At 38.9% G+C, this 71,025-nt stretch overlaps 5 protein-coding genes and 3 long non-coding RNA genes across 10 annotated transcripts in view; 3 read left to right on the top strand and 5 right to left on the bottom strand.

Annotated features, from left to right (window-relative positions):
* LOC119724248 overlaps nt 1-488 on the bottom strand; it is a 3,104-nt gene extending 2,616 nt beyond the window's left edge. Inside the window, exon 1 of the long non-coding RNA XR_005270629.1 lies at nt 156-488. This is a non-coding gene — a long non-coding RNA (uncharacterized LOC119724248). The remainder of the gene's footprint in view (nt 1-155) is intronic.
* Nucleotides 489-3,816: 3,328 nt separating this feature from the next.
* Nucleotides 3,817-4,158, bottom strand: LOC119724247. The gene is made up of 2 exons (XR_005270628.1): nt 4,094-4,158; nt 3,817-3,929 (listed from the first exon to the last, which is right to left on the bottom strand). It is a non-coding gene; the product is annotated as an uncharacterized LOC119724247 (long non-coding RNA).
* A 20,269-nt stretch (nt 4,159-24,427) lies between these two features.
* Nucleotides 24,428-25,801, top strand: LOC119724246. Its single transcript, XR_005270627.1, has 2 exons — nt 24,428-24,549; nt 25,729-25,801. It is a non-coding gene; the product is annotated as an uncharacterized LOC119724246 (long non-coding RNA).
* Nucleotides 25,802-34,385: 8,584 nt separating this feature from the next.
* On the bottom strand, nt 34,386-52,747 carry LOC119724244 (UDP-glucose:glycoprotein glucosyltransferase 1-like). Of its 3 annotated transcripts, none has more exons than XM_038195210.1 (37): nt 52,683-52,747; nt 51,716-51,935; nt 51,217-51,347; nt 50,753-50,865; nt 50,098-50,278; nt 49,783-49,955; nt 49,265-49,365; nt 48,824-48,984; nt 48,550-48,641; nt 48,107-48,257; nt 47,106-47,225; nt 46,418-46,639; nt 45,780-45,908; nt 45,459-45,542; nt 45,177-45,257; nt 44,667-44,790; nt 44,419-44,517; nt 43,863-43,957; nt 43,513-43,719; nt 43,079-43,204; nt 42,649-42,750; nt 42,285-42,421; nt 41,793-41,978; nt 41,335-41,385; nt 40,891-41,029; nt 40,563-40,721; nt 40,049-40,134; nt 39,743-39,827; nt 39,517-39,611; nt 39,013-39,123; nt 38,537-38,621; nt 38,173-38,282; nt 37,502-37,735; nt 37,219-37,333; nt 36,572-36,688; nt 35,674-35,851; nt 34,386-34,818 (listed from the first exon to the last, which is right to left on the bottom strand). In XM_038195210.1, the coding sequence occupies exons 1-37, from the start codon at nt 52,698-52,700 to the stop codon at nt 34,799-34,801; spliced, it is 4,638 nt and encodes a 1,545-aa protein (XP_038051138.1). In that variant the 5' UTR covers nt 52,701-52,747; the 3' UTR covers nt 34,386-34,798. The 3 variants fall into 3 exon arrangements, with proteins under 3 accessions (XP_038051138.1, XP_038051139.1, XP_038051140.1); XM_038195211.1 differs by having other exon boundaries at nt 39,013-39,111; XM_038195212.1 differs by lacking the exon at nt 52,683-52,747 and adding an exon at nt 52,375-52,394.
* A 672-nt stretch (nt 52,748-53,419) lies between these two features.
* Nucleotides 53,420-56,151, top strand: LOC119724243 (WD repeat domain-containing protein 83-like). The gene is made up of 4 exons (XM_038195209.1): nt 53,420-53,878; nt 54,349-54,543; nt 54,776-54,999; nt 55,262-56,151. Exons 1-4 carry the CDS (start codon nt 53,524-53,526, stop codon nt 55,403-55,405), a joined length of 918 nt encoding a protein of 305 aa, XP_038051137.1. The 5' UTR covers nt 53,420-53,523; the 3' UTR covers nt 55,406-56,151.
* LOC119724242 (UV radiation resistance-associated protein-like) lies at nt 55,940-65,272 on the bottom strand. The gene is made up of 14 exons (XM_038195208.1): nt 65,096-65,272; nt 64,660-64,774; nt 64,336-64,370; nt 63,769-63,832; nt 62,814-62,911; nt 62,351-62,437; nt 61,844-61,935; nt 61,604-61,709; nt 61,150-61,276; nt 60,893-60,977; nt 60,603-60,751; nt 60,131-60,296; nt 59,792-59,962; nt 55,940-59,593 (listed from the first exon to the last, which is right to left on the bottom strand). Exons 1-14 carry the CDS (start codon nt 65,150-65,152, stop codon nt 58,192-58,194), a joined length of 2,754 nt encoding a protein of 917 aa, XP_038051136.1. The 5' UTR covers nt 65,153-65,272; the 3' UTR covers nt 55,940-58,191.
* A 2,113-nt stretch (nt 65,273-67,385) lies between these two features.
* On the bottom strand, nt 67,386-69,931 carry LOC119724241 (testis-specific serine/threonine-protein kinase 6-like). The gene is made up of 2 exons (XM_038195207.1): nt 68,696-69,931; nt 67,386-68,135 (listed from the first exon to the last, which is right to left on the bottom strand). Exons 1-2 carry the CDS (start codon nt 69,761-69,763, stop codon nt 67,914-67,916), a joined length of 1,290 nt encoding a protein of 429 aa, XP_038051135.1. The 5' UTR covers nt 69,764-69,931; the 3' UTR covers nt 67,386-67,913.
* Nucleotides 69,932-70,795: 864 nt separating this feature from the next.
* Nucleotides 70,796-71,025, top strand: part of LOC119724240 (protein Wnt-11b-2-like) — an 8,363-nt gene continuing 8,133 nt past the window's right edge. Inside the window, exon 1 of the mRNA XM_038195206.1 lies at nt 70,796-71,025. This exon is cut by the window's right edge and continues 283 nt beyond it. The gene's annotated coding sequence lies outside the window, so the exon portion shown is untranslated.

The raw sequence follows: 71,025 nt of genomic DNA, 5'->3' as shown, positions 1-71,025 counted from the left end.
TTTCACGAGTATTACCAAAATATTACCGCAATGAAACGAAAAATTACCATTAAAAGGAGAATGGCTTGGTAAGAAAGCACAAGGATGGTAAAGCTCACCAATTTTTAAAGGTGCACTATATCAAATTCTAATACAAGTGCGGAAAAAAAACTTACTCCACCGAGTGCTTGTTTCGGCTTTGGCTGTGGCTTCGGCTTTGGCGGTTGCTTCGACTTTAAAAACAATCACAGAAACTTATGGTTACATTTGTATCTGTTTAAGGCCTACAATAGGATATATTTATACACATCGGGTCTCAAGAAAACACCAATTACATTATTGAGCTCTCTTTAAATAATAAGCCGAATGTAGTCGGGAAGGGACGAAAAGTTAACAGAATTGCGAGAAAAACTTGGTGCGAAAGAATGTTTGCATTCAGTTTACTGTCTTTTAAGGCCTGTATAATACTTACTTTTATCGGATCATTGATATCCGGCTGCGGCGAGGGCGTTGGGCAGGGCGGCTTAGGGCCCTGAGGCTCATTTGTGTTCCCCATCTTGAAATTCACTACGTGTATTTGCCTGGCTTGAGTGAATGAATCAACTCGACGTTGGTATATATTCCCTACTTCATGTCAAGGTAGGCTCAGCCAATCCAGGCTAGCGATTGACCCACGTGACATTACCTCCACCGAGGCTAAAGTGTGATTATAGTCATCAGTAATTGAGTGAATGTATCGACGACATTAATAATTAACAGAGGGGGAGGGGTGTTATTTCTATTCATCCATCGCACGGACCAATTGTAAGCTTGACACATTTGTAAGTAAGCAATGTGTTTCAGTTGTCGATAATAATAATAAGCCAAGCAAAAGCGCAAAAGCAGTCACAATCATGCAAAGGTTTTCACATTTTCAATCATTTCCAACTTTCTCCCATAGTTATATCAAAAGAACGTAGTGTGAATTTCAGATCGAGAGAAAAGCTTCTACCTACAAAAGTAAGACTGCACTTACAAAGTGTTATACAAATCGTGCAGTTATCATGTTTATTGATCCGTTCTCGCTTCATTTTAAACCTGAATGATATGGATCATTGTATCCAGGTTTACGTCAATCTGTATGTCCGTTTGTATTTTGATAGCGTTTGATTCCATGTAACTTACCTATAATGTAAAACAAAATTTAGTATTTGTTTTATTTAGTATACATATTCAGTACCATTCTCACACATGCACCATTGTGCATAAGATGCAGCTATAATATACAACCATGAGCACTAGAAAAAGGAGAGTAACTTGATATGAAAGCAAACGGGTAGTAAGTTCACCGTCTTTTAAAAGCTGCCCTGTTGCAAATTCATTAAAATGTACAAGTGTAGCAAAAACTTACTTCATCGGATGCTAGGGGCGACGATTGCGATGGCTTCCGCTTTAAATACAATCACAGAAACTTATGGTTACATTTGTATCAGTTTTAGGTCACCACAAACACACATCGATTCTGACAAAAAAAACACTTAATGCACCGAGTTATTGTCACACAATGAGCGGAATCTCCCCGGGAAGGGACGAAAAGTTAATATAACGACGACAATAACTTGGTGTGAAATCATTTACTGTTTTCTAAGGCCTACATAGTACATACTCGTTTCGGATAATTTCGAAACCCAAATGTCGCCCTACAAAAATGGCATCTTTTGAATGCTCCGCATTGTTACACCAAGTAATTTAGTCACAAGAAACCCCAGTTCAAATAATATCGGTTGCTTATATGTCGGTCTCGTTTAAATCATTAAAAAATGGAATAGTTACCTCAAATCATTTTTTTTTATCTAGATCATGCACTTAGTCGTTTTCACACACGCACCATTGTGCATAAGATGCAGCTATAATATACAACCATGAGCACTAGAACAAAGAGAGTAACTAGATATTAAAACAAACGGATAGTAAGTTCACCGTCGTTTAAAAGCTGCCCTATTGCTAATTCATTAAAATGTACAAGTGTAGCGAGCACTTACTGAACCGGATCCTGGGGGCGACGATTGCGACGCCTTCGACTTTAAAAACAATCACAGAAACTTATGGTTACATTTGTATCAGTTTTAGGTCACCACAAACACACATCGATTCTGAAAAAAGCACTTAATGCACCGAGTTATTGTCACACAAAGAGCGGAATCTCACCGGGAAGGGACGAAAAGTTAATATAACGACGACAATAACTTGGTGTGAAATCATTTACTGTTTTCTAAGGTCTACATAGTACTTACTCGTTTCGAATCAGTTCTATCCGACAGTGGCGCGGCTCTTTTCTTATTTTGCTTGGGCATTTTGAAATACGCGTTGCCTGTTTGCCTGCTTACCCGTGAATAAATCAACAGGGCGTAGGCATACCCTACTCTCTTCAAGCTCAATGTGACCCCAGCCAATTCGAGGCTGGTGATTGGCCCATGGTGAAATATGACCTCCATAGAGGTTCAACTTTTATTATAGTTAAATAATAAAGGGGTAGGGGTATTATAGCAGGGACCTATTGTATGCCAAATACATTTGTAAGCAAGGAATGCATTAAATTGACGATGTTGGGGTCATTGGGTTTTGCCTGTAAACCCAAAAATAAAGAGACACACTTTCATTTTTGAAACCATTTGTCAAATTGGAAGATTTTAGATTTGAAACGAAAATTCGTCGAAGAACCATTTTTGCATTGGAATCACATCATCAAATATGAGTGAGAAGGGACACACTCTTATGAGATCATGAGTTTTCTGACTTTGTCGTGGCGAGGATTTCTCAATAATGTTAGAGATATTTTCAAATGGTTGGGCTTTTCGATTTTTTTGTTTTTTGTAATTGCACGATAAAAACATATAATGCTACGCGGCAAACCAGGTGTCAGTGCAAACATATATATATAACCCACGGTAGATTTACACTAGGAGTCGATTTATTTAAATCGAGACAATTCAATGGAATGCTACTCTATATTTTACTTGCATGTAAACAACACATATTGCGGAAATACTTAATTTAGCCAAAGTAAAAATGTATGGAAATGTTTTGAGTGATTTTTCCCCAAAACTTTAAACCATTACACAGTTTCCATGAAAACATATCACAAATAAAAGAAAACAACAGCACCGCTAAACAATGCCAAAAAACACCATTTAATTTTAAATTGAAGGTTGTTTTCAACAAAAAAATATAGCGGGATAGGAATGTATAGCTGCTTCTTACTCATTACAATTCAGTTTGGCTTTTAAGTTGTTCATTAGATTTTCGAGAATATAGTACCGAATCAATTTGATCACATTGAATTAAGTTGGTGGAATTATAATGCATTTGTAATGACTTGGGTGTTCGTTATCCTTGCACTGTCGTCCAATGGATACGTTCCTTAGCTAGTGAGACTTTCAGCAATATAGCAGTACCACAACAGATCAAAACACCATTAATGCACTCAACTAAAGCAAAAAAAATAATATCGTAATTTAAGCATCTAAACAAAATCTTTTGTTGAGACCAGTTTGTCTAATTTGTAATATTTATATTGTAAGCTTGTAAGCCTTCGGACTGTGACGTGAAGGTAAAATGAACCATTTTGATAGATACATTTAAATACAATAATATAACTATGACGCAAATAGATCATGTTTGAGACCGGCTGATTGCCATAATTAATTTGTCAACAAATTTCTTAATAGAAATGTTACAACCTACATTCTAATAATACTTATTTGAGTCTCTATCGTCTGCTTGTCTACATAATCAAACTTATTAATAAGTACATGCATAAGTATTTCTGGGGTAAAGGGAATGTGAGGGTCCATTTAGTAGCCATTCCTTTGTTCGGATGGTTGTATGTCCGTCGCACCATCAGCCTGCAAACATATCCCAATGATGCTTAGGCGATTCTCGGCAAATGGACACGGCAACCATAACTTGTTCTGAAAGAAAACGAGTGCACATACAGGTGGTTTTAATCAACTAATTTTTGCCTCCATGTTACAATGTCATAGCTGCGCTCAGTGCCTTTGAATTAAGAGTTCACGCAGCATTTCCGCGTTTTGAAACGCTGTGAATGTACGACGTGCATCACATGGGCACTTACTCTTATCGGGGTGTGTACGCAGTCCATCCGGTTGAACACGGTGACCCGCCAACATCGAAGTAATCCTAAGGTTGAACGTCATAACACATAGAAAAAAAGTAATAAATAAACAAACAAAATTCGCAAAGTAAGACAGTACTTTATCAAGTTTAACAAGTCGTGTACTATTGTTGATGTTTAAGGCTTAATTTAAACTTTTCCTGTAAGTGACGCGTATTACTGAATCCACCATTACATCAGTCTGTATGTAGATATGTGCCTTGATTGCGTTTAATTCTATGTAACTTGCCACTGGTGATTTTGTAAAGGATACGTTTGTTTAAATTATTGTACATGCTCGGTAACAACTCTCACGAATTATCGTGCATAAGATGGATCTACCACAACTTGTGATTGCAGTACATTCGATTCAGCCCGTCCCGAATTTCCAAAATGTCGCCCTACAAAAATGACATCATTACACCAAGTAATATAGTCACAAGAAACCCCAGTTCAAATAATATCGGTTGCGTATATGTCGGTCTCGTTTAAGTCATTAAAAAAAAATCGGAATAGTTACCTCAAATCATTTTTTTATCTAGATCATGCACTTAGTCGTTTTCACGAGTATTACCAAAATATTACCGCAATGAAACGAAAAATTACCATAAAAAGGGAGAATAGCTTGGTATGAAAGCACAAGGATGGTAAAACTCACCAATTTTTAAAGGTGCACTATATCAAATTCATAAATACATAATACAAGTGCGGGAAAAAAAAACTTACTCCACTGAGTGCTTGTTTCGGCTTTGGAAGTGGCTTCGACTTTAAAAACAATCACAGAAACTTATGGTTACATTTGTATCTGTTTAAGGCCTACAGTAGGATATATTTATACACATCGGGTCTGAAGAAAACACCAATTACATTATTGAGCTCTCTTTAAATAATAAGCCGAATGTAGTCGGGAAGGGACGAAAAGTTAACAGAATTGCGAGAAAAACTTGGTGCGAAAGAATGTTTGCATTCAGTTTACTGTCTTTTAAGGCCTGTATAATACTTACTTTTATCGGATCATTTATATCCGGCTGCGGCGAGGGCGTTGGGCAGGGCGGCTTAGGGACCTGAGGCTCATTTGTGTTCCCCATCTTGAAATTCACTACGTGTATTTGCCTGGCTTGAGTGAATTAATCAACTCGACGTAGGTATATATTCCCTACTTCATGTTCAAGGTAGGCTCAGCCAATCCAGGCTAGCGATTAACCCACGTGACATTACCTCCACCGAGGCTAAAGTTTGATTATAGTCATCAGTACTTGAGTGAATGTATCGACGACATTAATAATTAACGGAGGAGGAGGGGTGTTATATCTATTTATCCATCGCACGGACCAATTGTAAGCTTAGCACATTTGTAAGTAAGCAATGTGTTTCAGTTGACGATATTAGGGTCATTGTTTTCCCATGTAAACCAAACACGAAAGAGAAATACTTTGGTTTGTGAAACTATTCGTTGAATTTTGAGACTTTGGATTGGAAACAAAATCATCAAAGAACCCTCTCTGCAATGGAATCACCCAATCGAGCATAAATAATAAGGTATGCACATTTATGAGAACATGAATTTTCTTGCGTAATGTTTGAGAAGTTAAAGGATTGGGGTTTCCGCATTTTTGTAATACAGATGATGTCAACCAGGTGTCATGCAAAAACAAAGACACTGTATATAGATTCATACAGAAAGTCCTATTATTAAAAAAAAAGAGTGTTTCTTTACATTTTTATGTACATTTTTAAGTACTCATTGATGAAATACTTAATTTAACCCAACATATCATTCGCTTCCAGCTTACAACATTTTTAGAACAATTATAATTTTCAAACTAATGGTAAACGACTCATCGATAAACACACACACACAAGTTTTCAAGTCGGTGAACCATACCATTTTTTTTCACCCGTAGGCAGCTCAATAGAATTTACTTTCTTTTACTGAACGTGAAGAGGAAACACCAGAACAGCTTGCCCTTAGGGGAAGCATGAGTTATTACAGCTCATTATTATTATTATCAACACGAAGATAAAGGTAACAATTATGGAAATGTTTGTCGTGATTGAGCATTTTCAAAACTTTAAAGCCTTCACAGTGTCATAAATCACGAAAAGTGAAAACACCATCGACGCAAAACAATGTCAAAAAACACCTTTTAATTTTAAATTGAAGTTTTAAAGATTACATTCTGAAAGTTTTCCACTTTTTCTAAACTAAAAAAATAAACGGGATAGAAATGTATACCTGCATTTAGGTCAGGAAAATTTATTTTTTTTAGGTAAGGAGAATTTAGTTTATCTTTTAATTTGTTCACAACATTTTCAGAATTTTTAAAGAGGGGGTGGTCCTTGTCAATTGCACTGTGGTCCAAAGGATAAAGTTCCATAGCTAGTGAGAATTTCAGCAATACAGTAACACAACAGATCAGAACCGCATTAATGCATTAATCTAATATAAAAATCGTGTTGTTATTCGGACAAACAGGTCCCAACAATAGTTTTGTTAACACCTGCTTATAAGATGTTAATGTTGTTTTATGTAAAACTGCCCACAATTCAGTCTTCAGGATGCGGGAGGAGAGTAATATAAATTGTTTAATGTATACATTTAATAAAAATGGTACGTATTACACAAATACATCATGTTTCACGCCAGCTGATTACCAGATTAATTTGATCGCGAACTTCTTAGAGGAACGTTATAAACACATTCTAACGATACTTATTTGAGTGTACATGTCTGTTTGTCTACATAAATCAAAAGTAATTACTCAAAAACGGATAGTTTACAGCCATGTTAAAATTGTTAGTTTACTAGGGTCTTTCAACAAACGACAAAAAAACTTGGAGGTCACAGTTAAATAGGAAAGAAGAAACACAAAGAAACCAAACATTAATTTCATTTGAGTTAACCAGTCCGTGTCTTGTTCAAAGGTCCTTATTGTTGTGTGAAGTGTGGCTAAATATGTAGCTCGTATCGCAGCCTGCATGAAGAATGATGGCCCACGCAATAGGTCAAAGTGTGGCAGCATAATTCATGTAGATTTGGTTTTCCATCGTTTTATTGACTCAATCAGTTGTATCGTCTTTTTTAGCTGCCCATTGGAATTGTGTTCATACTATTTTTTGATGAAGACATGGAACAGCAAAATCATTCCCCCAATTAATTACATATTTTGTAACAGTATTACATTACCATAACGATAAGGCCCAAGACAATAAAGAATGTTAACGATAGTAGAAAGCATCGAAAATAATTTACTAAAAATTGGTCTTGACCAAACAAATGGATATTGAGGATGTATAATTGTAACCTTGAACTACGTGATGAAATAGCGTATTTTATTGAAGTTGTTTCCTCGTGAAGGACGTGACGGTTCTGTTTGGGAGAAATCCGACGGGGTATTTTGTGGAGAACTCTGTCCTCTTCGTTATATGTTCGTGTTTTCTAACATCGGCAGTGGGATAAACGGGATAGAAATGTATGCCTGCCTTTAGGTCAGGAAAATTTATTTTTTATAGGTCAGGAAAATTTAGTTTATCTTTTAATTTGTTCACAATATTTTCAGAATTTGTAAAGAGAGGGTGGTTCTGTTGGGTAGAAATCCGATCGGTGTTTTTTTAGTGGAGAAGTCTGTAATTAGTCGGTCCTCTTCTTATGTTCGGGTTTTTAAGCCTGGAATCACGTCCCGATGCCCAAAACATCGCCAGGAGAACACATCGACACTGTTGGCGTAGCTTACCGGTCTGAAAAACAGCAGGATACATGTGGGTCAATTGACTTTGATTAAATATACACTTTAATGTATCTTTTGTATAACACAAAAAGGGCTCAGTTTCTTCTGCGTCTGAACTTTATCTATATGACTATTTCGTCTTTATTACCATATGACTATAACGAAAGCACATTGCTGCCTTATTGTAATAGATCTGCATATTGTAATTTCTAAAAAAAAGGGCATGTTCCGCTCTCCATTATTTTTTACTGAATTAGGTATAACAAATATTCACTTTTTACGCATTAGTTATGCATGGAATTTATTAGATAACTCCTAAATTTTCAAAGTCTCGAGATTTGCAGTTTGGTGAATTATGCATTTGAATGAATTCGCATTTCCGTCCCACTATATTCATATTAATTCTCTTTCTACTTAATGACCTTTTTAAACAAACTTCTATCTATATAAAATTTGGATTTTAAAATCTGTTTAACGATAAGTATACGTACTTAATAAATGTCGGTCATATATGTGTTGGAAACATGATCGCTTTCTACGAAACGTTGACTGACATAAAGGGCATTTCCATGGCTATACGTCGTAACACCATCATGCAAAAGAAAAACAATCATAATGATAATCAGTCACCAACATTTTGTTCGTTTGATTTTGGCTTATCGATTAGACAAGTATTCATAGTGAGTTTTGTTCAAATTATGTGTGGACTTTTCTGGCTTGCAAAAGTAAAATTTACCTTAACTTAATACAACGTTGAACTTAACGTATTATGTAACGAATAACACGTTTTATGTACTTTATGCGTTTTAGCGTCCCAAGTATTGATTCATGGCAACTAAACTGAAAAGTGACGTTGGTGGGTTTTTTTTCTCCACATTTTCCATCCAACTTCTCAAACTATCTGTGCGTTCTTCATATTTTCTGTTACGTGCCTAATTATGGAGATCTTGTTTTGAAGAATCTTTTCATTTGAATTAGGATGCTTGTTTGATAAGGTGAATCCATTACAACCAGAGATTGTGATCCTGAAGGTGTTAAAACAGCCTGTCCCAATTACAAAATGTCGCCCTACAATAATGACACCTTCTTAGCTTCAAACACCATGCAAACTACTACTAATAATAATAATAACCCAGTTAAAATTACATCTAAACAAAACTTTACAATTAATCTTAAAAAGAAGAAACACCAATGTGAAAAAGGTATTTTTTGAATCAACATTGATCATTGATATTGAAAAGACATGAGACGTTACTACTCTGTATAGTAAAACGAGAATTTGTGCGGGAAACAAGGGTGCAGCATACTCATCGTACCCTTCCTGTGAACTTAAAGTTTTTTACTTACTCGTTCGCGATTATTTTCATTTTTATCAGGTTGCGGGCCGTTGTTTTTCCAATAATTCCTGTCGCGCCCGTAATCATCCCGGTCCGCCATGTTGAAATTCACATTGACTATGCGTTCGGCTTACACCCGCGCTTACACGTCATTCCTTCTGCTCTGCGTGACGTCAGCCGAAACGAGACTAGCGATTGGTCGAAGGTCTTTTGCAATTGTTTATTTATATTGTATAAATATGTTTTTCTATATAAACAATCGATATATCGATTCAACTGCAAAAAATAGCAAGCTTTAAAACTCAATCCATTTCTTTCAATTTGTTTCAACCAGAATGATTCTGTAATATCCCAATTAGTTTTTCATGGACATTCTGTGTAGGTATTGTCGCCGTTTTGCTGTTATTATGCATTTAGACTATTTCTTGGGCATTTTCTATAGCAGTAAAAAAAATGGTCTAGCTTCTATTTGTGATAGTTTTTCTTATACCATTGTTAGCATATCAATAAAAACACACTTATCTCGACAATTTGGAAGTAATATGGACAAAGAGACCTAAACAATACTCAGCACGCTTACATATGATTCATCAAGCTGCTAAATCAGGATTCATTTTTATTGAAGAATAGCTTCTTACAAGACTCACAAAACATTGCAACGATACTTATTTCTGTCTAAAATGTTATTTGTGTCCAAGCTGCTATGTGCATACTAAAAAACGAATTACTAAACACTGATAACAAACGATTACTTTAACCCACAAACATGACATTTTTGTGGATTCACTAAGTGTTTCTTAACAAATAGCAAACCTTGGGATTAACGCGAAGATATTAAGTAATGTTGTTTCATTTGAGTTTTTCAGCTGTTTGTCTCTGTATTAATGGTCTGTATTCTTGTTTGGAGCGCGACATGAGCATGGCAAATTAAATATGTATCTCGTGTGCATGTTTAGGTTTAGATGTTTCATCAGTTGACTTGCATTCATGTGGATTGTGCTGTCAACTACAGTTGTCATTGTACCATTTTTTTTCTTAAATGGAAAACAGTAACAGTAAAACAGTAAAGTCTCCAGTAAAACCAGAATGCGAACTCTCGACTCAGAAAAAAAAAACAGTTTTAACGAACAATCAGAAATGAAATTTTGTCTGTAACTACTAATCTTTATCAACGTGGACCTAAAACGAGATTTGTTTGGGGCATATTGTTGTAACTTTCGAGAAGGGTAGAATCCAAGGGTCCATTTAGTAGCCATTCCTTGTTGTGTGTCCGTCGCACCATCAGCCTCCAAGCATATCTCGATGATGCTCAAGAGATTGTTGGCAAATGGACTCTACTACCATAGCTTATTCTGAAATAGAACAAGTGCATATAATAGGTAATTTTTAATTACGGTTGCTTTTCCTCAGTTCATGTGACTGCTTCTATCTGTTCATTCTCATTCCATTTAATAGAATCCCATGAACATTTGGCTACAATTGATTACGCTCCTGTTGTCTTTCATTAGACATTCATTGTTTAGCAGTTCTCGTATAATAAGAACCTGCAGAAATTATCGGTTAAGGTCAGAAATTCGACTTTTCCTCACTTCCAAATTGTTTTTATTATACGTTTTTGCGGCGAAATTCACCATTTCCTAAAATCAACAATCAACAAATTTATGTAGTTTTATAAAAGGCGTTTATTCCTTACATTGTCATTAAAGTGTCCTTTTTTTCCAATCGCCTATGTGATCAATGTAAAGGTTTATTTTTATATTTTTTGTTGATTCATCGGGTGTTGATTTACATTCAAATTGTGCCTTTTATGTTTACATTGATGCATTTTCTTTTTCCATGTCTGTGTTGCTTCAACAAAAGTGTCAAATTCATTGAGAATGCATAACCACTGTGCTGACTTACTAGGTCCGTGTCCAATGATGTGTTGACGCAGGTTTTCCGCGGTTGCACATGTATACCCACATACGGGGCACCACCTGTTTTGGGGGTGTTCATTTTCAAGGTGTCTGTAGAGTCTATCCGAGGTTGAAAACGTCGACCTGCACCCAGAGAAAGGGCACGGCCATGGCTGTACGTCAAGACACCATCATGAAAAAAAACAATTGCCGAATACATAAATAAATCAAAACGTTGCGCAAAAGTTGTCACAATAATCTACGTGTAGGTGCGATCACATTTCCAATAATTACCAACTCGCTTAAATTCAAAACAACGTCGTTTTCAAGACTAAAGCTTCTACCTTTACAAATAAAACTATATTTAAAACATTTTAAGTCCTCCACTATTAATTTATGTTTATCGCTTCATTTAAGCCATTCTTGTGAGTGACACGCATTACTTAATCCACCATTGCATCAGTCTGTATGTCCGTTTGTGCTTTGATTGTGCTTAATTCCTTGTAACTTTCCAGAATATAACCATTATATTTAAGGATATATTTATGTTTTAGATAGGATGCATGTTCGGTAAGAGTTCTTACTCACGCAGCATTGTGCATAATAAGATGAATCTATTACAACCTTTAAATTTCAACTTAAATAAAATTCGAAAATTAAAATTAAAGACAAAGTCTGGGTAAAAAAAACTTTCTGTGGATCGTCCACCTAAGTGTAAAGTAAAACAGTGATTTGGTGGGAAATAAACGCGCAGCCAACATATTGTACCTTTCGAGTATACTTATAGCATTTACTTACACGTTCCGGTCTAGGATCATTTCTATCAGCTTGTGCGCCGTAGTTTCCCCGACGATTCCTTTGGCGCCTGTTATCATCACGGTCCGCCATGTTGAAATTCACATTGACTATTAGCTCGGCTTATACTCGCGCTTACACGGCCACCCTTCTGCTCTGCGTGACGTCGGCTGAAACGGGGCTAGCGATTGGTCTATAGTAGAAACACCTAGATCAAAGGTCTCCTACGATTGTATTTGTTTCATTATATTTATGTGTTTTCTGTATCTGGTATCTATCCAACATCAAACTGTAGTAATCTCTTGTTTTTTTGTTGTTTTTTGGTGTGTTTTTACGTTTTTCAGGCTGAACGATTCTGTGACACCAATTATAATTTGTTTATCATGGCAATTTGGTGTGGTTTTTGTCGCCGTTTGCTATAATTATGCATTAAGACGATTTTCTGCGCATTTTCCTTTCATAACAGTCCAAGGTACAAGTCTCTACTAGCTTCTTTTTGTGATAGTTTTTCTTATAACAAAACAAAACCACTTATCTCAATATATTTGAAGGCAACTTGGACAAACAGATCTCAACAATACTTAGCACGCTTACACAATGTTTCACTTAGGCTGAATCAGGATTTATTTTTATTGAAGAGAAGCATTTCTTACATAAATGTTTAAAATACATTACAACAATGATTGTTTGATTCTACATGTTGTTGCTTCAAAGGTGCATTAACCAAAAACTGATAGTTAACGATACTTAAACCCAAAACATGATCTATTTTTTATTTACTAAGTGTTTTCAACGAGTAGCAAAACTCTTTGGTCGGCAACAAAGAGGAAAAGAATATACCCCAAAAAACAATTTCTATTTTGTTTGAGTTTTCCAGTCTGTGCATTTATCAATGGTCCTTAGTGTTGTGTAAAGTGGGACAGGGACATAATGAAGCTCGTATCGCAGCCTGCATGGGAATGATTGCCCACGCAAAGGTCAAAGTGTGACAGCATAATTCATGGAGTTTGTTTTCATCATTTGACATTCATTCATGCGGATTGTGTCGTCAACTATCTATAGAGTTGTCACTGTAAGAACTTTTGTTTAATAATGGAACGCATTTTGAAACACTTATGTAACTAAAGTTATTAGTGAAAAAAGTACATTTTTATTCACAGTACCAGTCTGCAGTGATATCGGATAACATGAGAAATTCTTGACTAGAAAAAAATCATCAACACACAGAGAAGAAGCTTCATCCGTGGAACCTAAACGTTATTAATGTGGAGCTAGAAAGAATTTATCGAGGACATCTTGAGTAGGATTAGAATTCGAGGGTCCATTTAGTAGCCATTCCTTTGTTCGGAGGGTTGTGTGTCCGTCACACCATCAGCCTCCAAACACATCCCGATGATGCTCACAAGATCGAACACATATTCTGAAATAGAACGAGTACACATTAATTAACTACGGCTGTCTTCCCTCGCATCATTATTAGTTCCAATCTTTTGACTCTCGTTACAGTTGCTGTGACCGCGGGTTTTTATGCTTAATTTCACCCCTCGATTTTGTTTTTAAACTGCTGTTGTTTTGAATGAGACATTAAACACTAAACATTAGTTTGGGAATAGAAACTTTTTCCGTGATGATAAAACATACCTATTGGAATTTTGTGTGGGAAGAAGAGGATTATGTTGAAGATAGAGCACGATTTAACCAGCTTTAAATAAAGCATGCAGAATATTTTGTTAAAGTGAAAATACATGTTCATCTGTCACTGGTTACCAACGACGTTCAAAGCAATTAAGTTTTTATAAAGGCAATCTTTTCCTAAGTTAATAAAAAAAAAACCAAGACGTTAATTTTACAAATGATCTTTTTGTTTGATGCATTAAAAAAACCACAATTATTTATTGATATATCAGATGAAAAACTGCACAAAATGTTGCCTAATATTTGCGTCAGTGAACATTTTTTCATGCAAAGGAGCGTATACTTTTCACGGGGTAACATTTAAAAATCAGTTTGATTGCATATGCACTGTGCTGACTTACCCAAATTTTAGGGAATGGAGAGGAGGTGTGATATTCATAATATGCATTCATGTGAACTGTCAGTTCTTCCCAACTCCTGATCTCCTGGTCCCCCAAACAATACGGGCAATCCCACCGCTGTTTGCCACAATACCAACATGCAACGAGAAAAACACATTTAGAAATAGTTACATTATCATGTTTGATCACATTTTCAATAAGTACCGATCTAAGTCCAAAGAACATAAGCTTAATATAAAATCGAGGGAGGAATTTTTACCTTCCAATTATTTCGTTCTTTAAGTAGGTGATTGATGAGTCCATCCGGATTTCCAAACGTTGCTTTGCAAAAAGGGCACCACCATGGCTGTACGTCATAAAACCATCACGAAAAAGAAATCAAGAAAATAATCAACAATCGCAAAATAATTCGCAAAAGTAGTCAAAATGATGTAAGTGTTATCACATTTTTCAATAATTACCAACTTACTTAAATCCAAAGAACGTGATGCAGACAGTGCCACCAGTGAATGTGGGATTGCGGACCAAAGTGCAGACCATATTATATCACATTGCCCCATTTACCAATCTCCGCATGGTACAGGCGGTCTAACTAACTTGGACCAGGAGACCAACTGCAAGCAGATATCTGAACTATCTACCCGACAAACGAAAGAAGAACTTACCAGAATATTAAGGGGATTGTTTTAAAGATGTGTACGTTTTATTTAGGATGCATGTTCGGTAAGAGTTCTTATTCACGCAGCAATGAGCATAATAAGATGAATCTATTACAACCTTTCAATTTCAACTTAACTAACATTTAAAACTAAAGACAAAGTCTGGAAAAACTTTTCTGTAGATCGTCCACATAAGTGTAAAGTAAAACAATGATTTGGTGGGAAATAAACTCGCAGCCAACATATTGTACCTTTCGAATATACTTATAGCATTTACTTACTCGTTCCGGTCTAGGATCATTTCTATCAGCTTGTGCGCCGTAGTTTCCCCGACGATTCCTTTGGCGCCTGTTATCATCACGGTCCGCCATGTTGAAATTCACATTGACTATTGGTTCGGCTTTCACCTGCGCTTACACGCCCACTATTCTGCTCTGTGTGAAGTCAGCCGAAACGAGGCCAGCGATTGGTTCATAGTCGAAACACCTTGATCAAAGGTCTTTTGCGATTGTATTTATTTTGTATTATAAATATGTGTTTTCTGTATCTTGTATCGATCCAACAGCAAAATATATTAAGCGTGCAAGTAAATCCCTTGTTTTACTTTTTCAAGTCAGAATGGAATTCTTTGATAACCTACAATTGTTTCTCATAGACATTTGGTGTGGGTGTTGTCGCCTTTTCGCTTTAATTGAGCTTTAGGACGAATTCTTGCGCAACATTTGTATAACACACGTATAGGTCTGTACTAGCTTCTTTTTGTGATAGCATTTCATATAACAAAAAAAGACATAGATATCTCAAACATTTTTAATTAACTTGAACAAACAGATCTCAACAATACTTAGCACGCTTACATAATGTTTCACTCAGGCTGAATCGGGATTCATTTTATTGAAGAAAAGTATAGATCTCAACAATACTTAGCACGCTGACACAATGTTTCACTCAGGCTGAATCAGGATTTATTTTATTGAAGAAAAGTATTTCTTACATAAATGTAAAACAACCATCACAGCATTTTTTTGATCTACATGTTGTTTCAAAGGTGCATTGACCAAAACTGATAGTAAACGATACTTAAACTCAAAGCGTGACCTCTTTGTTTTTCTAAGTTTTTTCAACGAATAGCAAAACTTTTTGGTCAGCAGCAAAGAGAAAAGAGGGTATACAAAATAAATGCCTTTTTGGGGGAGTTTTCTAGTCTGTGCATTTATCAATGGTCCTTGGTGTTGTGTAAAGTGGGACAGGGACATAATGAAGCTCGTATCGTAGCCTGCATTGGGAATGATTGCCCACGCAAAGGTCAAAGTGTGGCAGCATAATTCATGGAGTTTGTTTTCATCATTTGACATTCATTCATGCGGAGTGTGTTGTCAACCATCTATAGAGTAGTCATTGCTAGAAGGCTTTGTTTAATGGAAAACATTTTGTAACACTTATGCAACTAAAGTTATTAGTGAAAAAGTACATTTTTATTCACAGTACCAGTCTGCAGTGATATCAGATAACATGAGAAATTCTTGACTCAGAAAAAATAACAGTTTTCATAAAAACACAGAAGAATTTTATCCGTGGAAACTAAACTTTATTAATGTGGAGCTAGAAAAAGTTTTATCGAGGGCGTTTTGTGGTAGTTCCTGAGTAGGGTTGGAATCCGAGGGTCCATTTAATAGCCATTCCTTGTTGTGTGTCCGTCGCACCATCAACCTGCAAATATATCCCGATGATGCTCAAGAGATTGTCGGCAAATGGACAATGCCACATGGCTTATTCTGAAAAAAAAAAACGAGTGCACATTAATTAATTACGGTTTTCTTCCCTCGCATCATATGTTTGTACCAAACTTTTGACTCTCGATCAATTTACAGCTGCTGTGCCCGATTTTGTTTTTAAACTGCTTTTGTTTTGAATGAGACATTGAACACGAAAATCTGCACGAGTTTAGTTGGGGAGTGGTTACCTTTCCGTGATTTTTCGAGTGAAATATAAGATATATGTTGAAGATAGAGCATGATCGGAGCAGCTTTAATAAAAGCATGCAGAATATTTTGTTAAAGTCACAAATTCAACTTGTCGACTCTGAATGGTTTCCATCGCCCTTTTTACAGCGTTAATGTTACTGTTTCGATTGAACATACATCTTCATCTCTCACTGTTTACCCGCAGTGTTCAAAAATAGGTTAGGTTTTGATAAAGGAAATCTATTCCAAAATTTAAAACAAAAAAATTAGGCGTCCGTTTTAGCAATGATTTTTTGTTTAATGCATTATAACACAAAACACGTGTAGCTTTTTTATTGATTAATCAGATATGGAGTGACACCCAAATTTGGCTTAAATTTTGCGTGGGTGTGATATTTGTTTTCATACAAAGGACCACATTTTTTTCATTGGGGAACATTACAAGTCAGTTTGAATGTACTATTGTATATCCACTGTGCTGACTTACATTCACATTCAGGGCAGCTTTCTAGAAAGTGTCTTTTCAGTCCTTCCCTAGACTTCGGCCTCTTTGACTTACAATACGGGCAATCCCACGGCTGTTTGCCACAACACCAATATGCAAAAAAAAAAGTACAAAAAATGGTTATAATACCGTGTTTGCTTACATTTTCAATAAGTACTGATCTGCCACATACATAAATCCAAAGAACGTAGGCTTAAGTTAAAATCGAGGGTGGAATTTTACCTTCCAATTATTTCGTTCTTTTTCAAGAAGGTGATCGATGAGTCCATCCGGAGTTTTAAACCTTTCGTCGCAAAAAGGGCACCACCATAGCTGTAAGTCATAACACCATCATGAAAACGAAATCAAGAGAAAAAATCATCAAACTGAAAACAATTCGTAAAAGTAGTCACAATGATGTAAGTGTCATCACATTTGCAATCATTACCAACTTACTAGATGCAAAGAATGTAGTGTTAATTTGAGGTCGAGAGTAAAGCTTTTACCTTAATTGACATGGACCATTTTATCTGCGTTTACGACAATCTGTCGGTCGGTTTGTGATTTTGTTGCGTTCAATAATATCGAGAAATCCATGGTTAAAATAAAATCTCGGCCTCGATCCCATTATTGAAAGTGTATTATCAGAAGTACACCTCAAATCCTTTCTATAATCTAGATCATTGTTTTCAGTATAACCAAAATATTACCGGAATGAAACGAAAAGTTACTATAAAAACCAGAATAACTTTGTATGAAAGCAAACGGATAGGAATTTCATTAATAATTACACAAGTGTAGCTTAATAAAAACTTACTCCAACGGATCCTGGGGGCGCCGATTGCTGTTTCCTCGACTTCAACAAAGAAAAACCACAAAAACCTATGGTAACATTAAAGGCTTCAACAAGATAATGATATACACGTCACGTGGATTCACTAGTTTTCACATAATAAGCGGAATATCATTCCGGAAAATATTTACTGTTTTCTAAGTCCTGCATTTAGGCTACTCACTCGTTTCGGATCATTTGTAGCCGACTGTGTCGCAGTGTATTTCTTCTTTCGCGTACTGCTTTTAGGATCATTTCTGTTGGACATATTGAATACGTATACGCCTTGCGTATTTGCCCGGTTTCAGTGAATAAATGAACAGGGCGTAGTCATACTCTATACTCTCTTCAGTTTCAATGTGACTCAGCCAATTCGAGGCTGGCGATTGGCCCATGGTGACATGTGACCTCCACAGAGGTTCAAATGTTATGATAGTTTATACCGGTAATAATTAATAATTAACAGAGGGGGTAGGTATTATTTCTATTTAACCATAGCACGGACCAAATTGTAGGCCAAACACACTTGTAAGTAAACCTTGAGTTTCACTAGACGGTGTTAGGGTCATTTGGGTTTTGCTTGAAAACCAAAAATGTAAGAGAAACACGTCCAATTTTGAACCTATTAATTGAAATTTGAGACTTTGGATTTGAAATAAAATACGTTTGCAATCACCCAATCGAGTATAAGTAAGAAGGCGCACAATATTATGAGAACATATTATTTTCTGACTTTGTCGTGGAGAGGATTTCTCGCGTTTTTTTAATTATTTTTTTTGGGGTACACGCTCATCACAAGTTCAGAGGGCTACTAAAGGGGAGGGCTACACAGGAAAATATAGAAAAACAGTAACACAGAGAGAACAATGTTTGAGATATTTTTGAAAGGATAGGGCCTTTTTCTTTCCTTTTTTTGTTATTGTATCAATAAAAACAGATAATTACATGCCTAAAACCAGGTGTCAATTCAAAAACAAATAAAAGACACGATAGATTCATACAAAGAGTCTTATTATTTCATTCAGTCAAATTTAATTGAATGTTCCTTTATATTTTATGTTAATCTGAATAAATACACATTGCGAAAATACTTAATTTTTAATTTAAAGCAACACATCGTTTGCTTCCAGCTTACAAAATTGTATAAAAAACAAAATACTCGACAAAAATTGTGAACTATAATATTGACCTATCATAATAATAAACACACACGCATTTTTTTAAAGGCGGTGTACTATTCGGTTTTTTTTGCGCATGGGCAACTCGAAAGAAGATACTTTATTTATGAACAGTGAAGATGAAAGGCTAAATACGTTGCTCTTCAAACCCAGTGTTATTTAGGTTGTTGCACGCCCGTGTATTGTTTGAGCTATTTAAGTAAGTTTCTGAGCAGGGTTGTAACAGCTCATTATGCATTCACTCTACAAGCCGCATTATTATCAACACGGAGATAAAGAAGTAATTGAAGGAAATGTCATAAATGAGCAATTCCAAACCTTATACCCTTCATGTTGTCATAACAATCACCAAAAAATCAAAAGAACAGCACTGCTTAAGAAAACAGAAAAAAAACACGATTTAATATTTTAAATTGAAGTTTTAAGCGTCGCATTTTAAAGTACTCTACTTTATCAACAGTGATGTCAATTTGAAATTGAAGTTTTAAAGATGGCATTTTAAAAGTATTCGACTTTTTCCTCAAATAAAATAACGAAACGAGATTGGAATGTATAGCTGCTTCTAGCTCAGGAGAATTCAGTTTAGCTTCGTTGTTCGAAATATTTTTCTGCAGCGTGAATATAGTACCGGATCAATTTGATCACATTGAATTGAGTTTGAAGAAGTATTATGAATTTGTAAAACATGAGAGGGTGTTCCTTGTCCATTACACTGTCGTCCAAAGGATGAAGTTCCTTAGGTAGTGAGGTTTCCAGACCATTCACAATATCACAACAGATCAGAACCGACTTCTGTTCCTCCAGCTCTTCATACTAGAAAAAAAGGTTAAATCACATGAAAATCAGTGCGCAATAATCCATTCGTATTGACGTGTTATTTCGGATGCTGTCGCTTATCTGTTTAAGGTTGATGCCACGCATGTTGTCATATCAATCTATTTAATGCATTTGTCGTCAATACCTTTAGCCTTAATGCACGTATTCGTAGATATTAAATTGGGATGCACGTTCGGCTTACTTATAATCATTCATAGCTTTGGTCTATTTCTTCCAGTGTCCACGGTCAGTAAGATGTGTGAACAGCCCGTCCCAAGTTCGAAAAGTTGCCCTGCAGACATGACACCTCCAGGGCTTGGCATGATATCACCATGCAAAAACAAAGCACAACAAACCAACAGTTATGAATTATTTTATTTGAATCGACGGCCTCACGGATCATTTAAATCCCCAAGACATAGGATAAGTCTGTAGAGAAAGTCTTAAAAGATCACCAAGCTCTAGCGCAGTAAATGTTACCGGAAGAACAAAAATGTTGTGGATTCACGCTCGCAATCAGTAATTTTTTTTTTTTCATTTTTCAAATAACATATACCATTAAGATCATTACCAATATTACAGAAGTTACTTACTCGATCGGGAAGAGGATCATTTCCATCCCCCTGTGACCCACTTTTTTTCTTCTTATCATCACGCCTTTGATCATTTCCGTCCGCCATGTTGAAATTCAAATTGGGTATAGGTCCGATTTTAATAAACCAAGCTGTGCGGGATAGCCTACCACTCGAGGCTTTGCACAGTACTCGAGAGATACAGAAATCCCGTGGTCCACCATTCTGCTCTGTGTGACGTCAGCGAAATCAGGCCGGTGATTGGCCAAAGCCAGAGGTCCCCAATCGAGGTTTTAGCATTCTTATAGTTATTAGTGAGGCGTTCTGTCAAAAATCAGACATTCCGTTCACAAGTTATGGCAATTTAAAGTTTGTATTTATCGACACGTCAAAAAAAAAACATGAGAAAAAGGGCCTTTAAAGTGTCAAGTTGTGTAGTGAAAGATGACAATTATTTTTCCTTAGAAAAAAAAACACGCTTATATTCCACAATTGTTATACTATTTATAAAATATGAGTAGCAGACATATCATAGACAGTAAATATCAATAAATCTGAAAAATCAAAAAGCACCTTATCGGCATTCTGTTTTTGTTTTTCGTTTTTCTCCACTACGGCCTAGCCTAGTTCCGTCCCATTTAGTCAGAACGTCTCACATTTGTGTATCATATATCCATATCATCTGAAATCAAACGAATGTATCGACCTAAAACAGCAGAAAATATGCTTTCAGTGAAAGTCTTTGTTAGAAAACGTGTTTTTATTTTCAGTCGAAATGAGTTTGCGATACTTATGTTTCTGCTGAGACTGGTGTTCAGATCTTTTCTAAAGGCAGAAAAATTTCATGTATATTGTTTCAGTGCATGTTACATTTGAAAGAAGTTCCTAAAACTGCTTTTATTTTTCTTTGCTTCCATTTTGCTACTTGGAGTATTTGGTAAATTATATACAGCCAGGGTGTTCATTAATGACGATATAGCTTTAAAATATACTAATTTAGCACTTTTATCACTGTGTCTGTAATGATTGTATGAAATGTATCTGATATGATAGGTACAAACTTTGCTTTGATTTCGAAACACAAAGATCATTTAAATATTCTTCCTTTCAAAGAAAAACCACAACCGAGCTTTGGTGAGTTGAACAACTTTTAGAGTTCGTTTAGTTTTTGATGCACGTTCTGTTTGAACACCCGGTAATATCTCTCTACCTGGGTTTTCTAGACGGTATTTGTGGTTTTTGTAAAGAATGGTATCTTCCGGTTGTATTCATATACACACATGGCAATTTCTGGTGCACGTGCCGAAAAAAGACGCGGCGCGTCATTTTTCGGCACTCGCGATTTTCACGCAAAACGCCGTGATTGCGCACAATCCCTGAAGGACGTTACGTCACAGACGTGGGTCGTAGGTCTCTCTGTCTTCACCAGCAGAGTCTTTGCCAATATCTACGATCTGCCCCCCCCCCCCCCCCCCCCCCCCCGTCTGTAAGAATTGAAGGACGTACAATACATCTGTTTGGTGTAGACGAGTTCATTTCATAATTTGGACCAAAAAATTTATTGAACGTGTACATGCTAACACGTTGAATTCTAAAACCCATTACGCATAAACTTAAAGTAAAATATTCTATAAGACTTCAAATAATTTGAAATAACTTACGAATAATTGGAGATGTTTAAACCATTTGAAATAGTCACTGAATCCGAATTAAATTACAACACAAAATATATGATATAACAAAATATTATCAAGAAATTTCGATATTCATTGTTTATACATTAACCTGAACATTAATTATTTCAACCACAAGAAATACATTTCAACATTCACGATTCGAAGCCCTTATCTTCAAAACAAAATACATAAATATCATATTTGTTATACCATTAGTATGGCTCCCTTGCATGGATTGCACTTCCTCCAACGGAGGAACGTCGGGGTGCTTTGTGACTTCATTTTCCAACCTCATACAAAAGCTGCTGCTCTATTTTGGATACTTCTAAGTACATTTTTCCATCTTTACGGTTTTACTAAATCAACTTTTTTTTATAAGATGGAATTTTTTTTAATATAGATCATTGGTTATTAATATACAAACGTTTTAAATGTATCTTTTCTTTATTTATTTTGTCCATTTTATGCGGAAATAATTAGCAATCCAGCAAAGAAATTGCAATATGAAGACTCCAAAATATAACATTCGTTCAAGGAAGGAAATACTGAAGTAGGAGACGGACATAACTTTTTATGTGACTTTTTTATCCCTTTCCAGTAAGTAATTATCCGCATTATTTCGTAATTTGCAAAATAGACACAAATTTGTTGCATTTTCACCATTATCCACCGTATAGGAAGTGTTTGTTCTGAAGTTAGTTGCATTAAAAGATCCGTCATATTTATCAGTCTTGTACCCATGGCTTTCGTCTTAATAGAAATACGATTTTAATTTCGAGGCCATAATAGTACATTTTACCCAAAAAAAACACAAAAAGGGTAAAAAGAGTGACTTTTTTATAAATTTCTTTAAAAAAACGATTCGTCATGTTGTATCCCCTATAACACTGCATGAATCTGGATAGAGGTATCTCTTTTTTTCAGTCTAATTCTCTTTAAAACAAAAATGGTTCAGATGTATAGTTTAGTTTGCATATGGGAGGTTATTATTTCGTTGAGGATTTATTGATTTTGGCTACAATAACTCAGCCTTCGGTTCAGTTTTACTGGCAGAAAAAAAACATCAAATTTCTGTCCACGTCAACCTGTTGCGAAAGCTTAAAATATGCCGGTTTTCCCCCGGATGTATTTCGCAATCCATATCTTTCTAGAATTTTCTCAGCCTCGGAATTTCTCACATCTGGAAATTCCCAGGCAGTTAGCATTCCAACTAAACAAAGGTCCTTTTTGTGCCATCGTTGCGCAAACAATTTTCCCCAGTTTATTTATGGCGTGGTTTTTGTCTACTATTGCTGGTATCACGTCGGTATCACGCGCTGAGCTCATGCCTTTCGTCCAATCAACGAACGCCAAGTACATGGCGCCACTGCGCACTTGAACTCCGGAGTAATAAATCATGCATTTGGCGCCAAACAAATAATGGTTCTCGCAACCACATATCAAACAAAATTATCATCTTTATTCCAAAAAAGAGCAAAAGAATTACTTAGATACCTAGCATTTGGGGTATAATAAAAAATCTATGCTAACACACTTTGTCTTTGAAGAAATGAATAATCTGAATCCGACATTGATACAGCATTAAAGACACAGATTTGTCTCATGCAAAAACGGAAGCAATTTCAATTTCTTAAAAACACTTTTCACGTAAACTCACAATACTTGACTGCACTGAAGTTGCTGTTTTCGACATTTACTGTTTAAATGCCAAAACTGACGCAAATGAAATTTTTTTTTTAAAGATTCAACGCGCCGAATTGCGCAAAACGATGATCAACAAAATGTAGTGGAACAAAACGGAGCATTTAATATCACTTTCAGGCCCTAATTTATCGTGGACTAATGCTTGCTCTGAAAAGCCAACCACAAATTTGATTGAGGAAAGTTCATGGGGAATATTTCGTTTCCGTTACAGTGTTCCATTTCCGTGTATGTTCAGACATGATAGCCTGGCCATGGAGTCATGGAGAGGTCTGTTTACTCATGGGCTGGCGTGATGTGGTTCAAAATAGCAGCCAAACAATTTAGGGAAACTACCCTCGATGAGCAATAGGCCTACAAGTTGGCAATATTTATGACGAACAAAAGCCCAAGTTCACGTAATCATAAAGTGGGTTCATCCCCATGGCAACGGCATTGATATTATAATTAAAGGTTGAACCCGGCAGACCCAGACGGCACAAACACCTGATTAGTATTCCAAACCATCTCGCGTGCTTCCTCCCGCCGGATCGCGTCAACATGCCATAAACATCAGAGGGTGCATAATGAGAACAGCCAAACATTCGACACCTTTGGAGCTCTTATTTATTAACGGTGGGTAGTCGGTCTATTGATCGATGATTCAGGGACGATCTGATCAAAATTAGTTCCAAAATAAATATCACGACGGTTCTGCCGAAATTTTGGCAAACGCACTCATATTGACCGAGTCTTCAGTCTTTCGTAAGTACAACTGTTTGGTGACGAATTCTGCCGTTTATTTCTGTCCGGAAGGCAGGTAGACAGTGTGCCAATATAACCGAGTTCGTTATCAATTGAACTAAATTTCCTTCCTCAAAAACAGTCTATCTGCATTCAAGGCCGCGTAGTTTTATATACACCCCTGTAAACATGGGACCTTTGTACTAATTTTATTTGACCGCTTGTTCCCGAAAGTGTATTTTGTTGAACTCAAAAGGGCCATATTTGGAATCTTTAGCGAGGGACAATGGGAACCTTGTTTGTCTTTTCGTCTGAATGACTTCGGCATTTCAAAACCTCCAAAATTCTACACCGGTGCGCTTGATGTATTTTCCCCCAATTATATCGCCACGTTACAGTGTGGCACTTCAGGCCGCCATGTATGACGTGTCATTGCCCGAGTAGTTAGTTCAACCACAAACACGGGAATGGCATTGCAACGAAACAAAAGGCCCATTTTTTTTACCAACTGAATTTAAAAAATGTGCACTTTCGTCAGTACTATGGGTAAAAGTTATAATTTTATTCCAATTTTAAAGATTTTAGTACCACATTTGCTGAGGAATAGCTAATTTTAGCACGAGTCTGTCTTACATGTCGGTCTTCTTTCAGTCTTTCCTATTGGAATATACTGTGTATGTATCCGTTCTGTTCATCCGAATGTTGATACAGAATAATTGTATATGAATGTGGACGTCACATGAAACACATTTTATACTTTCATGAATGTAGAGTGAGGAATGTGTGGATCCAGATCGCGACCGTTCATTTTCCTTAACATATTTAGTAAGATTCGTACAAAATGAGATACCACAAATACAACAGATTCTCACCACAAACTCTGCTCTAAAAAATCAACCACGAACAGAAATTAATCGGGTGAGATTTTTATTTAACGCCACGCCCTAAGATGGCGCCTGTTTGCAGTCCTAAAATACACCTGCAAAATTTCCCGTATGAGTAGCGTACACACCAACTGATATGTTGCGTGTACCGGAACAGCGTGCGCACTACCAACAACGGTCCGGTAATTTCCACAGTACGTCCGGGTAGAGTTGGGAGCGTCTGCCACTTCATATGCTTCAGCTGGTCTCGTTGACACAGCAGGGACGTTACACACGTATTCAAGCTTATGATTCATGTTATTTGCACTTGTTTCAGACTTGCACTAGACTGTTGGCTGGTGAGAACGGAGTAGATGACCGATATGGACTCTACCGAGCGCAAGGAAGGATCGAGACAAGATACCGAAGAGGCTCCCAAGAAATCCTCAGTCATCGAGAAGATAGACAGGGAAGCCATAGTGCCACAGAGCCTGACCCAAGTGGATGGAAATGAACCGAGAAGAAGTAGGAAGCCAAGGAAAGGTATGTGTCTGAGTTTTGTATTTGGAAACAGTGAAATGTACCATGAAAAAAAATTGTCTAAGATGCCATCCAGATGTTGACAAGATGAGTTTCTTATAACCGTGTCTTATTCCTTCAGCACGTCAATTCCCAGGTAGTCTGTAGTTTAGTCCACCAATTAGTTAATGCAGGATTATTATCCCAATCCAACACAATTGGTATTTGTTACGAGATAGCTACAGAGCTACACACTGTCCACAATGTAGCGAAATTTCGTTTTATTTGTTTGCTATAAAATCCGAAGAACATAATTTTGAATTGTTCCTTCCTGCCCCTCATAAAGCGCTCGCCATTTGGCCGGCTGGATGTTCTCGGAGGACATTCACAACACTAATGGCCAAAAGCAATGATTCAAAACTAAACCTATTTGGTTGCCAGTTTTTCTTTATTTTGTACGAACAAATATAGAAATACCTTCTAGTATTTTGCTATTATTATGACCCCATGGATACTCACTATTTGTAAAAACAAAGAATCCTAACTAAAAGAGTTGCTAAACGTTTTCCTTGTAGCTGGAATACTTTTAAGCACTGTTATCTATCAACAAATTGATCAAAATCACACGAGCTTTTGAGTTCTAATTTAAATTTTATTGATAACTTGGATACATTTCCCTGAAGCAGAAGTAGGCTATCATGATCTATATTCAAAAGTGCTTTGGTAATATTAACATTCCATTTCACCCTTTCCGGTTGTTTCCCACAGGGGACCAAGGTACGTGACGATGGGGTTTTCAGCGTGATTCTGTCAGGACTTCTACCGTGCATCAGCGCTCAGCGCCCGTACGGATGGACGGGGGAATCACGCCCACATACATTGGGGTTACCGACAAAGCCGCACATACACAGCATGGTTAGAGCGGGAAACTCACAGCGTACCCAGGGATGGACTCGTATTTACATCCGTCTCGACATGTTACATCAGAACTGTGGGTTTGACTCAGAACAAACGAGTGACTTTTTATGAAAAAGAGACGTTTCGTTTACACGATGATTATTAAATCGTTTGATCTTGGTTTCTTGTCAAAATATAATGGGTTTTTTTTAATGGAAGCTGATGCATACATGGACTGCTTGAACTATAGTTTTAAGGGAAACGTGCACTAAATGACATTTTTTGGCAAGGACATAATCAATTTTAGTATGTCCTCGTGTGTATATGTCCCGAATTATAGCGTACATTTCATACATCATCAGATAAGCTGAAAGAAGCTTACCTGCATATATATAAAACACTTTTATTAAACATCACTAGAGATGCATATTTTAAGTTCTGTTTCTCATTAAGCCAAGCATACTTTTTCTTTTCATCACAATTACTACTGAATCAGTATGCCTACCTAAAATTTATTTGGCTATTCAAGACAGTGACGTCATGGTATGGATCCCAGAAGAATCGGTAATGTAATGGCTTTTGAATCTGTGTTTTCTTAGTAACAGTCTACTGAGAAAAGAACGGCCATTAAAAACAAACCAGGAAATATTGAAAAACATAAAGGACCAAATATTAGTAATGACTTCGTTGTTTATTCTGAAAGGGTCCATGAAATGAACTTTACACTGGAACATAATTGTAGCGAATATCCATTCCTCTAAAATGTATAAAAACTATGAGACATGCCTTTTTGGTAAAACTTTTGCAAAGACCTTTTTTTTTTTTACATTTAAAATGTTTCATGCTTATCTTGACAGCGGAGGGCGCTGTTTCTGTGACGTCACTTCAGGAACACACCCTTCAGATTAGGGGTTTTCTCTTCAATTTGTAAATCCAAAATTCTGCTTATTAAAAACATTCGTGAATATATTTTCTCAGTGTCTTACTGTCTACATAACCACTAAAAGCAGAAAAATAACCACAGCAGTCAGCAAACCACTAAACATATGGTGACTTTTTATGCTGAAATAGATGTGAAACTGAAGTTTGTGCCTTGAATGACATCACAGTTTTGCTCATGAATATGGAAATTCATTAGCATAAATAAAATCCACCAACGTCCTTGAAATGGAAATATGAAGATTCAAAATAAAGTGAAACGGAACACAGATATACAATTCAAGGATTGCATTTTTAATAATTCCATTACATGGGCCCTTCAGGTGTCACCTATGCGATTCTAAAGAATAGACCCATTTTTTTTTGGTTGTAAAATTCTTCACTTGCTAGAGTAACGAGTTTCCGCAGAGGTCATTTATATGCACAGAATATCTGTGGAATAGAAATTGGAAGTGTAAAGGTGATATTTTGTGGATTACGAAATTCAGTCAAAAATGATAAGTAAATATTGATATCCTATCAAAACCCAGTTGTTGCTTAACTCGATTTATTTTCCTTCAAAAACTGTAAATTAATAGTTTAATTTTAGATGGTAATTTTTTTCGTTTATTTCTTTGCAAAAGATAAGAAGAAAGTGTGAATTCGTTGTCGGTTTTATAAAATTCATCTCCTCAAAAAATGTACGCGTTCAAGGCCGCGTATTTTTTTGTGTACTGCTGTGAACACAGGACCTGTTGTATTCTTGTCAATAGCCGCTTTCGTATGAAAATGCCTTTTGTTGTAGAATCAAAAGGGCCATATTTAGAATCTTCAGCGAAGGATAAAGGGAGCCTTGTTCATCTTTTCGTCAGAATAACTTGGGCATTGCAAACCTATGAGCAGTAAACACCAGCGCATGGTGAATTTCTCTCCTTTGTATCGCCACGGCCGGTTAAAATTGAGAGTTGACAATTTTCCCATTTCATTTTCACCTACAAATCCTCCAATGACATTAGCATATTTGAGTCCAGTCTGAATATGTATTACTGCACGTTAATTAATGCAATACTACACTTGCCGTGTACATGTAAGGATACCCGTACCGTAGTAAACATATGAACTGTCGTTAAACTAATGATGTGTGGAGAGCTAACTACCTCTCTATGAACCAGCGATATCTTAATCCAGCAACGAGTTGTAGTCCTTGAATCGCCTGAACATCTACATGTCATGCATGGCTGGTTTGGGCACAGCTCCAATTGCAGCTGATTTAGTTCGTGATGTCTCCATTATGCACTTACAGGTCTGCTTTTCTCGTTAAGCTTTTCTCGTTTCTGTAGTGTCTTCCAGAGCATAGGCAAATTAGGACGATTCATTCATCGGTGCTATATCGGTGCTATATAACACGTCTTACCGAATTTGTGCCACAATTTCAAAGCTTTTTTAAGAACAACGTCTTCGGGGTACTAAACCCAACTTGATATTCCTGAAAGGAAGAGTAACCGTTGAGGACTAATCTCGAACTAGTGATTTCAAATGTGTTTGAAACACCATAGCCAAAAAGAAACTATAATCTTTTTTTAATTTTTCTAAAATGTATTTATTTATTTATTATCAGGCACACACAATAAAATGACACTTACAGAAAAAGACAGACCCGAGGATTACCTAGAAGTGAACTAAATCATTTCACCAAAGGCTGTCCAGACAACAAGCAAAATACAAACATTATACAATACAGCACAGTCATTATAATTCAGTAATAAAAAAAAAATCAATTTAAACATTCACATAAAACGATGGAATAAAAACAGGACACAAAAGTATTTTCAAAAAGACATTAAGATCCAATTATAGGTTAAAATAAAACTATAAAGGATATTTTTAAAATATATTTAAAAAAACATCAAAACATCATCCATGATTCATTGGTAAACCAAGCGGGAGTGAAAATCAGTAACAAGTCTGAACATCTGGATGTTTACATCACATGTCATTCTCTCACAGTTCCTCGTCAACTTGACATCACCGCTACTCAACGGAATCCAGCTGGCGCTGCGCGCATTGGAATGCAGAACATCCCAATCATCTTCAACGTAAAGTTTGACTGTAAATATTATCAAACAAAACCATCAGAGACACATACACAGACTGCAGGCCTTCTTATTTCAAAAATATTGGGAAAACAATCAAAATGTATTTTCTTTCTCATTTAAAAGCCCACACCAATCGAAGAACTAAAACATCAAGAATCGTTGCAAGTTTTCATTGAACTTTTTTATTTTGGCAACTTATGGTTTTTGACATTAATCTTCGAATTGAAAATATAGAACAATGTCCTCTGCATGCTATAATTTTACCGCATGCGTTTAACACATTTACATTGGTAACGATGAAAATAAAGTCATTTTGTGATTTTAATTCACAATGATGAAGCTTGAATCATAAAACCTTCTACAAGTCGATTGTATCACACAATTTACATAAGTTATATATGAAAGTTGAAATGCTCTGCCTGTGTAGAAATTAATAACAATACGGCTAATAAAAAATGCAGTCATATTTCTCTGCTTTGCAATGAGTCCACCATGTGATAATCCAGAATGATGGATGTTCAACACCACTGGCACAGCCACACGAACCATCGTCTCAAGATTGTACGGCCCATCCCTAAGTTAATGGCAGAATGCGAAATGATAATGAATTAAATATTTGCTGAAATGTGTTTATGTGTGTGTACGTATATTCATTCATGAACTGCGCGGAGTGTCGGTCTTGGCTCAACTTCACGATTCGGTGGATTGAGAGGGCCGTTTGGGAAGCAAATCATGAAGGAAAATATGATTGTATCTTTTGAGTAAGAAGTACTCTTTATAGAATAAGTTGATAATTAATTCAGCCTTCTCTAGAAATTTACAAATTGAATTTTATTACACCAAAAAAATACAAACGTTTGTTTCAAAAAGGTGACTTAGCAACATAACAACTGAAGGCTTAGCAAAAAAAAAACATTTCATTTCCAAGTTTTCAGGACAAGCAGTTGAAATAGAAATGTGAAAAATTATGTAAGTTTCGATTCTTATATAATGAAGCACTCTTCATTTTTAAGGTCACGTTTCCCGTAAGAAAATCTAGAATATTTTTTTTTTGCCGACACAATGTGTAATTTTTAGGTTGGTTTTGTTTTGTTTTTGTTTTTGTAGTCATCAATCAGTTAAAGAAAATTTCAAGTACAAATCTATGCATTTGATGAACAAGAATGAAAACCTCGTCTTTTAATAATGATTTAGAAATAGCAAAGAAGGTTTTCGTGTAGCAATCGTTCTTCCAACCAAACTTGTAATAAAGACTTGGTGAAGAGCGTTGACCGTGCACCATCTATGCTTGTCAACCGTCCGGGTAATCATTCACCCCGCCTGGAATGAATGCGGGATGCCCGGTATGCGCAGCTGCTCGGACCATCCACCGCGCTTCGTGACATTTCATTGTAGCTAGGTTGAGCGTTTATGCAGAAGATTTACGGCAATCGATAATAATTGAATTTCATCTGCTGTTCAGGTCGGACGCGGGTTTTTAGACGGTCAGCATATTAATGAGCTAGGCCCTAAATGGAATATGTGCAAGGCTGTTATTAAGGGAGTACATTTTAATGCATGAATCAAATGAATACGAAAAGCGGAATGGCTATCGGCCGCAGTTTTGGTGGCTTCGCCGACAGATTTTTTTCCTGGGGGGGGGGAAGAAAAAGTATGACTCATTTGCGCGGAGCATCGATTAGGAAACGCGTTGAAGTACTTTTTAACGCTAATGATGGATGAAAGTTGCACAGAAATGAAGATAAAATCTTTTTTCTCTATCTTATAAACAACAGCAACAATCGTTAATAACGAGGTTGGAATCCGAATAAAAGAAACAAAAATTATTTCATGACATTGACATTTTTTATTTATTTTTTGTGGTGACGCATTCTAAACTAGCAAAACAAATCCTAGAAATTATTGTAATTTGCGAGGTCTCTCAAACCATAGCATGTAGGGATGAACTTCCTTTCAGAACTGTGACTGGCTTTCATCTGAAAATTCCAGACTCTCGCTGAACATAATTTTCCACTTTGAAATGAGACACATGCCATGAGCTTAGCGCAGACCTTTGCGGGAGAATAGGCTATCTATTTCTTAAATTGGTGTTTGAGACGGCATGTAGCCTGCCCGTACGGTAACCCGAGACACTAATGATCATCAGAGTCTACTCGGAGTAATGAGAATTTTAGGATTTCAGGTACCATCAGAGTGTGAGGAGTTTGCTCCCGTGCTCAATTTGAGTGGATGGAAGAACCAAATAGTAGTCACGCGCGTGCAAGCGTGATTGCATGGATACAAACTGGTCATGGAACCAGTCCGAGCATGGGACAAGCAAGCCAGTATTGAACTCGGTGCACTGCAAGTCATTTTTCCTATTGGAATCTTAGATGCTGGAAACAATATGGGTAGACCACGGTCAACCTGTTTAAGGGACATGTAGGTCAATCACCTACTCAACACTTTTGCTTAATTCAAAGTTTGGAAAATGTACTTAAGATAAACCGAGTCTTCATGTCGAAAACTCCAATGTATCCCTGAAAATTAAACCATCTGATCATTGGAATTGTTTCTGTGTGCATTCAACGTCAACTTAGTGTTGATGGAAACTTGATGCAACTATTTTGACCTGGACCACAACTGTCACCATTTCCGTTATTCGAATACCCGATGCATTTATGGATATATCCTTAACATGTTGTTTTTTTCTCGTGGGTGAACGTTGTCTAACGGATGTCCGAAGCACTGAACCGCAGGGATGGTGGTAAATCATCGACAGAGGTTATTTCGTGTAGTTATGATTTATACATTTTATTCATTAATAAAAAACAAACAAACACAGACAAACATAGTAAAGAGTTCAAGTTTTATATGAGAAATACATCTGAAAAATGGCCCAAATATTATGTCCCACGGTCCCATCCGAAGTTTTGCCCCAAACATTTTGCTTTAAAAAAAATTATATTCGGAGGATCTTACGGGGGGAAAAAATGCTAAAAAAGAGCACATAGACAGTTATTGATTAACACCATAAATCTATATTATATGCAACGAAAGAGAGCTTTTATCGGATATTTTCTGAATGCAAAATCTTAAAATAGAATTGCATGAAAAAATATTGCCTACACTTCCTCGCACGAGCATGGGAAAGTCATAAATGCGGGTATATGAATGATCAACAGAGGGCGCTCTTCAAAATGTATGGGGTCTCAAATTATTGCGCCATCAACAGAGGGCGCTATATTACTTCAAAGGAGGGCGTCGTTCACAACAATTTTGGGGTTTTTTTCAAAGTCTCTGAATTAGCAAAATCACCACGTATTTGAAAGTTCGATGAAGGCAACAGTTTCTTGTGATGAAAATTGCAATAAATACATCTCCTCTCCCCCCCCCCCCCCGAAAAAAACATCAAATTTCCCTTCTAAATGGTAGAAATCCCATTGTTTTTAATTTAAGGCCTTCCTTGTACAAAATTGTATATATTCTGATGCAAGTCAAAAGTTCCTGGTGTTTCCTTAAGCTTTTTTACGGTGGTTAAAGAGCATGGCACTGCTTAAAGCTGCACTCCCGACGGAAATTTAAATAAAAATATAATTTTAAGTTTTTGTCATGATTATCACCTATATCGATTAGTACAATTCTTTTTCTGCAAGTTGCATTGAACTAACTCTGTTTATGTTTTTGCAACTTAAACCTATTGTCAAGGTTTATCACGTTGTCTTTTTTAACGTAATTGCCACATGTCAAAATTTAATGGTGACCATTGTTTCAAATAATTAACTTTGGTAGGTGCCATTTCCAGCAAATACTGCATAAAAATCAGCCTGGCACAGACAAAAAGTTCAGATAAATACAGCAAAATAGTAATATTCTCCACATAACTGGCTCTAAAACAATGGCACAAATTGAAGGTTAATTTATTAATATCCCGTTTAGGTTAGTGAACAAAGCACCTGAAATAAAAATACAATATACAGTACAAAGTGTCACAAGGAAATTTGAGCGTGTGTGAAAAACCTCAATGTTGCAAAAGAATTTACTGTGTATCTTCTAAGGAAAAAAAAAAAAAGTCTCCGGTTTCTGGTATGGAGCTTGCCCAAAAAGTGGTGCGGCGACGCAGCTTTTTTTTTTTTTAACCTGATTTTTTTTCTTCAAATGTCGGCTGATGACTGCAAAAATGGTGCCCGACTAAACTTAGTGCAAATATATGGGAGTCCAGAGAGGCCACATAAAGCTTATTCTCGACCATAACCCAATCTAAAAACACGTTAAAATTGTGCAGCAGCAGGATTCCAGTCAAACCAGTGAGTTTGGCGGTTTTGAGACATCATCTTTCATTGAAAAAAAACTTTTTCATTTTGCCGACGCGCATGGCTACGGCGACGCGCACGCATACCAGAAACTGGAGACTTTTTTGTTTGGCCTAATCTTCTATGCCATCTTCGAAACGGGCGTCCGTAGCTACAGCTATGTACATAGAGAGTTCAAGTCTAGCCAGACGACGTGTCTTGGTACCAAACGCTGACTAGTCTGGTCACAGACTCCCGTGTATAAAATTTACCCACTTGTTATCTGCATGATCTATTGAACTGAATTTGAGATCAACAATTTTAATTTTATAATAGTTATCAATTCACAATATTTTCAATACGTTGCAAATTGAAATGCTTGCTTTTCTCTCGAAATACCAATTTATTCCCCTTGATTGGATGGGCCCAGTCAGGGCACAAAATAAATGCAATAAATAGGACGTTACACAGGCTGTAGATCCTATACATGGTGCCGGATGCGCTGTATTCTTGTAAAATCTGGCAGGTTTTTGAGGTCAACTTGCACGTTCACTGTCAGCATGACTCCATGTTGTCATTTATTGACTAGACCTAGTCAACAGCTCCAAACAGGAGCATCAGACGCAGCCTTGAAGTATCGCGTGCGAGCACTTTTGATCGATTTGGAAAATACTACTTTACAGTGTGTGGTTCACAAAAGCCTTCATCATAACTCAGAATGATCATCTGCAAAGAAAATTAGAAAAAAAAATCATGTTTCACAGTTTCACAAAGACTCAAAATGTTTACAACTTCATAGAAAAATCGCAGTTACAAGTGTATTTTCTAGAACTAGTATTTGGTGGAATACTCTAAGATTGATTTACAAAATTTCAAGACATTTGAAGGGAAAGTTTTCATCAATTTCTGAAAAGGGCCAGTTAAACTCAAAATCGTCTAATTTGGTGGCAAGATCACAGTTGTAAATGTGTTTCAAGAACAAGTATTTGGTGGAAAACTCTTAAATTAATTAACAAAAATGTCAAGGCATTTGAGGGAAACTTTCATCAATTTTTAAAAAAAATACCAGTTTGACTGTTTAAAAGTCTCTCAGTAGTTCTACTTATTATGTCAGTAATGTCCAAAGTGAACAAATACTGGATTGAAAGATGTTTGTCAGAAGATTTTCTTTTCATAAAGGAATACTGACAATTTCATTTCAATGTCTCAAAGTTGTAAAAAATTCACATTATGGTCTCTGTGCTCCAACAAAAGAGGGCGCGTTTTTACCACTTTTGAGAGCCCTTGGACGGGACACCGCGTGTGCGTACTGTACTGATTCGCGGGCAAAGTGCGCATGAATTATTTATCCTGAATGTGCACAAAGCTACCCAATAGCGTCTTCGCGCGCGAGTGTCAGGTGTCGTCAACGCGCGAATACGTTTGAATTTAACTTGCGATGGTCTCGCAGACTAATCCCCGTCCCAATAACTTTGGATCATTCGAAATACGCAACTCTCCTTTTCTGGCCACTGAGGGAGGTACTTGTGCACAGAGCGCATAACATCTGAAACAAAACTAAGATCAACTCAATTGCCTTACCTGAAGGCCTATCTATTGTAGTCTGGGTCTTCTCATCCGTCGGTAAACTGTCGTTTGTTGTTAACCCCTGAGCCACTCGTTCCTGGAGCGACTTGATCTCGTTGTCATAACCTGTCCACTCGGGCACGATGCGTACGGCACTCACAAGTTTGGGCTCTTTGGTGAGAGGGTTGTTACACTGAAAGGACAAAAATTAGCGAAGATATTCTTCTGTCAGCAGGTGGATATTGTATAAATCCATTATATTCCATGTCAGGTTGGTGTAGGGGTACTTTCCTCGCCTTCCACCGCTGTGACCAGGGTTCGAATCCCACCTGGGTCAATATGTGGATTGGGTTTTCAGTCCCTGCCTGATTCTGTAGGTTTTTCCCAGAATATTCTTTTGGGGTTTTCCTCCCACCTCTAAAACTTATTCTCATTGTCTCCTCTCTACAGGTTTCTTCAGGCTCTCGGGCTACAGTGCCTAGGGTGCTTTTGAGGAATCCTTGGTTTCATTACCAAAACAAATAATAACAATAACAATAATAAAAGACTATTTCAGCTTTTTAAATAGGAAACATATTTCTGATGTCCTCATTTTTAAAAAAGAAATCGGGTTATCGTTTTGAAAATCAACCACTACAAAGGGCAAACAATTGACAGTTCAAGAATATCAGGGTGATGATGCCAATATGTTAACATGTGATTTTTAAAATAACTTCACCAATATTTACTGCAAACAAGTTTAAACATCCATATATTGCAAAGGTAAAACAAGCATGTTAATAAAAGTTGGTATTCAACTTCAGGGTACTAGATACACCTGTGATTGTCTCCCCCCCCCCCCCTCTCTCCCAGCCTGAAGACAACCTAGCCCATCCCCCTCCCCGATTCGACTATTAACTGCCCCGCCCCTTACCAAGTCTATCGTCTTAGCGGCTGGCTTTTGAGCATCACTGCACCACGTCTCACACCACAGCCATTCCTGAGGCAAGGAGTAGATGGCCACCTGGTGGATCATGTTGTTGGGAAGATCCTGAAAATGAGGTGAAAAAAATATGCTCATTGTTTTAGAAATGAATCAAGTAGCTCTGTTCCACCCTGCCCGTTACTACCTGTACTTCCCCAGCACAGTAGGCTCTTATGGCTCCATCAGGGAAAAAAAAATTGTAATATATTGAAAGACAACATTTAAAAAAATGGCGTCGAACATTGTTGAGGAATGGCCCACATTTTTGCTCTATTACAAGATTAGCGTTAGCAAGATTAGCGTTAGCTCGGTGGTCGAGTGGTAAGACATCTGCACTAGAAAGCAGGAGGTCGTGGGTTCGAGTCCCACCCGAGTGATTTTTTCCAACTTTCACTCGGGAGGTAACACACTGAGTATACAGTGTTTAAACGTCGGTGAAAGGCAAAACCTAATTTGATGCTCTATTACAATTATATCATTCTTCAAACTGGTGTTCAGACTTTAAGGCTTGATACCTTAAAAAAAAAAAAACTATAAATTTGTCATGTTCGTTTTTGGTTTGGCGTTGTGCATAAACAATCTGCCTTGCTACTCACTTGATCCAGATTGGATAAACTATTCGGATCTTGACTCAGTGCCTGGTACTGTCCTCTCAACCGGTCCCCTGCAGCTATCTTGCGGAACTTCACCAAATCGACGACGTACAACGCACTGTAGGAAAGACGGCAACAGCATCAATGCAATGATTTATGCAACTGGACCCTTGTAAAATGTTTTTTACCAAATTCTGTTTGTACGAATCTAATCTACTAATCTTATACTAATCCACCCTTCTTTTTAGCACGTAGCTCCACCCCTACTCTCCAACCCTCCCTGTACCTGATGTGATATCTGCGGCCTGCCAGATGGCTCTTCCAGTATCCGGAATTCCAGAACCTGAATCCGTCCATCTCGGTGCGACTGGAGCAGAATGGTGTGTAGCCGTAGGGCGCCCCCTGGAGGTCCAGACTGGCCAGTTCCTGCAGGTCCGCCCGGACGATCTGATCAGCGTCGACGAAGATGATCTTCTTCACATCCAGAGGAAAGAGGACATCCAAGAATAGGATCTTGTAACTGAGACAAAGAGGAGTGGGTCAAATTCAATTAAATGTTTAAGATGATTGCAAGAAAAAAGAAACGGCCCAATTTCATGGCTATGTTAACCACGGAATTCTGCGCTTACCATCACTAGAGTCAGTGCTTACAGCTATTCCTAAGAAATTCTGCGCTAACTTCGCACGCAAGGAATGGTTTAACAGTGACAGGATGTATTCATGCGCGCAAGCCAAAATGTCTTGCCAAACCGTAAAATACACTTTGCAGGGAATTTTCTAGTAGTTTAGGCCATTTTTCCTGCACAGTATTAACGCAGGTCCATGACTTGAGACACAGGACACTAGTCACTGTGTTGGGCCTCAGTTAATTTGTGCTTAGCTTACAAATTTGCTGACCTATATTCCTAGCTTACCTAAGAACATAACAAAATTTGCTTGACATTTTGATAATCTTACCCCCAGATGAGTCGTTGTTTCTCAGTCTGTTGATGGAGCCATCGTGGCCATTTATACTGCACCAACTCGTACTCAAAGCCATACTCTGCTGCCATGTGGGGTATAAACTCCTAAAGAACAGAAAAACACAGGATCCCTTCAAAAATCTAAAAGCTTTCCATTTACAAATCCATGATTATTCCATTACAAATTCAATTCTTGTTTTTGCATTACAAAACCAAGTTTTTTCAATATCAAATTTACAGATCCCAAGACTTTTCAGACAGTGACTCCAAACCTGACATGCTTGCATCGTTGCACTGGATATAAGGGAACACATTATTCGTCCTGCCTTGACATTTTATCCTGACGCTGAGCTACTTACCTTAAAGGTGGGAGACAGATAGTTCTTCAGAAACCAGAACTTCACAGGCGACTTGGTATGTTTCAGGACACTCAACATCATGATCCTAAAACAAAACAAAAGAAAAAAAAAAGGTTACACACATCATTCATAATTTCATATAAAAATCAAAACTAATTTTAAAAGTTTGTTTGACAACTTCCTTACAACCCTTACAACCTTAAAAGTTTTGAAATTCAAAATTCCTGGTATTACAAATCAAAAGTAATGTTATCAAGAATCGTTTCCTACCGAACACTTTAAACTATTTTCTTTATTAACAGACCCTGTTGAGATCTAGTCAATGATTTTATAGCATGACTATCACTTCCCAAAGTCAGAACATGATAGACATTGCAGGAAAGAGGGATTCATGGAAGTAAGATTGTTTTAAATTCTGGTCCAAAATACAAATCTTCTTTTGGACTTGTAAGGGCCAAGTCAGAAGCTTGACCTACCTGAGGAACCGTTCGTAGAGATGACCCGACGCAATGGAGAAGATGTTCACCGTCTCGTCTTGACCATTGTCGCCATCTTTGCCACCAGACCCTGTCAGACTGGACAACATACTGTGACATGATTAGATGTCAGCCAATAAAATGACCAGAAAACAAACAACAAGGTCAAGTCAGCATGGGCCAAGTCCCCAGTGAAAGCCCATCGTTTCGCACACAGACAGAAACTTGGCAGAGAGTTGCTGGGTATGTCCAATTTTCCTTAGGAATATTATGGTCCAAGGACTTCAAACTTGTTGGATGATATAGCCACACTTTCCAGCTATCTATCCACTCACAACATACCTATAACTCAAGATATAGTTTGTCACGTCAGTGCTGGCCGAGGCCCCACTAGCCCCTTGTGTGGGATTTTACACACAGAAACTCAACCAGAAAGTTGCTGCGTATGTTATATTTTCACTTGCTATATTTATCAATAGTTAGCCAATTTATGGCCCCGCTCACCTAGATAAAGAGTCCCAGATTCCACCTGCGACCCTTTTGTCGTTCTGGGAGTCGGCCAATAAACTCTCATCTTCTTTGCCCGGCTTCTTGGTCACCTTTGCATAAAAACAAAAATTTGAATAAAAACTTAAAAGTAAAATTAACGATGTAAGAAAACCAACAACAAAAAAAGAGATTGTTGAAAGGTAATTTCTAACCATAATGACACAATCGAAGGAGAGCTCACCTTAATTTTGATGATCTTGCTTTTGAAGCTGTCCATTGTAATGATTGTGTCATCTACACCAGGAAGTGAGTCCGTGCCTTCATGACTGTCAATGAAGAAAAACAAATCAAGTACAACATTGCTTGAAAAAAAATCCCTGATATCAACAGTTATTTATTTACTATCATTTCATCCACCCCGACCCCCCCCCTTGCCCCCTCCCCCTCCCTGAGTCCATTTTGGAAACATTTTACCAATATACTAAGCAGCTTTTATATATCATGTTGATTTAATATAACTCTATGATGTCCTGATTTATTTACTTACCCAGTGACTTGGTAGATATCCGCTGATCTGCCGTGCCTTAGATTCAGAAGCCAGGCCCCTGGGTTGGCCTTCAACTGAAAATATCCCTGTCAAAGATGAAATAAAAACATGGCGGTTAAATTCATGAGAGACATCTGATGGTTTGTACTTGGGTACAAATGTGATGGGATGCACTTCCATCGAGAAGGATTATTGTGTGCCTTGGGCAGGTTTACCAAGACCTACGGCTTTACATCCCATCTGAATGACGAAGCTTGCTCAAGGCCACAAGTGTCCGTCTGGCGGGCTCGAACCCACGCTACTGTTGCCTCTGAACAGAGCATGAGTCCGGTGTTCTTAACCGCTAGGCCATGACACCGCCTGGTTACTACCAAGCTAATGTCCGTACCCATTTGGTGGAGAGAGGCAAGTGGGGTGAAGTGGCTTGCCCAAGGACACAACGTATGGCAGGATTTGAATAGCTGCTCTGTTAAAAGTGGCCCCAGATTTTGTATGATTTCTGTTTTCTTCTTACCAGGTTGGCCATGACGATGGTATCTTGGGTAACCGGATCCTGCTTGTTTCCCAGCGTGAACTGTAAACCTCTGGGTGGTTGACCGCTGGCTTGATCAAAGCAGTGACCCTCAACTAGGAGGTACTCCAACTCATACTGACCGTGGATACCAGACTCCGACTGTCAAAGGAGAAAAGTAGACAAAGGTTTTAAGAAATCTGCGTCTTCGATTTTCGGAGAGACATTATGGCAAAAGCTAGCTGGCAATGGTTTTGTATCATTTGCCCAAGTTCTTCAAGACGTGTGGATTCTAATTTTGAAACTCACAAACATCACCAAATGTTTGTACCTCACTGAGTTTGATGTTATCCAGGTCATGGGCGGTCCGGACCGGTTCTACCATCCAGCTCTCTGGGGTCAAAAGGTTAAGGGTCAGCAGGGTGTCAGGGGGCATGTCACTGAACTTGGCATAGGGTCCTGCCGTCAAACTGTAAAGAGAGAAAAACAAATTTCTTAAGAAAAACTTGTACAGGGTCTACTGTGGATTTGAACAGTAAAGTACAATAATCTACAGTCACAAAAAAAACTTTTATGCTATAAGGAAAACAACAACCACTACCCTTTCCTATGTTTAGCCCATATTTAAACAGCTTTAAGAAAAACGATTATGGCTATAAATCACATTACGATGTCAAACAAAACTGGCAGGTCACTACACAGTGCACCCACCTTGAAAAATTCCATGATCACTTTTCCCTTTTTTCGTGGACTATTTACAGATCTTTTGACTTACCTGCTATCTACCCTGAAAGTTAACTCCGGTTCCAAAACATAACGATAAAATCTGCAAAAGAACAAAGATGAATTGAAACCTTAAAAATAAAATTCCACCACACAAAAAAGTATGTCAATAAGCATGGTCTCTAATTTAACTGCAGCAAGCAAAGACTAAGATTGTTAATTTTCAAGTTCCACTTTATCGTTGTAATAATCAATAGTTGTTGCGTTCCTTCTCTTTTTAAGAATTACCAAATCTATAAATATTCATGATTTAACTTTATAAGGATTATGCCCAACACAGCCAGCAAGACTGCAATTTTTTTTAATCAGATAGGTCCTGTAATACCAAGGGCAAAATAGGCAGATATAAATATTCATTATGGTGATTGTGATTTAATGTGAACAGTGATATAAATATTCATAAAACCACCAAGCCATGAATATTCATGACTCCGTCACTGTTATACTCACCTTTTGAGTGGCATCTCAGACAGCTTGTCCTTAGGATTCATGAAGACCTTGATCCTGACGTTGATGACGTCTGTCAAGACTCCCAGGATGTGACTCCACTTCTGAGCCTGGGAGCTGAGCGGGTCTAGAATCGCTACGATGTCAAAGGACGGCTTGGACGGGTCACGGGGAGCGATGTCTATCACGCTGGCAAGAAGAAAAAAAAAAAATTGGAATAAGGTCACTGACAAAACGGGAGTCCGCAAATGTAGGAGTATACAGTAGTCCACAGGTCTATAAAGGTCATGTCCTGGTAGCGTCAAAATTCTAAGCACAACATTTCAAAAAGAGTTTAAAGTTGGTTAATTCCTTTGCCAGTAAAGCAACCAAATCCTGGTCAATTTAAAAGTCTTTTGTGTAGGACTACCTGTGCTTCTCATCAGATTATTCTGAAAAATACAATCCGACCATATTTGATCTTGTATTATTATTAGTCTTGTCCTCAAGGCTTACCTGTGTTTGTCCTTCCAGAAGCTGACCTCTTTGCGACCTTCCTGCCTGGAGTTGGAGGCTAGCAAGGCATCGACCTTCAGCGCCAGGTCGCTCAAGGAATCACCGGTGCTGGCAAAGTGGGAGGCAAGCTTGTCCAACTGAACAAACAGATAGACCAACAAACAGTAGGCTTCAGAAGAAAAACTTCTACTTTTACTTTTCAGCCAGTTTGGGAGACGTCGAGAAATCTATGAGAACACTTTTGACCAAGTCCCAGAGAAGGCTGGAATGTGGAGGCCATTTTATGAAGTTCCTTAGTACACAGAAACATTTGTTTACATAAAAAACTTACACATTGCTTTTCAATTAATTTCATGGACTTTACCTTTTTCTTGACGTTGGCTGCCGATGTCTGCAATATCAATTTTTCAGCCAGAGAAAAGTCGTCTTCTGTGAACGCTTCATCTTCTGATAGTGGACCAAAGACCTGACAATGAGAATATCATCAGCTAAATGTGGTTTCAAAGACAAACAATTTGAATTGTTTTTAAAGAAGTTAAGATTAGCTTGGATTGGGGTAGGCTGGGTTGGACTGGGCTGGGTTGGACTGGGCTGGATTGGGTTGGGTTTTTTTTTTTAAGAAGTTAAGATTAGGTTGGGCTGGGTTGGGTTGTGTTGGGTTGGGTTTGAATGGGCTGGACTGGATTTGGTTGGGTGGAGTTGGGTAGAGCTGGGTTTGAATGGGTTGATTTGGGTTTGAATGGGTTGGGCTCGACTGGGTTGGGCTGGGTTGTGTTACCTTCTTAATTTCTTACCCTTCCATTAGCAATCACAGCTCTCTGGCCAGGCACAAGATGAAGAACTTTATCACTGAACAACCTGTGGACCTTGAGAAACTCAGTCTCCTCGTAAGACTTCTTGAAAGCACCCAAATCCATGCCCTGAAAATAATACAAGAAAACAGTGTCAACCAGATGATTAAAGAGTCAACAAAATATTCAATTTAACTGTGATTGACTAGTGACTGGATAGTGATTGACTCGTGATTGACATGTGATTGACTTTTGATTGACATGTGATTGACTTGTGATTAGATTTGTGATTAACTTTTGATTGACATGTGATTGACTTGTGATTGGCATGTGATTGACTTGTGATTGTCTTATGATTGACTTGTGCTTGACTTATGATCGACTTGTGATGGACTTGTGATTGTCTTATGATTGACTTGTGATTATCGCACACTTACATGGACTTCATAATCTTCCACCTTGGTATCTCCTCGCTCAATGCCCTTGTAGTTCTCCTCTCTGATCAGCTTATTGATGAAGTTCTTGGCGTGATTCCTGGTCTGCGTCTGCTGTGCTGCATGGACGGCCCTAGCTAACCACTGCTGGCCGTTGCTTGAACCATCCATGTTGGAGATGACCCCAATACGAATAGTATTGGATGTTTTCTGTTATTAAAAGGACTCAACAGTTGGTAAATTATAGCAGTTTTTTAAGGAGTATTACAAAAGCTTGTTTGACTGAAAGATGCCTATAGTTCTATAGATGGAAACAACTACAACTTTTTAAGAACAAAGTGTCATTTTCTCACCATGTACTTGAGAGCGTTGCTAAGCAGAAGCCTGCCCTCGGTTGTTTCCAAGTCGCACACGACCCACATGCTTACCGGACGTAGGCTTGTATCATCTGTAAAGAAAGTGTAAGAAAGTGACAGCACAAGAAGAAGCCTGTTATGACAATGTCCAAAAACAAAATTGAAAAATTTCACAGCAGAATAAATCTTCTTTTTTTTGTCATGTTACTTATTCATGTATTCTCTGCTTATATTTCTCATTTGGTGTGGAAATAAATGTGAGTTTGAATTGAATTGAATAGTGTACGTTCCTAAAAAATGTGTGCAGTGAAAATGAATGGAGTTAGAAAACCTTCATTCTTGTCACTTGAAGACCCAAATACTAAACAAAATTTGCTTCAATATCACTTTTGATACGTTTGTTTCTCTGAACCAATTGCGAAAACCCAGGAACGTGCTTATAATTTTATCCAAGATGTCTTGAAATTTGCTGGGTACACTTTCACATTTCCCGTTGATGAAACTTTGCTTTCTCCAAATGCATCAGGTGACAAGAAGTTTGTTTTAAATTTACCTTTCTTGGTGAGGTATTTCATGGTGTTAGCAATAGCTGCCTTCTTGTCATCTGTACTCAGGCCTTGGAACACAGACAGACTCAGAGAGGGCAAATCACCTATCCAGAAATAAAAAAAACACACGACACACGATTGAAGCAATGGTGTTACAAAAACAAAACCGTATAAGAGACACTTGATAACCAACTCAAAGTGATAGCATGCCCGGATGGCTTTTTATATACAAAAGCTCAGAGCAAAACACTACCTGGTTGTGCCGTCAGGTCAAGCAGTCTGGTATCGTCTGCCAGGATTCTAGGATTGAGGCGCGGCATCACGTTGGGTTGTGACATCAGATAGTCCAACAGGTCCGTACGATCATTAATCTTGCCCTGAGAAAATAAAAAAAACATTCACGGAATCTACAATGGCTATAACAACTTAGTATGTTGCAAATACGTAAAGAATATAATGATGTATCGAACTGGGCCAGTACTGTATGCATTTTGTCAATGAACTGTGGCATTCCTCAAAGATTTTGAATGCAGGATAACAGTGGAGAACAGCAGACTTAAACTATTTCTTCCTCCTTATAATACTATGATATGAAATGCAAAACAACCAAATCTCAAAAACTTGGGTTGAAACGATTCATTCACAACCTCCAACAACGTTCAAAATCTACCTCAGTGGTTTAGAGGGTTTGCAGAATTTAGGAAAATTGTTGAAAAGATTTGTTCAAACACTGACACGTTTACCGTTGGGATTCCACACCTACCCTATATACTGCCCTCTGTAGGTCAGGAGTGGCCACTAGAATAGCTGTAACCACACTTTCTTCAAACTCGTCAGGCTGTAGCTGTTAGAGTAAAAAAGTTCCTCAAACATTTATGCAAAATTCTTAATTTCTAGACAATATTCTATCAGTCATCCACACGTCAATTTTCTGGCTAAAACTCCTCTGAATATCAGTACTTACGGTAAGCAGCCGGTGTTTGAGTTAAGGAGGTAACATTTAATGGGTGTTTGGATATTTTGAGAGCTAAGCATTTTGTCGTACCTGCTTCGGAGTAAAGGGAACACCATTCATCATGACCTGAGGTAGTGAACCCAGGCCGGTCTTTTCAAAGTAAGTCTTGCCATCCTACACAAAAATGGAGAAAAAAATGAAATTTGTTTTAATTAATATTTGTACATGTACCACAATCCTCTGGAAACTGTACCCATAGATATTTGGGAATGGTTTTACCTAACATTACAGAAAATGTTCAATAACTGGCTTCAAAAGAGAAAACAATGCCACTCTCACTTCTGACAAATTCTTGGTTTAATGAAAGGAAAGAAATTCAGAAACCCAGAACTCTTCACAACTATGACCAACCTGTCTGCGATCATCATACTCAGTGCCTGACCCAAAAATATCATCAACCTCTTCCCCAGGGAACATCTTGTTGAAGGTTTGGAACACATCCTCCGGGGTTACAACCTTGTCCTCAGCTGCAGTCAGAATCTTCACACACAAAAAAAAAAATCAGTCAAAATGTGAAAACTATTCCAAAATAAAACTGTGTGCGGCGTACATAGCTCTGTAAATTTCACTCATTTTCTCAAAACAAGTGTAACAATGTACAACAATGAGAAAATTAAATTACATTTTTAATTGAACAAAAAGAGGGATTTAAGGGAGAAAACCAGTGGAACTTAGTCAAATTTTGTAAATGCACAGAACAAATACAAATGCTTGGAAGTCAGGTGGGTACTTTCTTCCTCTTTCAATTCTGCGAACGAGGTTCGAATCTTACCTCAAACAACAAGCTTTCTGTCTTTAAGTAATTCTAAAGGTTTCTCTTTAACACAATTCTAGAGTGTTTTCTGTCTGCCTCTCAAACAGATTTTTCTGTTTATTGTTTCTTCTCTCTCTAGGTTTCTTCAGGCTTGGAGGTAACACATGAGCAATATGTGGAACCTTTGCTTCTTTATAAGACTATACTGCAGAGGCAAGGTTTCCATTGACAATACCTTGATGAGTAAATCCAACGCCTGGCCCAATCCGCCATCGATCATGGCAAAGTTGAACGCCCTCATCATGGCCACGCCCGCATCGTCCCGCCCGTCAACCACGTCCTCGTTGTTAACGACAAACACCACGCCCACCGTGATTGGGACCTCGTTCAGGACAAACATCTCAGCTTGCTGCAGGAGCTGAAGTGATTGGGGCTGGGTGGGGTCTAACAGGAAGATCTGGGGGAGGAAAAACATCAGTGCCCATTTCAAGAATGATTTCAATGCAACGATAGAGGCAAATTAAAAGGTTCCCCCTCAACACTTTACTTTAAATTTCACTGATGAAATTTACCTTTTACTTTTACCGAAATTTACAAAGAATTTACCCTTGTATAAAATCCTAATTCCCCAGTCATGTTTGCTAGGAATCTCACTAAATTCTCCTAATTCCAATACTATGCAAGTACGAAATGTTAAATTCACTGTACTGAAACCTCCATAGGTTTCTATTTTCTCCAATCCCACAGATGGATTTCTCAAAAACATCCGAGTGGAGAATAAAGGGCCTGGAAGGATTCAAATGGGACCTTACTAGTTACAACCCAAGCATACGAAAATTCTTTTACCCATAAGCAGGCCAATTCCATGATCTGTGTTGTTTGTTGATAATTATGCAACTCGGTATACAATCTTATAACCTTACCAGATGGAAGACGTTTTTCTTAATCTGTCGTAGCATCCCAGGGAACATCGGTCGCAGGAATTCCTGAATGCCGCTGGGCCAGTGAGCGTAGCGATCGTCCTTCTCTATGTCATTCAAGTACTTGACAAGAAGAAAACAGAATAAGATCATCAAAAAGTTATCACAATATTCAAGGAAAAACTCCAAACTCCAAAAACTCATAGTTGTTAGAGATTTGCAGATTTTTTTTGGGGGGGGGGGGTTGATTCTGGAAAGCAAGCCTAGTATCATCTTCGTACCTATCTCACTGATGACTGACTGACTACTTATACTGACTGTCACTAGTTACTTTTGTAGTAGACTGGTGAAGAGCGTCGGGCAGTGCTCTTGTATAGGATTACCCCGCAATGCAATGAATGGGCTAAATCCGGCCCATTATGTAGACCAGATGCATGAAAAGACTTCCAGTGAATAACCATCCAGAATCTATGGAATAGAACCGTGTGCACTCTGGAACCAGCAACAGAAAGCAACCAAAATATAAAGTTGTTGCATACTGTTGCATCTAGCAGGCAACTCAAGTCCCCTTGCTTTGTAGCATCTTGTTGCATTTAGCATGGTAACTGCTCATAGTGCCAAGGCGATACAAGAGTATCCGCTGTTGCAGTTTGTTGCATTTAGTAGGGTAACTGCTTGGTGCCAAGGCTGGTATGCACTGGGTTCACTGCACAATGCAACAAAATCAACTGTTGCAGTTTGTTGCATTTAGCAGAGTTCTCATTTGAGTTGAGTTGGATATTGTTGCATTTAGCAGGGTAACTGCTTGGTGCCAAGGTTGGTGTGTACTGGATTCACTGCACAATGCAACAGAATCCACTGTTGCAGTTTGTTGCATTTAGCAGGGTTCTCATTTGAGTCAAGCTGGATATTGTTGCATTTTAGCACGGTACCTGAAGAATACCCGATGGGGTTGAACAGGCTCGCGTAGTCTAGTTTCTCTCAGGTATTCAATTCCTACTTACCACTACGCTGTTATCTCTGATGTCCACAGCGTAGGTGCTATCCTTGGAAGCTACCTGTACCCTCATGAGCTGACTGGCAGCCTCGCCGCTAGCTCCTAGAGAATGGAGACCACCGAGGATCTGACTCTCAGAGCGCAGCAGCTCCAGCAACCTACGGTCGATATGACAAGTATTGTCATTATTACCCCTGCAGCCTGCTCAATGGGCTAACAATCTTTCCTGCAACTTCAACTCCCTAGAAGGCATATACTATTGAAAAGCATCAACGATAAACTCATTTAGGGCTCAATATTCACACTTCATGCAAAAGAGAAGTGAATAAATGACATCGACGACTGTAAATAATGTAAATGGTGACGTTCGCCATTAGCTTTACGACTTCGTTTCAACCGTTCTGAGTTTTGCGATACCACTTAAAAAAATCTGATTTTTGTTTGTCTTACAGGAACGGTTCAGCAACGTCAGTATCGATGACTAGGCCATTCAGCATCATGACTGTTTCTCCCCCACCAATGCCGTATGTTGCTTCAAACACCTGAAGATTAACACAAGGAGATATTAATTTCTTAATTATCAACTCAGCTTCCATTGAACTCGTTATTTTTTAACAATTTTTTTAAGGACTAACTTCCGGACTTCAGGACTAACAGAAAATTTCCTGGAAATAACACATGACAAACTTTGGTTAAACACTAAGGATCTTAAGACATCTCTAACCTTTTGGTTTTCAGTAATTTCCTTCTTGACTTCATCCTTGACCTGCGTCTTGACCAAGGAGCTCGCTAAGAGCGGGAAATTCTGACTGATCTCCCTGAGAACTCGCAGGGCGTCTTTGGTCGGCGATGACAACACTCGCTGAGCAGCTTGGAAGGCAATGGCTACAGAACACAAAGGAAGTCATCGTAAGCAACAAACGTTCTCCAAAATGAAATTCATAAGTTAGGTAGATTTGGGGAGCTGAAGTGACCATTCTTACAGAGCGGTATTTCCAGTAATGACTAGGTCATTAAAGCAATTTCTCCCAACCCAGGAGTGAAATGGGTACCTGTGAGGGCAGAGATGGTTACTGAGTTTGAATAATTTGTTTGCACCTATATATTTTGGGCTCAGTTATCAGGGGTAATAATAACTTATACCCATTAGTAATAGGGAGCTTACTTTGTAGTTGCCAAGCCTTAAGAGGAACCATCTTCCTGGTGTTTTCGAGGAGTGAGGAGCGGAAACTGTTGAGGTTATCCACTAAATCTGGATGGAGCTCTCTGGAAAAAGACAAGATCAAGTCAATCAGCTTCCTGGCTAGACACACCGATGCTTAATGACTACTCAGACATTGAGAAGGGAGCAGGGGCTGAGGCCAAGGACTGTAAAATGCCATGGATTAAGACCAGAGGGGATACTGTGGTCCAGTTTGCATGGAGGGAGCAAGCACTCGGAAGGGGAACCTGGGGTGCTCATTTACTGGAAGAGGGCACTCAATGGGTATTTTATTAAAATGAAAAATCCTATTTTTGCCAGCCCCATATTCTGAGAGGGGGCATGGGGTCTTGTGTCCCCCATTACCCTTTAGTTATGCCACTGATTAACCCTCGTCATTAGTGAAGACTTCATTTTCCCTGATTTAAAAAAAGGAGCACAATTTTGAATCATTTCATTTGAAACAACAACTTGAAACGTACTTGAGCTTTGAAAAGACGAAGCCTTGGACCTCGTCCGGCGCGTTGTCCTCCTCGTCTTGTGATTGGCTGTCTCCTTCTTTGACCTCTGTGTCATCCACCGCCTTGTACTCTGTACTCTTGATGGCAAGCTCTACACCATAGCCTGATAACCGGATCTGTTGATCAGATTTTTCCTGCAAGCAAAGTAAGGCAAAAAACATTTTGAATAAAAATTATAACCCCCTTGGAGGGGCGCTATCTACCCTTGGAATGGTGCTATAACCCCTTTGGAGGGGGTATAAAGAATGATTAAGACAGTTCCACACGCGGTCTTACCTTTACAAAATGTCTCAAGACGTACTGTACAGCGCCCCTATCAGCCAATTCTTTTAGCCGTTGGTGGAAATGTTTCATCTGTGATTTCAGGTTGCCTACGTGACCGTACAGAACGACTGTCACTGAGTTGTTCTTGGATCTGGGATACTGGTGATCGACTGCGTATATGTTTGGCTTAGGCCTGAAATATGAAGAAAATTGTAACAAAATTGAGCATGTGGAAATGTTATATTCAGTTGATGAGAGCACAAGACTTCAGTATTAGTCCTGAACTGTTCAAACGTTGTTGTCAGAAATGAAATTGTAGGCACAGCTGTTGCAAACACAACTGTTGTCAGATCAACTGTGCCATTTTAGAATCAATAATTGTTCAAGGGCAAAATGCAAAGTCCATGCATTTTCCTGTTTTACTGCTATTTCTAAGCCGAACACAAGGATTCTGCAGAGATTTTACCATTGTCTTTGACCCAATACTGCCCCTAATGCTCAAACTTCAGGTTTTCCAGTCTTTCAACACTGTACAAGTCTGAACAGCCAAGCAAAAGTTATTTTCAATGGGGCTTGTTGTTCCGGTTATGATTACAAATAAAGCAAAGTGTGACACAGAGACTTAACAGTTTTATCAATGCTCCTATCTAACACTGCGTAGGTGTACCTTTCTGTTGCAGAATCTATTAATTCTGCCATATCTTTCAGTGAGCATGTAACCTGTCCATGTATGTCCACAAAGGTGTTACAGCCAGTGGGAGGAGGCAGGTCTTTCGCAATCTGTCACAGCCAAATAATAAAACATAGTGATAGAAATGAAAGCCTAGAACTTGTGAAAAAAACTTTTCACTCACAAGCCAACTGCTATAATCAATGATCATCTCTACAGTTATTGTTGGGTTGGTTTTATGCAAGAAATGTCTTCTTCTTATGTGCGCTTAATTAATGATTTGATATATTTCAATAGGGTGTATATTTCCATATGCACCAACCATCGAAAGAATTATCTTCAATAAAATACAGCATAGGCAGTGTTTATCCCGCTACAGCTCATAATTCATACAGCTCACAATCAACATCAGTTTTTTTTATGTTTACCTGACTTTGTAATTATTTGTAGCAATGTCTTACCTGGTTAAACATTTCTATTCGAGGCGAGTGGGAGTGAATAGACAGCGTGAGCTTGAGTAGATCCATCTCCGTATCGGTCAGGAGACGTCCGGCGAACTTCAGCACAAAGGCATACATACTCTCGTCCGTCTCTGAAAGAACGTCAACCAAGATGATACAGTCAAGTTGGGATTAAAAAAAATTCCAGTCTGTTTGGCTTAGAACTTAAATCTTTGTCCGTTTTGCGGAACAGATTACTTTAAGTTCCGAAACGGCATTTGCTTGAAATATTGCTGCAACCATAAAGTTCAGCTCATGCCGGCCACAAAATTTTCTAATGGCCAGCATGATTTTTCGGCTGCAGACAGTTGTACATTCCTGATAAGTTGGCTCCCACATTTGTATAACAACCACCCAGAATTTGAAACTGCAAGCTGTTGATTACACGAAATATGTGATTAACACTTTGTTCTTCTTGATAATTGAAAGAAGTTTAGTTGCTTTAAAATGATCAGTTCACCTCCGATATCCCCATCTTTAAGTCCAGACAGTGAGTCCACAAAACTCCAGAAGCTTTCCTCTCCCTTGTCCGCCAGGAACTCACTAGCCTCCAACACCAGCGGTGTGGCCGGCCACTTAGCTTGCAGAGACGTTGTGATTGGCTTTGACTTGATGGCAGTGACATGCAAAGCTTGAAGAACAACTAGCAGTAGAAGTGTACCAACCATTGACCTCACCATCTGATAAATGAAAACAAAATTCCTTCAATTAATGTTAGTTTCATAGTTTACAGATCAGTGATATCATGGAGGAAGGTTAAATGAAAGGAGAAAAATCAAAAATAAGTAAATTAAATAAGCAGTTCAAATCTGCTTAAAAAGTACAAGTGCCAGTGCTAAATAAAACTGCTGTTTCATTAATACATCATAATTTGCGACAAAGCTATCAATGACATGTTGTGCTTTAGGTTAACAAACATGACTTGACAAATAGACAGTTTTAATTTCAACATTTTACTTGAAAATGTTGAAATTAAAATCAAAGTGTCTTATTTTTTTATAACGATTCTTAACTATGCCGGGAAAAATTGTTTCAATACGCACAATCATGACAATGGAACAATACAATGGAACAAAAAAATACATATATAGTTATTGTTCATTTGATAACTGTAATCACATTCACAGAGGAATTCGCCGTTCTCCTCAATCCAGCGTACTGAACCCCCCCCCCCCCCCCCCCCCCCACGCCGGTGCGCCTACGCCGATCGTGTGTAATGAAACAGCTCAGCGACACGACAGCGGACAAACCAAGAAAATAATTACAAACGTATTTTGCCAAGCCATATGCCTCCATCCATCACTTTAGATCAACACGTCATGGTAAACGTGTTAGGAACTAACATACCTACATTTTTTTCTATTGTTTATAACCTAAAAATGTTCAAAATAGACGTGAAAATAATGCATCAATCGGTGAAAACTCACCCCAGTGGAGGCCGCCATCTTGGAAATGTGGACAGGAATCGGGTCTTTTGATTGGACCACGTATGAGTTTTCTTGAACCAATGACAGACGATGTTGTCACGACACCATTCATAAAGAAAAAGTTGGTGATTGACAACATAATTTTAGTACAAAGATCTGTTTTATAAACAATTATTATTGTTAAAGGAACTATATTTAATTGTCAAACACTCGAGATGGAAGGATCGCTATATGAAGAGATATTTATAAACATGTACCTTCACTTTTATGACACGTATAAATGACAGGGGTACATGTATTATAAAAAAAAATCCTTCTTTTATAAATCGATCCAACCAGCGGCCTTCAAAAGATTAATTTTAAAAAGATAGAACCTTAACCCCTCAAAAAAATCAATCGGTATCATTTAATTATGCCTACATCAGGGACTGATGGGACAATTACTACAATTACTGAGTGGGAAAATTGTGGGGCATTACAATTACACATTCTTTGATACATTTAACTCAATTTGATGTTTTTTACATCTTAACCTTCGACAAGTCCCCCCCCCCCCGATCCCCCTTTACCGCCCCTCCCCCGTAGTTCCCTCGAAGTTATTACTCTACGGCAGTTTACTGTTCACATGCTGAAAGTCAAATAGTCGTCGGGTACACAGGTCTAGTTCCCAAATTAAAAGCTCTCGCACTGCTCGTGTTCAAATGCGTCAGGCTGGTGACTAACAAAACGCACAGTCTAGTTTGAGCACTCAAAAAAGTAACAAAAGTGAGTTCTGGCAGCAGTGCAGTGAATCGAAACGTCTCTTGTTTTTCATGTTTTGTGAAGGAATATTGGCGTCAAAATGGGGGAAAAGCTGCCCCTCAAGCTCCACAAGACCTTGGAGTGTAAACAGGGCGCAGTAAGATCGGTCTCTTTCAATGGAGACGGGAACTATTGCCTGACATGTGGCAGTGACAAGTCGCTGAAATTGTGGAACCCACACCGCAACTTGCTGCTGAAGACCTACACGGCGCACGGGTACGATGTGCTGGACGCCCGGGCGTCTTTGGACAACTCCCAGCTAGTGTCTTGCGGTGCTGACAAGGCGGTCATGTTGTGGGATGTTGCCACGGGGCAAACGCTGAGGAGGTTCAGGGGGCATGCGGGGAAAGTGGACTGTGTTTGTTTCAACGAAGACTCGTCTGTGGTTTTGTCCGGTAAAAAAAAGGGGGGGGGGTTAACTTGAAGAAAACATTTTGTTTTGGTTTGATTAAAAGTCTTAATTTTAAATATAAACAAACAACCCAATATTATTATGATGTTATTTTGGGAAAAAAATTTGCAACCTGACGCTACTTTTTCCTTCAATCAAATCTAGGCCTATCATCTCAATTATAAACTTTAATAAAGCAAGGTCAGTCATTGCAAAAATGATGATATTTATAAGACATGATGAACATGATGAATCTTGGACTTAGAAACATTTCCAATTTTGTTAGGAAATACTTACAAACTTTCTTGACTCACCATAGACTTTGTACTAGTATTTTGTACACAACCACTGAAGTGACATCAGATTGCAACATTTTTTCCTAATTTTGTTATTTGAATTCAAATTTAAAATAGAAACAGTTATTTATTGTATTTTATACAAATGTTTTCTTGAATTTTTCACCCTCTGAAACAGGATCAATTGACGCGACAGTCAGAATTTGGGATTGTCGGTCTAAGAAGTTTGACCCTATTCAGATCTTGGATGAAGCCAAAGATGCTGTGTCATCTATCGCCGTGTCTGACTTTGAGATTCTCACTGCATCTGTTGATGGTTATGTCCGGAGGTATGACCTGCGTAATGGAAGACTGCACACTGATTGTATCGGGCGTGAGTAGCTGATTTTTATCCGTCATGTTTTACCTTTTTTTCTGACCAACGTTTGCGGAGAAAAGTTTAAAGGATTTTGGAGGATTGAGGGGCGTGATTCCTCTTTGATAACAACGACACAATATCAATGATTTCCAGCGGGAGGGAGACTGATAACTGGAACAGCACATACCAACATCCACTGACTCCCAATTTTTAATAAAGCTTGAATCATTCCTGCGTTCCTTGACAGATCCAGCAACCTGCATTAACTTCACCAAAGACGGCCAGTGCACGCTGGTATCGTCCCTGGACAACAGGATCCGTCTACTGGACAAAGACAGCGGGGAGCTCCTTGGCGAATACGCCGGTCACCACAACGGTCAGTACAGAGTGGCCAGCTGTATGAACAATGACGACAGCCACGTGGTCAGTGGGTCGGAGGACGGGACGATATACTTCTGGGATTTGGTGGAGGTGAGGCATTACTGATGTTGTCAGGGAGTTGCTATGGCAACCGCATCCCAGAACTGAACATCCACAAAAACAATTTAACTTTCAGGTTGTTGTAAAGAAATAGATGTCTGTGTACCGTTCGCAGTGCTGCTCAGTCTTTTTGTAGGAAATCTAATTTGGATGGCTTCTTTGATACGTACTCTATGACTTCTATTATACATATAGATTTTGTGAATAACTTTAATCCCATCCTATTCCGATCTTAATCTTCCTTGAATTCTAGGGTTCAATGGTGACAACTATTGAGAAGGCTGGCAAGGACACGGTGCATTCTCTATCCTTCCACCCTAAAGAGGTTTGCTTGCTGTCCGCATCAGAAGGGATGGTAAAATTATGGAGAAGCCATGCATACGAGGAGGATGGATGAAACTAGAATGCATAAAGTAGCAGGAGAAAGCAGAACTCATCCACTGAGGGGAGAAAGAGCAAGAGGTTTAAAGATTGAAGCAGTACAAGATGGTTGGATGAGGATTCTGATCCTACAAAGCATGGGTTCAAGCACAAGAATCTTTGCAGTCAAGGAAAACAACAAGATGGAGAGATCAGAATGTGTGTTGACGGCAAGGATGCATAAAGCCAGAGCACATGCACTGGAGGGTGATATTGGGTTCAGATTGTGGACTTGGCATTAAAGCCTCCTTTTCATGTGGCCTTTGTGGCTACGACATTGATTTAACCATTGGGTTTTTGGACACAACCTCGATAAAGTTGAAGTAGCTGAGAAGTTGAGATTGCTATAGCACATTTATTTATAAAGGGGCAATCTAAGGATCTTCATGCTTGTGTCCTTCAGCAGTACATATTACCATAACCATTTTTTTCTCAGATTTGATTAGCACTTGATGCAACAGATTATCATAAACACTTGAAATAAATTCACACCAATTTTGAAACTTGGTAATATATTATTCATCAGATTTTTTATTTTCGGGTCTAAAATAAAATTAGATTTTTCGATGTGTATTTCACATATGTGCTACATTCCACGAGCTGAACTACACCAAGATTTTACAATTTGTAAAATGTTCCGGTTCAAGATGTCTGTTATACAAATGTACAAAACTTGCAATTTTAGTTGTCTTACACATTGGAAAATAAAACGTGATCATGAGACATGAAGAATAACATGAAGTCCTCACAAAATTTGTTTCTAGAATCATCAAGTTTTTACATCATGAAAAGCAGCGGAATTTTGCAGAAAGATTTCACCTTATACATGTAGTTACCCAAAAGAGGTTTCAGAAAACCTGACCTCTTTAAGTGCATCTTGAGGAAAAAAGCTGCACAATTAGAAACGTCCAAAGTCCGATTTAAACATGAAAATGCTTGGAAATGTCCTTGGTTATTCCTGTGCTAATTAAGCAACAAACATTGTCTATAAACATGATTGTTTTCCATTCATAAAGTAGTATACTACAAAATTATTCTCGACTTAAGAACCAGCAGAACTTGTTCATCGCGCATCAGTATTTAAAAATGCTACAAGCACACCTACAACATACAGGATTTTCATAGGGTGGACATATGTTACGAACAGTATTTCATGAGATTTATGACAGTTCAAAAGCGTGGAAAAATTAACTGTAAACGGTTAATTGTCTTAATTCATGATTAGTCATTACGACTGTTCAAGAACAGGTGATAACGACAGACAAAAAGTGTAAATATATACAAATCTTATATTTTCCGACAGTATAGTTATGATTCAAGAGGTCCAATTGGTTCGAATTATGAAATTAGGTTTTTTGGTTAGTTACACATAAAACAGCGGTAGGGGTTGGACAACTGTAACATTATGCAAAAATATGCAAAATTATGGAAGGCTGTCTTTTCCAGAAAGAGATCATCAATAAAGTATAAATTAGCCCAAATGCTTCCAAACAATTCTTATTAAAGAAACTATTGGAATATTTGACCACCTTTTAAAGTGCGTAATGCCTTTTAAACATAGACGTTCAACACGCAGCAATTTTGCGAATTTTTGTTGCAAATTGTCTAGGTTCAAGTAACGGGCAAGCACACCGGATAACTTGACAGTTGGCCCAGTTACAAAAAAGTAATGCCTACAGTTCATGTCCGAGAGAAATAAAAGGCATCCCGTATGTATGCACACATTCAGATATCAATAAAAGGATATAATGTAACGTAAAATTACAACAAAACATTCCAATTTGGAGTTTACAAATTGCACTTTGCTATGCTGCAATTCAACTAATTCTAGTACATGTGTGTACATGTAGTGCACATAAAGTGCGCATAAAATGCAAATATAAGATTTTTGCTTTTTCAAAGTGAAATTCAATTCGTGGTGGTTAGAAATAGAATATCATGACTTCATCATCTGAAACCATATTAATTTAAGAGATATGTGGGAACTGTACACTATGCTTTCATAATATGAAGGGAAAATTGATTATTTTTATCTGTTAAAATATGCAAATGTCAGTATAATCAAATCTATTGATATAATCATGGGCGTAAATCCCGGGGAGGGGGGGGGGTGGCAAGGATTTATCCCTCCAAACTTTTGACGGGGGGATGGGCGATTCGATCATCCCTGCCCCCTCCCCCGAATTTGCGATGAGAAACAAAAAATGCAGATTTTAAGGTTAACTTTCCAAAAACCCTAATGTATCAAATAGCACTGAAAAATGGAGAAAACCACAAAATCTTTAAATGCACCGCCTTGATGTATTTTAAGCGCACCAATTAGCAAAAGATGTACATTTGTATCATAAACGGCGCCCCCTAGTGTCGCGTGGTGCCCCACTTGCGAATTTCCATGACTGGGCAATTTTTGCTCAATGGCACAGATTTACGCCACTGTGTATGATAAAAATTATCATTGGTTAAAATAAACCTTAATAGCTGTCACTTATTTTCGAATAAAACAGCAAAATAGCTTTCTAATGATTACACTTTTTTGTATAGTTTTTACTAGCAGGTTTTTGTTTAGCTGAAGAAATCAGGAATGTGATACTGAATTCAGGGCCAAGGTACAATATTTTACTATTCATGACAACACCTGATCCTCACTTTGGATTCACAGGATTTATTCCCGTGGAAAGAGTGTTTTTGTTTTGATCAGTTATAAAAATGAAAGGTTTCCACAGTCCCTCTAAAATCCTTTTTTCGAACTGAGTCAATCATCTATCACGACTCCATCATTTGTCGCTTTCCTGACTTGCGTCCCTTATTGGGACTGGTGGAGACTTTCTTGAAACTAGAAAAGCTGTCTTGTCGCGAGAGGGCCTCGGCCCGGCTACCAAGATCGTGGAACTGGTACCCCGCATCGGTGTCCATGGAAACAGTCGTGTCGTTGCTTTCCCTGGGTGGAATGCCGACTGCGTCGGATCGCCTCGGTAACGAGACATCATCGCTGAACAAACTTTTGTCTGCTGATTGTATAAGGTTTGGCTTTGGTGCCCCAACGGGCTCTACTTTGTCCAGATTTGGTACTGATGTGTTGCTATGGTGATAAGCGGAATGAGATGCGGCAACAGAGGGTTGCGATTCTTGGGGGGTGGCAAGCTGTAGCGGACTTTGCGCAGAGGTCTCTTTGGCTGTCGATGAGTGAGACTGGGTCGGTTCTGACGTGGTATCGGGAAGAAGTGAGATTTGTTTGGGTTCTGATCTGGAGTTGTGATGGTTGTTGGTGTTTGCCGCAGAAGCTTGTCTGTCGTTGGTTGCTGATGATCTGGCGACCGGCTCTGCTTCTGCTTCTGATGCTGCTGGCTCAGGCTGTTCAGATTTATCAAGCTGGCCTGATGGCGCAAACTCTGGCAAGTTTAAAGATTCCTGGACCTGCTGAGGTTCCAAGTCTGGTACCAAAGTCCTGAGAGGCCTCTCCTGCAGTGGATTCTGTTGAGAGTTAGGTTCCTCTTTCCTGACTTCTGATGACAAGCTGCATTGCTGATCGTCACTTTCAATTTGCTGGACAGCAACTGGTTCAGTTTGGAGAGTCTCGCAATCACTGTTCACCACGACGAAATCAGACGGCCAGGTGCTGTCCCTGTCCCGATACTCCATGCTAGGCCGAAGAGTTTCCGTGCTCCTTGGATCACTTAGAGTGTCTTCCAAGGAAAGGCTTGCAACTTGTGTTTCAATCACAGCAGTTGTTTGTCCAATCCTTTCTTCACTGTCAGGTTGATCAGCCATTGTTTGCCTGGCCTCGATGGCTTTGGCAGCGATGTCGACGCTCGGGATTGCAATGGGTGCCGTGGGGACAGGCATGGGCGACTCGGTCTCTGGGGTGAGATCCTCAAATGGACTGTTCTGCTCCACGTAGGGGCTCAGAGGTGGGGTCTCGGTGACCTCCACGGATTGATAGGGAGGAGGGGGACGGGCGTCTACCTGGGGCGGGTGTGGCAAGTCAACCTGGCTGTAGACTGGCGGTGGTTGTACTGGGTATGGAGCCACGCCCGGTGGAGATGTGGTACTGCGAATCAGTGACGGCCTTTGATGTAGCTGTTGTTGCTGCTGTTGATAGGAGGCCACCGATTGGTCAGGCTGTTGGAGACTTCTCGGAGCCTGGTATATAGTGCTGACAGTGTTGCTGGTGGGAAAAAATATAAGTTAAAAAAGAAAAATGATTGATACCAAACAAAATTTCAATTTCAGTTCTTGCAATATGAAATTGGCAGTAATTTTTTACTGTCATATTTAGCCATTCTATTTATATTAAGAACTATTTTCTATCATTTTTTTTACAACTCCTTGGACAATTAACACCTCTAAACGTATCCACACTCACTTTTTAATTCCCCACTTGAGTTCCAACAGTGTCTTGAGGTTGGGCAGGGTCGCCCGGAGGTCCGTGGTCTGTAGCCCCATGGCGAACCGGAGCTGGGCTATGTTGCGGTTCAGGAGGTACAGGGCGTAGTTGAATTGGAAGCGTTCTTTGCCCCGACTGTACAGTGGGAAACTGTGAATTGGAGAAAATTGGTGCGAGATTTGGAAATGCAATGAATGGGTGTTCAACTTACTCAACTTAAATACTGAATACCACATAGATGATTTTCTGCTGTTTGGATGTACAGCAATGCAAGCCATAGTGACGAGAAAGCAAACTGAAACAAAATTCCAAACTCACTCTCTGTCCTTCTCGGCTAGTGACTCTGTAATGTGGTCCCTGACGAGCGATCGTGAGCCGTAGTGGACCATGGGATAGCGTAGGGGCAACTTGAGGATCTGTGACATCATCAGTATCAGGTGGCAGGTGTGTCCAAGCCCGGTCGAGACCACCATGTCATCAGTGCCTGCGAATGGGTGCACACAGTGACAAATGGGTATAAATGGGTGCAGACCTTTATATATGAATGTGATTACTAGGTACAAACGGGTACATCAATGGATTGATGGGTTTCCTATGTCTCCCATCATCAACATCAGGTGGCAGGTGTGTCCACGCCCAGTCAAAAACACCATGTCATCAGTGCCTGCAGATAGGCGCACACAGTTTAAGAATGGGTACAAACGGGTGCAGGCCTTCATATGTGAATGTGATCACTGGGTACAAATGGGTACATCAATGGGTTGATGGGTTAAAGACTCCATTATCTTACCGGAGTAGCGCTCGGCATTTGGAAGCTTGATGCCAAGGATTGTGTACTCGTGGTTTGCCTGCTCCACTACTGGGTATATATCGGACAGTTCCCCGAGCAGTGTCGTCTTGCGAGCCGTGTACTTGGCTGCTAGCTTCTGGAGCTGTTCCCTAAAAAAAGTAAACATATATACAGTCGGCTCATTTCTCATACTTCCCTGTCAGAGACAATGTGGTTGCATCAAGGCTGTTTTTTAAATGGAGTCTAAAAAAAACTTTTGACATGATTCTTTCTATTATTTTCCAACTTACTTCTTCTCCTGATAGTCTTGATTTTGCTCTTTGAGCTCATCTATCCCGCTCCGTAGTCTCTCTCGTCTTAACCGGAGGTCTTGGACTGCAAGGAAAGTAGTCAACTCAACATGAGTAATCATCCTTACTCTGACGTATTTCAGATAACCTTCCCAACAGCCTGTTTTGAGGAAACTATTTGAGTACTTGTCTTGCAGATCCAAAAGGCAGTTAACCTCATATCTTCTGCGGGTAGATTTTCAGTAAAACGTACCCACCTTTTTCGTCGATGCTCTCTCTACTTTTGGTGCATTTCTTGCAATCTGCGGCCAATAGTTGCTCCTGCTGCTCCTGTTCGTATTTCAGAACGCCCAGACGGAGCAATAACGCTTCCCTCTCAGAACGCTGCAAATAAAATGTGAACAACTCTGTTTAAACAATTTAATTCTGGCTTTTTTGGAAAAAAAGTTATTCCTGTTGCTACACAATGATTGTGATAAAATACAGGAGTTGTGCCAGATTTCTAAATTTTATGTTTTTCTAAAACCGAATTTTATTTATTACTGTGATATGAATTAAAACTCTACACATGTGATTGATTCCTTTCCTAAGCAATATGAAATTTTCAAGAGATTCTTGAATTTCATTCACAAAAATAATCGAATCACTCCACCCTTTAATTTGAAAACTTCTTGAGTTACTTTCACTGTACAATTTGAACATTTGCCTCACCAGAATGGTCTTGTCCTTGACTAGGGTAAGTTTCTCCACGATAGAGCTTCGGACTTTAGAAACAGATGCCTCCGTTTGTCTTATTGCACGCTGGGTCGTGTGTAACCTAGGAAAAAAAAGAATAGCATTCACTTAAAAAAAAGTTATCATTGGTTGAAAACACTTCACTGAACACAGGTCCCCCCCCCCACCAAAAAAAAAAAATTAATTTGTAGAAAAAACATTTAGTTTCAAACTTACCTTCCTAAGGAAAATATTTTATACGACAGCATAGCAGCACTCTGTTCAACCTCGATGGCAACTTGGAATTCACTTCTGATCTGTTTTGAGTCCTGAAAAAAAGAAAGGAATATAACATAACAAGTATGAGTGTAGAGAAAGGTGGAGCACATGTATCACTGTCCAACTATATATGTTATACCCGAACTAGACTGTGGTCCCGACTTAAGTTGGGACCTTCCCAAGTTGGGACCTTCCCAAGTTGGGACCTTCCCAAGTTGGGACATTCCCAAGTAAGGACCTTCCCAAGTTGGGACCTTCCCAAGTTGGGACCTTCCCAAGTTGGGTCCCCTTCCCAATTTGTGTTCCACGTGGAACACTTTACTTGAGACAGTCCAAACTTAACTTGGGACCATTTTGCCTAGTTGGGGCAAAACAGGCACTGTCGGAACAGGTTGTTTTTACAGCTTGAATGTCAATGCAGAAGTCATAAATTGCCTGTTTTTTGTCTTTTTATTTACTACTTACCGGTAGGTTGTCTGGTGCCCCGTAGAAGCCCTGGAACATGCCAAAGATGATGGAATTAGGCTGGTACCGTACACCATCTTTGTGAATCTAACAAGAAGAGAAAACAAATATTTTCTATTAACCCGAACTCCCTACTCAATTTGGCTACGTAGAAAACAGTGTCCATCAAAATCAATCACTTAGTCTGCTTCACATAGTGCTTCAGGACCAAATCCGCTGAAATCCACCACTGGCGCAGTGGAATAACGACAGACCAGGCACTGCTCTATAACATCACTGACCAGTCGCAAATACCTATCAGGACTACAATCTATTCAACAAAGTGTTACTAGTTTACAAATCATGGATCTGCAGCCACTTACCCTCAAGACACTTAGACCTCACAGGTTGAAAATGAATTCCAGGTACAGGTTGTAGTTTTAAATAACTAAAAACCGGACATTGTTTCTCCAATATCACTTACCTGTGATCCTAAATAGCACAGACCTCTCAGGTCTACCAACCACTCTATAACCAGGCTGTGGTCTGACGTCTGTCCGCCCCACACCCTCACTAAGATAGCTGAGAACAAGAGATGTAAGGAAACGTGCTTGAGATGTTTCACATCATTCTTAAAGGGAAAATACAACATTTGCAAACATCAAAAAATAAAACTACCAAATCATTTTGAAATACCTTGCTGGACTGTTAGTGAATGACAGTGTAAAGCATCCTGTAAAATCATGGCATCTGGTATACTGTCATTTTCAAGAAAAGTGGTATTTTTGTATCAATTTCCAACGCTGATCGGCCGACCAGCGTTAGAAAAAACTGGCTTTTTTTCAAATACTGGCCCCAGTTGACCATCGCACTTGTTTGCAATCGATTACACACCTATGAACGGGTACAAGCCAGCTAGACTGGTTCCCTGACCTTACAATTCCCCAATGTATGTAAACTGCTCTGTTTCTTCTTAAATGGAGTCAGGGAACCAGACTACAGGAAAATGATTGTTTTTCTTTGTTTTTATAGCATTTTTGAACCCAAAACCTCAAAAAAGTCAGTGTAACTATATTTGCTATATATTTCCAACCCCCCAATTCCATCCATTTCTGAAAATTACAGCAAAAGCAAATGATGTATATTCCCTTTAAATTCATATCGGTGAACAAATTGCAAGAAATGTATTATTACACCCAGATGAAACTGACAAAATATATCAAGGATGGGTGAAACATGTATAATGTACAATAGCTTTCAGTTTTATTTCTTCTCTTTAGGTGTAGGGCACCATGTCAACTCATCAACACAATTTTTGTGTCCATGTGATTTTGAAAAGTAAAAATCTTGTCACTTTCACATTTTTTTTTCTCAATTCGTTATTCTTTCCTATTTGATTGTACAATTCTAAAAATCTATCTGGCATATTTAAAGGATACTGGACTGAGATGTGTCCAAGTTGGGGCATGACATCTGAAGATCGAAACTTCGCCAGGTGGGGTTCTGAAAAACAAGAAAACGTCGGAAAGATTTCCATATACAAAGTTCACTCAACACCCTGTGTACAAACCCTATGAGATTGGACTGAAAAATTTTAAGTGTTTTCTAAAAAAATGCTTGTATTTTCTCACTGCTCAAATTGACTTTGATGACATGAAATTGCTATCTAGGGGCTTGTTAGTCAATACAGAAGAAAATTAGTGAACTTCTTATATGGAAATCTTTCCTCTTATTTTACTGAGTTTATGGAACATCTTAGGTTGGGGAGGGGTAGTTGGGTGGAACAGGAATTCTATGGAATTTTTTTTCTTGAGGTGGGGGGGGGCATAGACATAAAAAGGGAGTGTTTCATAAGTCCCTAGACTTCTAACATCTTCCTCATAACTTCTTTGCCTTCAATGTATCTTTGTTTACAATTATGACAATGTCCATAAATGTTAGCAAAGTTTTTTTAAATAATATGAATCTCCTTCAGAAAGTATCAGTGATCAAATGAAAATACTTACAAGGGAATTGTGAATCTTTTCACTTGTGTAGACAGCTGCAGAGTAAACGAAATGAAATAAGATGTATCCAATCAAATTCAAAACTAACTGGATCAAGCACTAATAATGTGGTTTTTCCCTCAAAAAGTGAGGAAGCATTGTTGGACTTTGTTGATCTAATAATATTCCTTGAATAAGGTGGTTGGAATCTTGACCTGATCAGAAGCTGGATTTTATGGTTCTGTTTATGTTGCTCTTGTTTAAAACTCAACATCAATTTTACAATTTGAAGTAAATTAGCAAATTTACTGGGAGTGGGACTACATTCCTCACCAAAATACTTACTTTCACGTGAAGGCCATATATGCAGAGTAAAGTATGTCTCCATCAACGATTCCTTCTCTCTGCGGGTTGGCACGATATTGCGCGCTGACAAGCTAGACAGGTGACGCAATCTCCTCTACCAATAAAAAATAAAATATAATATAAACAGACCGTGCCGACAATCAATCACGATCACATTCACAATCAATAAAACACTGCGGTCATGGCGGTAGCAACATTTTTCTGATCCAGATAAAATCTTATTTATTCTGCGCAGCCCTCATCAATCATTGCCAAACTATGAAAAACTGAAACATCTAATATATAATAGACCTATGACGATATTTTATGAATACCCTGCTATTTATTTATTCAAAAGGCGAAACAGCTAAGATATTTTCTCACGAAAAAGGTGCAGTGCATAATCATTCACGGTTCAGTTTCTCGATCGCCATACCTGTTGTGTCACGAGCCCTGTATGCTGGATCCTGTGAGCGCTATCAGACGCAGACATCTTTCAGCAGTTAATCTATAACAAACGCTGCAGAAACGGTAGCATCAGCACCAGTGAAATGTTACATTTTCGATAGCTTTTTGATTGGCGATCATCGGAAAACACGGCGATCATTATTGATCAAATTAGTCCGAGTAACTTGGACCCAACTTATCGCCTTTTTAAAAATTTGGACATGGTCTGGCGATAGTAGGGTCCAAGCCCATTCCGAGACCTAGACAACACAGTCACTGACAGTCCCAAAAACCAACATTTTCCAACAAAAAACATCAGATTTCACCTTCAAAACGGCCTCCAAATTACTAGATATGCCACCTGAGGTACAAGTAGACATCGATAATTAAGATGGTTGTACTGAAGCTTACTTACGATCCGGAAAAAAAGTGAAATTTTCCGTTCATTTCGGAGAGCTCCCCTCGCGATCTTGAACACGTTAAATTTGCGATTGTGTTTAAAGTTTGAACGACGCGATTTCTTCTACATGCCCAGCGTACATTCGATGGTCCCCGTATCCCGAGTGCGATTCCGTTACCGAGCGCGCGCGATGCATCGATTATGATAATGAGTAGACTGGATCACGTTTGTAAACACATGTGCATTTCAAACGATAATAGGGAGTCGGGAACTAGCGCAGCTTTTATAGCGGGTACCAGTTCAAGCTGGTTCCTGATTCCCTTTTACAGTTCGAAATGCACATGTATGTGTTTACAAACGTGACTCATTATCATAATCGATGCATCGCGCGCGCTCGGTAACGGAATCGCACACGGGATACGGGGACCATCGAATGTACGCTGGGCATGTAGAAGAAATCGCGTCGTTCAAACTTTAAACACGATCGCAAATTTAACGTTTTCAAGATCGCGAGGGGAGCTCTCCGAAATGAACGGAAAATTTCACTTTTTTTCCGGATCGTAAGTAAACTTAAGTACAACCATCTTAATCATCTATGTCTACTTGTACCTCAGGTGGCATATCTAGTAATTTGGAGGCCGTTTTGAAGGTGAAATCTGATGTTTTTTGTTGGAAAATGTTGGTTTTTGGGACTGTCAGTGACTATGTTGTCTAGGTCTCGGAATGGGCTTGGACCCTACTATCGCCAGACCATGTCCAAATTTTTAAAAAGGCGATAAGTTGGGTCCAAGTTACTCGGACTATGATCAAATGCATAATCTTTCCAAACCGCTGGTGACCATCGCGCCTTTTAGGGGTCCTACTAAAGCGCGTCAACAAGCGTCAACAAGCGTCAACAAGCGTCAACAAGTTTAAGTAGTCGTTAAGTGCGCGTCAACAAATTTTGTATAGGCCTTTGAACAATAAAAACAGCTTTATATGGTAGAAAAGGCAATAATGAACATCTTCTGCATATCAATTAAAGTTAAAATTACTTAAAAAGTGGTTTTCCAGCGCAAAATCTACGACGGGTTTTTCGGTTTAGTATTGGCCGCCATCTTGTTTGAGATCTACATACTACGCATGCGTGGAGTGTACCATTCATGCATAGGGGTTTCTTTATACGATACGCTTAGCGATACCTCGTTTGGTTTTTGCATTGGGATTTTTTGGCAGACATTCTGAACAGTGTCAGTAGGCATATTTTTCAAATAATTAGCCAAGTACCGTGACCAAGTTTTGCATAATTTATAATTGAAAAAAAAAGTAGTTTTCCTACTTTCCTGTAAAGAAACCCCTATGCGTGAATGGTACACTCTACGCATGCGTAGTACGTAGATCTCAAACAAGATGGCGGCCAATACTAAATCGAAAAAATCCGTTGAAGATTTCGCTCTGGAAAACCACTTTTTAAAATAATTTTAACTGTAATTGATATGCAGAAGATGTTCATTATTGCTTTTTCTACAATATAAAGCTGTTTTTATTGTTCAAAGGCCTATACAAAATTTGTTGACGCGCACTTAACGACTACTAAAACTTGTTGACGCTTGTTGACGCTTGTTGACGCGCTTTAGTAGGACCGCCTTTTAGGAAAATCAACACGGCTTTCACCACAAACTGATTGCTAACTGGGTACCAGCGTTTTAGAGAGGGCGCTGTTAAACTTTCACAGCTTATCATCAGCTGACTCCGCCTCCCAGTCACGTGCGTCTATTTTTGTGTTCATTTCATGTTATTAGGGAAAAAAGTTAACTTCAATTTCGATTGAGAATTTTAGCGATTAACAGTTCTTCATCATTTAAATTAAAAAAAGACTAGATGTAGATGATAATTCCTATGACTTTGTTGAAAATGCAAGGTTTATTGAACAAAACTGATTCAATCAGTGAACACAAATATTACATTTTTTTTTACTGTAATTTCTTTTCTCATTTTTCCCGCCCCCCCAAAAAAATCACTTGCACTAAATAGTGCGAGCATCGACAAAAACAAATATTTATTTATAAAAATTAATGAAAACAATAAGGACGCATCGTTGCACATAAAAGATTTCTTAAGATCATTTTTACCATACGGAAAATGCAAGTTTGGAAGAAAAAAAAAACATTCGTAACCCAATTTTTTTTTTGACTCGACGTGAAAATGGCTTCAAATTCTAAATTATATTTTTTTTAAAATGAATTTCACTTATTGTTTCTGACTAGTGCATACAGTGCCCGTCTAAACTGTGCCTGTTCGGGAGGGGCAAATTGCTTGGCCGATGGTATTGGTTCCTTGTGATTTTTTAGGGGTACATTCAAGTCCCCTTTGTTCTTTCCCGTGTTCTATGATAAAGAAGTTATTGAGTTATGTTTATTTGTAAATTTTAATGAGCTGAAGGGTTTTTCGTCGAGCCTTCCAGCCAAACGCTTCTCCTGATCTGGCCGATGGTGGCGCGATTCCACTGGTCGCGGTTCAGGACGGACCTGATCAGTGCCTTCAGCGGGCTGCATAGAGGGCGCTTCAGCAGGAAGTCGACGTTATAGCGGAGAACCACAGACACCATCTGCTTCACGTTGGTGTCGTCGAAGGGCATCTTACCCTGCACCTGTGGAGAAAATGAAGGGAAAAAAAAACAGCAGAGGGCGGGCTGTTGATTATTTGAGACCATTATTGGTACTCCATGTTTAGTCAACTCACATTTAAATTTGTGGAGGAGAAACAATTTCCCAAAGACGTTATTGGGTTTTTCACGAACCCTAACCTAGTGGTTAAGGTTCGTGACTCATGATCAGAGTGTCATGGGTTCGAATCCAGCTGCTGGCCATATGTTGTGTCCTTGGGCAAGCCACTTCACTTCACTCCTATTGCCCAGGCTCTCCACCCAGGAGTACAAATTGGTACCGTCATTAGCTGGAGAGTAACCCAGCTAATGGCATCCAGGGGAATAGAAATATCCTCAGGTTTTTTTGTCATGCCAAGGAAACCGGAGATAAACGTTGGCCTGATGGGCCGGCCATATTGGCTCTTGACAGACTTTACTTAAACTCATCAGTTGAGCTCCCTTCAACATCCTTTTTCTTTTCCGGCAACAGGTGCGCCCATACACCTGTTCAACAAAATAATTATGCCATTAGAGTACACATCATGTCATGAGATGCAACCTACCATAACGAAGAGAACGATGCCCATGCTCCATACATCGGCCGTGCTCGGCTCATACGGTAAACCTTGCAGAATCTCCGGCGAAGCATAAGCCGCACTACCGCAGTAGGTCCGGCACAGCTGATTGGGCTCATACCACTCCCTGGCGAAACCAAAATCCGTCAGTTTGACCTTGTGCCCCGGATCCAACAGGATGTTCTCGCACTTGAGGTCTCGATGGTAGATCCCATTCTGGTGGAGATATTCGATAGCCGCCAGGATCTGCGAGAAGATTGTGCGAGCTACCGGCACGCTGAGAACCCGATGCCTCTGGACGTAGCCCAACAGATCTCCTCTCTGAGCTAGCTCCATCACGAAGAATACCTTGTGGTCGTACTTGAGGGTCGTGTACAGCCTGATGATGTTAGGATGCTCCACCTTGCGAAGCAGCTCTGTCTCACGCGGTAGGAACTTGATGCGGAATCGTTGGTTGGTCTTCTCCAGCGAGATGATCTTAACAGCTACCGGGCGCGGAGGCTTCAGTTGCCGGCCGGCGTGTACCTGTGCGTAGGTTCCTTCCCCGAGCTTCTTCTCCAACTCAATCCCTCTCCCAGTCAGGAACCACAGGTCACGGTTGTCCACCATGCTATCATCATCGCTGTCGTCACTCGAAGTGGAATCTTCGGAGCCGACGTCTCTTGCGTAAGCGCGTCGCCTCCTGGGTTTCACCGGCAGCTTACCCCGTCTTGAGGTGCTGGCCAGGCTGGCTGTAGCCACAGACTGGTGTTTCCTGGAAGCCAACTCGGACTTGGCTTGTTCATCTCTCAGCTGTCGCTTTCTATCGCAGGCGTACGCCAGACCTTGATACTTCACGCCATCTTTGGAGCTTTTCCTGGTAACTCTCGGGTGAGCCTGCGTCTGCTGCATTTCTTTCTCTTTCTTCTTCGGTTCGATCTGATTTCTGGGTTTGGTCTTCGGCCGGACGAACTGCCGGATTCGCTCGTAAGCATTGCCCAGAGCCGAACGGGGCCTATCTGCCTCCTTGGTGCCTGGAGCCTTCGTATCTACAGCATCACACATTCCCAAAGTCATGGTAGAAAGTACTCCAGATTAGTGGAGCAAGAATGTTAATATCGTGCTATCGTGACCTGTTGATGCATCCATGTCGACTCTGGATACGCCTTAAAAGATCTTCCCACTCAGCAAAAACACAATAACTACACACCGACTTCTTCTACAGCTGCTGTACTTTCTGACGGTTAATAGTATTCTGTCAACAAAATATCGCAGAAATTCCCAGTTCTTGTTGCAAAATCAACCGTTTCCAAGGCCGGCTATGACGTCACCACGCGCGTCAATACTTTCGGCCAATCGCTTCCCTCCTTTCGCGTCATTGTGAAGTGTTGTCAATCGACTGCGCATGTGTCTCACATCGTCACAATGCTTTGGAACGCACGCTCGCACGTGCCACGCTCTCAGAACTTTGTGTGTGGATGTAAAATATCGCTCTCCTCTCTTGCACATAAACCATTATTTTTGTATGATTTCAGTCATGACACTATCTCTGACAGAGAGGATACATTCAAATAATTTTAAGTACCTTGTCCGTGCAGATTTTGTTCTCCTAGATCCTGTTTAGACATTAATTATTTGTTTTCCTTTTTTAACTTCCTGCACTCTTTTCTGATTTGTATTATTTTTTATAAATGAGATCACAGTTGTTTGAAGTTTCCTTCATTAATCTGAAACCGTCAGCAATTTGGTGAATACTATATTTAGGGAAACATACTGAGTACAAAATATTTATGTATCCCTTTGTGCTAAGCAAAAATGATTTTGTAAGCAGTATACCAGCTGTGCAGAACGTGAAGCAACGCTGTCAATGAACGTTGATGTGGCAAGACAGGGGATGTCGTGCTCAGCAAACCTATGTGCTTAGCAGGTTAGCTGTTGACCTAATCTGAGGAATAAACCCCCCGTGGATAATACACGGTAGCTTACCAAACCGTGCACGCCTGATTGACTTAGCAGACAGTGATCTGATGAGAGTACCTATTGTGTCATCGTCCCGTTCTTTGACGACCGCCGCAACTCACTCCCACAAACCCTCTCAAACACACAACTCCAAGACACAATCCCGCCCCTGAATGGACACCCAAATTAGCCATCCCTTCTTGAGCCATTTTCCCCTGGTCACGCAAATTAGGTGTCTGTGCCCTCTGGGCCATCTTTAAGGGGCTCATCCCTCCTTTTTACCCGCGGTTTGAAGTGGGAAGCTTAGGTCATCACTTCCCTAATTGGCGTTAGAGAGCCGTCACATGAAATAACATCGGTGACTCGTTGTCATGGACCAA

The sequence above is a fragment of the Patiria miniata genome, unplaced genomic scaffold, assembly GCF_015706575.1.
Source record: "Patiria miniata isolate m_02_andy unplaced genomic scaffold, ASM1570657v1 HiC_scaffold_18, whole genome shotgun sequence".
Classification (NCBI taxonomy): Eukaryota; Metazoa; Echinodermata; class Asteroidea; order Valvatida; family Asterinidae; genus Patiria; species Patiria miniata.
This window is presented reverse-complemented; position numbering and strand designations above follow the sequence as displayed.

Coding starts and splice junctions, on each gene's coding strand:
- LOC119724242 (XM_038195208.1), bottom strand. CDS start 65,152: ATGTCTGCGTCTGATAGCGCTCACAGGATCCAGCATACAGGGCTCGTG. Junction 64,775..65,095: donor CAGGGCTCGTGACACAACAG/GTATGGCGATCG, acceptor TTTTATTGGTAG/AGGAGATTGCGTCACCTGTC. Junction 59,963..60,130: donor CTAGCCGAGAAGGACAGAGA/GTGAGTTTGGAA, acceptor TCCAATTCACAG/TTTCCCACTGTACAGTCGGG.
- LOC119724244 (XM_038195210.1), bottom strand. Junction 43,958..44,418: donor GAAATACCTCACCAAGAAAG/GTAAATTTAAAA, acceptor CTTTCTTTACAG/ATGATACAAGCCTACGTCCG. Junction 41,030..41,334: donor ACTTTCAGGGTAGATAGCAG/GTAAGTCAAAAG, acceptor CTCTCTTTACAG/TTTGACGGCAGGACCCTATG.
- LOC119724241 (XM_038195207.1), bottom strand. CDS start 69,763: ATGACTTTGGGAATGTGTGATGCTGTAGATACGAAGGCTCCAGGCACC. Junction 68,136..68,695: donor GCATCGTTCTCTTCGTTATG/GTAGGTTGCATC, acceptor TTTTCTCCACAG/GTGCAGGGTAAGATGCCCTT.
- LOC119724243 (XM_038195209.1), top strand. CDS start 53,524: ATGGGGGAAAAGCTGCCCCTCAAGCTCCACAAGACCTTGGAGTGTAAA. Junction 53,879..54,348: donor CTCGTCTGTGGTTTTGTCCG/GTAAAAAAAAGG, acceptor CCTCTGAAACAG/GATCAATTGACGCGACAGTC. Junction 55,000..55,261: donor ACTTCTGGGATTTGGTGGAG/GTGAGGCATTAC, acceptor CTTGAATTCTAG/GGTTCAATGGTGACAACTAT.